Genomic DNA, 72,089 nt, shown 5'->3' with positions numbered 1-72,089 from the left:
AAGCACCAAGCTGATCTCCCTGTGCTATGCGGCTGCTTCCCACTAGCTATCTACCTTACGTTTAGTAGTGTATATATGTCCATGCCTGTCTCTCGCTTTGTCACAGCTTACCCTTCCCCCTCCCCATATCCTCAAGTCCATTCTCTAGTAGGAGAGACCTACTTTTGTAGCTGATCTTTAGAGGTCTGTGTATTTCACGGCTGTTTCCACCTCATCCAGACTGCAAAACCCATCAAGTTTATTGGTTCTTGACACTGTGTCCATGGTACTCTTGGGTACATGGAAAGCACACTGGAGTCAGAAAAAACTTTGCAGGCTGCCTCAGACACACTTGTGTAGACAGCTCATGAAGACATTTCTACTCATCTCTTACCACATTGGTGCAGGAACACTTGGAGACTTAGGTGCTGGAGGGCTCAGGCAAAGGACGCTACTCTCAATTGCCCAAATTATCTGGATATTCTAACAACACTCTTTCTTAGAGTTAAGCAGTAATAAGCTTCTTAACATCTGGTTCAATCATTTACTTTTTCTCAATCTAGGGCATCCTTATCTGGTTCATTTTAGTCTTGACTCAATCTACTCTTCTTAATCTTTGTTTATAAAATTAATGTTTCTTAAATCCAACTTTCTAGCCTTGGCTTTTGAAATTAACTATTTTGAGAGCAGTCAAGGGGTACATTGTAATATAATGGAAGATGGCCTAGTTTAATATCTCAATGTAATATTCTACCAGATATATTTTTGAAAGAAGGAAAATTATTAGCCATTCAACTTAGCTTTTAGTTATTCTAATGTGTACTTATATCAGTTTAATAAGAAATACACTGACACCTACAATTTTAAGATATAAATTGGGTTTCAATATAATAAAATATCATTGTATTTTGAAGTGTGATATTTTTGACCTGACAATTTCCAAGTGTTAGAATCCTCATCAGTTTTATTATTACCTGTGGAATATATATATATGTAATTTAAAAAACAGTAAAAGATTTCTTACATTATATTCTACAGAAGTAATTATTCTATACAATGGCAATATTTCCCATTTATTGAAATAAAGAATCAGAAAATACAAGACACTTTTATTTTGAGTTCTTCTTATAAGATATAAATAACCAAACTTTATGTTCAGAACCACAGGGAAATGATTTAAATTAAGTTTTCCTTGGGTTGCCGTCCTGTGTAAAATCATGGGGTCATTTTTTATTTTTTCCCAAATTGTAAATTTAAGAGTATAACAAACTTTTAATGGGATCACTGCTGGAACTGAAACTTCTTTAGAGTTCACCAGGTAATGACCGTTTAAGAGACCCACATAAATGTGTTGCTGTTGTAGATTGCTAAGTGCAACATCCCAGAAAGGAGATTTCATCCAGATTTCCATAAGGAGTTCAAAGATGTGATGCAGGTCTAAGTAGGTCTTATGACTCTTCAAACTTAAGTTCTTTTTTGTGTCACTGGGATATTCTGAGAAAACTACTATTCTGGATGATAGATGATCTGTATAATAAAGTGAATAAATGTGCTCCACTGAGGACCTCAAAATGACCTAAGATGATCTCTTCTTCAGCTTGGAAAATTTGAAGTTTCAGTTGGCTTTAAACTTTGAGGATTTTTGTTTAATAAAACTACATTGCTAAGATGATAAATCTAAAAATTTCTATTTAAAAATCTTAATAGATTTTAAATAGGAGTGGATATTTTCCAAAGAAATAACTTTTAAGCATATACATCAGTCACAGCAAAAGAAATTTAACATCTAAGAAATCCAAATTTTGAAGGTTACTCTTAGCAACCCACAAAATTAACATTTAAACTTCTACTAACTTTGATTTTAAAACTTGAAGAAAATAATAGATTTTTTTTTTATTCCATTAGATGGCAGATAAAGGTAAGGGACTATTTTAATGTAATTTATTCCAAGCGTCGTGAACTTTGTCCAATTGAGTGTAGAATTTAGCTTGCTTTGGCAGCATATGAACTAGATTTGGAATCAGTAGCACCCTGAAAAGGCCAGTGTGACTCCTTTTCACATGGTTGAAAGTTATCCTCACCAAATATTTGCTTGCTAAACAGATGCTGACTTCATGGGCTAACATTCAGTTTAGAACTGTTTTATTCATGTCTGAAATATGAAGCAAGAAATCCAGTTTGATTTATTAAGCATGAATGTCCAAAAATATTTTTCTGATTTTGAATTTTTTAGGAAAAACACAAATTTTAAACCTTTGTAGGACAATTTTGCCACATCCACGTAATTAAGTTCAACAGATATTTATCAAGTGCCACTCATTCCCTTGGTCAGGACCTATCCTAAGTAGCTTAGGGCAAAGAAAAGACAAATTCTTAGTTTTATATTTTTACTAGTATTCACTGGTTCCTTTAAACATCCAAAGAAAATGTGACAGGTTCTCTTCATTTGGACCTCACCATATCCATTTACACCCTTTTTAAAAGAAATCACTTATGATAAATTTTTAAGAAAAGTCACTATTTCTTCCATGAGGTTAAAAATGGTTTCTCCATATAATGAAGACAGTTCAAATTAAAAATAAAAAAATAATAAAAATTCTAAGATCAATAGCAAAGTAATCAGTGTAGAAGAAATAAGTAAAAGCCAAGAAACTGAGTTGGCATATCTAAATGGATAGAAAGAATGTGAATTGTAATGTGATCACCAAGTACAAGAATCACACAGCTCACATATGTATATTTATCTTTGAGAATCTGAAGCATTTAGAAAAAATAATCCCTTTCAACTAAATGTTCTCTTCCTCTGCTCTTATTATTATTGTTGTCCCTTCTAACAGTCTTTAGTACTGAAGACTTACTCTATTATAACTTTCCTCTCCACCATCTTACTTCAGTCAGGGCTTTATTCTCCTGCTCTAAAGCTATTTCTCCAATCTCTGCTGTATGGTAGCTCACGTACTCACTAAGAAGAAATAATAATAAAACAACAACAAAAACAACAGTAATAATGTCTATTCCTAAACAATCAGGGCTTTGTACATATGTTATCTCAGTTGATGCTCTCAGTAGTCCTGGAGATAGATAAGTCAAGCCTTCTTGTCTTCATTTGAAAGATTAGTAAATAAACTCTAGCAACACTGTGAATCTGCAGTTGCTAGTTTATTTCCAGCTTCTCAGGCTTATCAAGCCTTTCCCCATGAAACACACAGAGAAACTTCTACAAATGCAGAAACTTCAACCAGGTTCTGAGCCAACTGCATTCAATGAGAACAGCAGCTATTCTCATATTCTCAGCACTTTCTCACCCCCATTTCAGAATACAGGAAATTTTGCTTTGCTTTAGTCTATTACGTATCATCTATTTTATGTATCTGAAACTGTGATTCAGCATGTCTGGTTCAGTATCTGAACACCCTGCTAGACCCTGCCTTATTAAAGTAATTACCTATCCACTTTTTTCTCCTTTGTAAACCAGTAATCCCACTGGACAACTCCATCCCACTACACCCCAATCCACCACCACCTTGTTCACGCACTTGCTCACACACACATCATATTTAGTCATCCCCTTGTGTCTCCCATTCACAGGACTAGCCACCACTTCATCACTCCCACCTCATTTCCTTGCCTTTGGACAGTTTTTCCTGTGGTGGGTAGGAGATTTACTCAATCCACTCTCACTTCAGCGCCACTAATCCTTCTCTGAGTCCTAGCCTTATTTTGCTGCCCATTCTTTATCTTAGGGTTTGGACCCTCTTCTTGTTTATCTATCAGCTAATGGCTCCAATCTTTTTTCTTCCTTTCTTTTCTTTCTTTCTTTCTTTCTTTCTTTCTTTCTTTCTTTCTTTCTTTTTACTTCAGCTTACATCAAATAATGTATAACCTAATGAGGTAATACAAAGATTCACACAAACACAAACACACTTAAATACATGTATTAAATAATACTAACCCTTTACAAGTGAATTGGCAAGTGTCAGCATTCTGAATTTTCTATTTTTTCCTATTTTATTCTATCCTAGTCTACTTTTTATTCTAGTCTTCTGTCTCATTTAATCTAAATAAATGATCAATGATAAAATGATCAAAATAAAATAAAGTGAGTTTATAATTTGCTAAATGGGCCATGGCCCACAATTTGATAAGGCAATGCTGTACCTTGCTAGTAGTGTTCCTCCCAGGAAAACATTTACCCAAAGGAAAATATCTGCTGCTCACCAGGCTGACAAAGTCTTTGACCTCAAATTCAGGAACAGCTGACCAAGTTTCAAATAAATATGCATGCCTTCCAACAGAGGTTAAGAACACATGAACTAATACCATTTGGTCACCAGTTCATAGGACAGTTATTATTAATAAATCTTCTTGCTGTTTGCTTTTTTCTAAAATCTATTTGTAAGATACATGAGAGCAGATAATTTGTTTTATAATTGATATAGCTCTTTTGTCTAGACAGATGCTGGCACATAACAGGTACTCAAATACTTGTTGAATGAGTCAATCAGTGAATCAGTGAGTGTTTGAAAGAGACTTAGTAGACCCTTACTCATTCATGTAGTCTCTCACTCAGTAACCATCTGATGAATAACCGAATGTTAGTCACTGCCTGTTCCTGTTACATTATACAATTGATTTAAACCAAGTACTTATTTTTGAGAATCTCCTGAACTAGTGGAATATTAAATAATAGATTAATACCTATCCCTTTCTATATATGGAGCTCTTATGTGACATGCATATTAATTTGTTCCTTGTCCATCAGTTAATAAATATTTAAAGAGAACGTGGAATGTGTTGCATTGTTCTAGGCCTGGGAGATGGAATGACAAGTAAGAAAAATTCCATAATTTCAAGGAGCTCACAGTTCAGTGGGGCAGAATAGAAACACAATATAAACAAATAGACAAATAAGGAAAAGTAACTAGCAGTAGATATTATGAAGAAATAAAACATGGTGAAGAAAGAATGATATGGGAGGAGGGGGAAGGTTAGAAGAAAGAGAGAGTTATACTTTTAAAAACTACTAGAAGGCAATGGGAAACTGTGATATCAAGGAAACTGGAAAAAAGGTGAAAAGCTACCCTTTTCTTTCTCAATTCAGAAGGACACAATGTTTTCACTGTTCAAAGTTTGAAGAAGAAAAAGGCTTTCATGATTGCTGGTCATTCATCTTCCATGAAGTAAAAACGCACAAAAATTTAAAACAAGAAAGAAAAGAAACAGAACCTTCTTTTTCTAAACAACCAAGGTTAATACAAAGTATTTTGCTGGAAAGGAAGACAGGGTATTAAACTGAACCCATGTTTAAGGGGAAAAGATGGCTATGACATGCATTTCTCATATCAGAGCAATTTAGATAGGAAATAACCAGTAAGCAGATATTTTGTATTATAAATGAAAAAATACTGAAAGGGTTATTGTTGTCTTTTTCACTGAACAAATCAGCAGGAAAAATTATTCAGCCTTGGGCGGAGGAAACAAACATCATCAAGTACAACAGTGTTGTTTGGATCCTTCTCCTATCCTCAAGGACTCTCATGTTTCCAATACTTATTTCTTTGTATGTCGGCTTTCAATACACATCCTTATGTCTTGTACACACTCAATCTGTTCATTTTTGATTGCTGCCATTGTGAACTTCTAGAATCTTAAGCACACCGAGGACAACTACTTTCCCTGAAATAATATTATGATGCATAAACTAAAAATAAATACAATTTGAACAAATCTGTAGTAAATTTATATAAGTAGACTGTTTTAAATCTTTACATTTAAAAACTAGATTTCATTTTCTTGGAAGTCAGAAATAGACAATATTTAGTATACTTCAGATGATGTTTTAGTAATCTCTCAGTAAAAACAAGCTAAGTAGAAAAAAAAAAAAGGTAGTAAAGCAATTCTATTACTCTGAAAAGAAAAACAGAAATATACTCCCTTAAGATCAATTCCTCACTATTTGCTTTCTCTGCTTATATGATAAGGTTCCTGACCTTCGAGGGGTTCATTTCCTGAGCTCTCAAGGCAGCAGACATCTGACTCTGGCCAATAAGAAGTGCTGGTAGGAGACAGAGGAATGTGAGGAAGGAAGAAGCCAAAGGATTTCTTCCCCTTTGCCAAAATTTTTATTACTCTGACAGTGATAACTCCAGCAATGTCTATATCACCTCTGGGGCTCTAACACCCATTAAACAGGACTGCCTGAATCCAGCTATTGCAGATAAACCTTTCTCCTGAACACAGGTAACATGGCCTCTTTCCTTTGTACCTCTAGTCAAAAAATACTATTGGCTCCCCATTGTTGCCAATATCTGCAACATATCATTGTCCCCATTTTCTTGCTCAGTTTTTCCATTGCCAGTGCAACCAATTTTCTTTATTAAGTTCTCTCTGCTTTAAATTTGTTGGTTTCATTTTCTTAGTTAAAACTTGAAAAATACAGCAATATTCTATAATATTTGCAATATTAAAATGCTTTGATGGCTACATTGAAATAGTCTTCTCATAAATCTGGTCATAATTACATATTTCTGTATTCTTTTCCATTTCCATTTTTTAAATTAAATTTATTTGGCTGCATTGGGTCTTAGTTGCAGCATGCCTTATCCTCGTTGTGGTGAGCAGGCTCTTTGTTGCAGTGTGCGGGCTTCTCTCTAGCTGTGGCATGTGGGATCCAGGGCTCATGGGCTCAGTAGTTGCAGCATGCAGGCTCTCTAGCTGCAGTGCACCAGCTTAGTTGCTCCACGGCATGCAGGATCTTAGTTCTCTCAACCAGGGACTGAACCCACGCCCCCTGCACTGGAAGGCAGATTCCCAACAACTGGACTGCCAGGGAAGTCCCTCCATTTCCAGATTTTAAGTTGTACATTTATATAAATGTTCTAGAAAGCAAGACTTTCTTATTCCAGTGTGGTTAATACTTGATAAATTTTAGTAAATCATTCCTCTTTCCAGAACACTTCCTCATTTTATGAAAGCAAACTACATTTCTCGGTATTTTTCTCCTACTTACCTCTTCCATACTGTTCTCACAGGAGTTGCTTGTTTTTCCCACAAATTCAATCTCCCATATTTGATTGGTTCAAGCAGGTGAAGAAGAAGAGGAAGAAGAAGAAGAAGAAGGAGAAGGAGAAGGAGAAGGAGAAGAAGGAGGGGAAGGGGAAGGAGAAGCAGAAGGAGAAGAAGAAGAAGGGGAAGAGGAAGGAGAAGGAGAAGAGGAGGAAGAGGAGGAGGAGTTAGGGGGGAGAATGGGGAGGAGGAAGAAGAAGAATAAGAAACAGGAGGAGGAGAAGAGAAAAAGAAACAATTACTTCTTTTAGGAGTTTTGGATAGGACTCTGGTATTGTTGGTTGACTCTGGTTTCTGCCTAATGAAGGAAAATAATCTGCAATGAAGTTGTGAACCTATATCCAAAGAGAAACAGAAATGAGAATGGTAGATTTGCAGTTCTTTTGAAGTCAACCTTCATTCTTGTCCTTCCATCTATGTATTTTAAGTATAAATATAAGTATAAATATATAAGTACATATACATATTAATTTATGTAATTGGAGGATATACTCTAAGCCAATATAATCTTTTGATTAAGCTAGGTTGAGTTCATTTTCCATCACTTGCAACCTGAAATGCCTTAAGTAATACAAACAGCATTTTACTGTATTACTGTGTCATACTGGTAAACCTGTTCTTTGGAATAAGGACATTCCCTGTGTTATGGTAATGATGTCTCACAAAGAAGTTAAATTATTCTTGTTGTCTAGAATCCATTTTTAAAAGCTTGAAACCCAGATTCCAACTAAAATTGAGAGCAAAAGCCACAGGTGGGCTGCAGATGCAAGGCCCTTCTAGGCCTTAACATGAACAAATCAAAATATCTACCCATGTTGGGGGTGAATTTTAAGATGGAATAAAAACATATAACAAGCTAGAAAGAGGAAGAAATAATAAAGTATATCAGGGAAGTAGAACCAGTTCTTTGAGATGCAGTATATATATTGCAAAGCAATGGGTGGAATACAATTAATAACAGATATCTAAATAAGTTAGCTGACAAGAACACAAAAATTTGCAAAGTGAAATTATACTTTTTTGTTTTATTTAATGTATTCATTTACCTCCTGTTCCTCCTTAAATAAATGAAAGAGAAGTCTCCAAGGGCAAAATGATATTCTATTGATGGAGACAGCACGGCAGGTCAGAGTTGGCAGCCACCTTTGAAATGTGTTTTATTTCCGTATATATGTATAAAAGATACTTTAACATCTAGGTATTCAGAGCACAATTTGGAGAATTATTCTAATTGAGTTCCCTCTTAGTATTTACTACCACTTTAAAAAATGCTATATCACATTTTTTTTTTGAGAATGGGACTGTTGTATTTAAAAACATAAAAATTCTTAAGTACTTCCCTAGGATGACAGGGAAGAAAGTTTATTCAAAGTCTCCCACCCTATGCTTTATCTCAACACACATTTTTGACCCTTCCTTAGGGTCAAACGTAAACACATGCTCACTCACACACAAAATTTTTTTTTTAACTAAGGCAAGGATGTCTAAAAAATGAGCCTTTGGCAAAATAATTAAGCAGGTAAATTTGCCTAGTTACAATTTGCTTCCTCTATATCTTTTTTGTCTCAGAACCTTCGGAGTATATGTGCTGAGACAAAGTTGGGCACGTGCTCAAATAATTCACTGAGGTAAATACTTCACTAAATTATTAGTCAAATATTGCAAAAGTATGATTAAGGATTATAAAATCTCCTATTAGACTCTTGAATTCATTGTCCATAAACAAGCTAATTTATCTATCACTTATCTATTGCAAGTTTTTTCCTTATTAGCTAATATTTTATTTAGGGATCTTAGGACTTAGGTCCAATTTTTAAATGTTCTGTTTAAATTTAAGTTCCTTTTCAATGACATACAAAATAAATCAATGTACTGTCTCCTTCATAGAATAATGACTAGATATATGTCCATATCATCTAGATTTTTTTGGTGGGGAAGGGTTTAAATTTATTTCAATTAAGCTCTGTCATGAGAACAATGATAAAATTCCTTGACAGAATTTTTAGAAAGTTTTTTTTTAATTGGGTCAATTTAATCACTTAAAAATATTTAAGTGAAAGAATGTATCTAATAATAATAAATACCAGGTTTAACCTGAGTATAAAAGAGTTATGGTGGAATAGGCATCTAGCAGAGGTTAGCTTTTCAAATCTCGAACTTCATATCATTTCATATTACTAATAGTATTTTTTTTCTAGAATTGTCCATTCTCTAAACTTATGTAGGATTTACATTTTCAAAAGTGTGAAGGGAACCATTTTTGATTGTTTTGTTTAATGAAAAATTCCTTGTGACCAAGTTCCATTTATCTCTGGAATGTTATTTCCTATTCCACCACCTGACAGTAAATTACTCAACCATTAATTCTGTGTCTCAAAGATTTCCTTTGCAGATTCTCAATGTATACCTGCTGTAGTTAAAATAACCGTATAGCTAGGACCATACAGGTCAGCTTGATTTTACATACTTTTAAAAAATCATTTAACATAATTTTTTAATTATTTGCAAGGTTGTTAATATAAATGATTTCACAAGTTAAAAATAATCCTCTGGTAGACTTCTGGTAATGAGTTTATTTTGCTAAACATGGCCTCCATAATTCCAGTAAGGGTTTCCTATCCTTATTAAAATACTTCTTAGCTGCTGTTACAATTTTACTGTTGTCAATTTTACATTGCCTTCTCTTGGTTCCTGTACAACCATGTGTAGCATTACCGTAAACACTGTACCTATTGCTGTCCTGCTCCCATAACTCTTAGCATAACATATTTTTTGTAGCTGTCACTTGTTCAAATGGAGCTTCAGATGTCTTCTCATTGTAGCATATCATTGCTCTCATTGGTCTTTATCTCCCACCACTGCCATCTTCAAAGGAAAGTAATCCTTTCTTTGACTCTACAAGTTGTACTGTTGCAGTCAAGACTGGCTCCACACTGACCATTAAATCTTTCCATTCTAACAGATCACATAAGTCATTCTGGTTTAGTACTAAATGCAGTGTGATGCTAAGCTGTAAGCCACTGAATTATAGATGCTAACATTTTGATTTATTCACTTTTACCTTCTATGTGCATTCTGAGTATTGGGATAAAAGAGATATTTTCCAGGAAGAATGTCACTAGAAGGCCTTTTACCATCTGTTCTATAGTGTACCTGATAATATCCTCAGGATGATACACACAATATTTCTGAAAGCAGAACAGGTAAATTTGGTTAAAATATAAATGTTCAAAATATGCAAAAATAAAAATACATGGAAAATATTTGTTATAATAAAAGTTAAAAGTGAGATTTATATCAAATACAAAACAAGGTTTAATATGCCATTCTGTGGGATAAAGCTACATGTAATCACAAGAGTGACATCCAAGAAAGAAAGTAAAATTTCAAGAGAATAAAGCAGTTTTTTAAGATGAAAGAGAATGATACATTTAAGAAGCAAAAATAAATCAGTATGAAATATTATACATTAATAAAATATGGATAGTCAAACCATTTACCAAATAAATTTAAAAATTATAAGAATGTAATTAAATTCTAAATTTTGTTTTTTATTCTTTTAAAGGGACCAAACAAAGTTGGAAATGTCAAGGTACAAATTAAGTATGAGTAGACATATTAACAAACCTATGTATAAAATATACATAGGTTAATTTCCTTTGTATTCTGAATCCTTGATTCTAGGAACACTATTAAACACTTGTACAAGATACAGTATTCAGTGATTTGAGAGATAAAAAATGGAGTAGAATATGGTTCTGAAATAGGAGTTGAGAGATGCTTATGTATGGTTATGGAAGACTTTATGGTTAGAAGATGCCTTTTCAAATATGCAAGAAAGAGGAAGAGTTATAAAATCTGAAGAAACATCATGGAACAAGGTGCAGAGGCTTGGAAATGTCCATTAAATGTAGAAACTGATGAGGAATATATCACCTTCAACTTCCCTTTCAAGTCTAATGATTATCATATGAAAGAGGCAGAATCATCTTTGATAGAGGATAATACAAGTCCAAAATACATTAGGATATAACAGGTGAGCACCTTGGTACTCTAAGGAATTTTGGATGTCCTGAGTCTGACAAATTATTTTCTGAGGTGCAGTAAGATCTGCATTGATATGACTGAACTACAGTTAATGATCTCTGAGGAACTGTGTTGAAAATAACACAGTCCCAGAAGTTGTCAGGCTGGCTAATTTGTGGAAAATGACAGACACAGCTTAAGAAGGTTTTATCAAGTAGATGCCTCTGAGAACTTAGAAAGGCAAGAAGGGAAGAGATCATTGTTAACAGAATAAAACCACAAAGAACAAACAAAGATCAAGTCTCATCAAGCATACCTCCTTTCCTTTTTTCTTCCCTTCTTCCTTCCCTTTTTCTTTCCTTCCTTCCACCTTCTCTCTCTCTTTTTCTTTCTCCTTCTCTCTCTTTCCCCCATCCTTCCTTCCTTTGTTCTTTCATTCTTTCCTTCTTTATTTGTATGCACTTGCCATAGCTAATTGAAGAAATTATATAGATTAGTTTTCTCAGTGTTGGCATTGCATTGTCATTATCCTGATATTTTTTTGTTGGGGGAAGGAGGTTGTCTTCTAGGATGTTTAGCAGTGTTCCTGGCTTCAACCAACTAGATGCTAGAAGGATCTTTCCTTCCCTCTCAACTTCCTGGTGTTGTAACAAACTGTCTCTCTTCCTTGGTGGGCAAAATTTCACATGGTTGAGAACAATTGTTATAGATATAATGTATCTGAAAATTTTCCAAGCATTTGACAGAGTCATTCATGATATTATTTGGGATAAAATGAACAGATATAAATGGATGGTTTCTAATAATTAAGTGTATTCTTACCTGGCTTATTTACTTATTCACAAATATTAATTGAAAATCTACTTATAGTCAGGCAGTGTCTGGTGTTGGGATCAAAAACAATGTGAGTTAATATATCAATATCAATTTTCAAGAAGTTTGTCATGCCTCTATCTTTAGTCCTGTAACGTTCAATATTTGACTGATGGTCTGGCTGTAGACAAAATGTTATTGGTTCCTAAACACATCTGGGAGCCTTGACTAAGTGGATTTTCAAAGATTGGTAAACATTTGTTATGCCAAGGGCAAGGGAGAAAAGTGAAGTTGGAGGGTGTTTTAGGATGAAGAAATAATACGTCTGAAAGCCCTTATGTGGAAATCACAAGGCCTACTAGATCTTAAAAATACCCTTTCAGTCTGGAGACAAAGAGTGAAGGAAAAATGTGGGAGAGCATGAGTATATAAAGGTAGTGAAATAGCAATGTCATGATGAGCTTTGTAAACAATTCTTAGAGTGTTTTATTTTACATAGAGTAATGAGTGAGAAAATATCCAAGTGTATTAAGAAAGAAGTATCTGATAGGAAGAGATTTTCTGTTGGTAATATTAACTCACTATGCAATGTAAATAGGCTGAAAACAATGAAGAGCCATGGCAATAACCTAGATGTAGCCTTGATTAGAATGGTGGCAGTAGACTGGAACAAGGTAGAGAGATTTGAAAAAAAAAATAGAAACTAGTGAAAGAAGATGCTGTTGTGCAAGATCCAGCCCCAGCCCCACCTCTTTCAGAAATGAAGCAATCCCACAACTTCTAGGGATTGTCAGTTCTCAACTGATTGCCTACCTGGAAATTGCCTTCCAGAAGAGAGCCACCTCACCCAAAGTCATGACTTGTTCTGTGGTCAACCTGCATCCAATGAATGGTCAATGCAGAATTGTGCAATCTTGGATATTTGTTACACATAAATAGTAGCTAGAACATCCCATTGTTTCAGAATATCTTGTAAGCTATGTATGACTAATGTGATTAAAAGAGTGTTCCTAGATAAAATATCTGCATCTCTCATGGACACTCTATTAAATGAGTAATGATGTTGTATGAAAATTGCTCTGAGAAGTGGTGGCTGTCACAGTAGTGAAATGTGGTGAGGTGATGACTTTCTTGACTTAAGGTATTTCCTAATTAACTTTTACTGTTTAGAAGTTTCAAAAATTCTATTTATTCTGTTGCAATGTCAAAATTGTATTGATAGCCAAAATACACACAAGATGTCACAAGTTCCACTTGGAAACATTTTATGTGATAGGCTAAGTGACAGCCAAAGTTAGGAATACACCTACCATCCCAAAAGAAGAAAAGAATATAGTAGCAAGGAAAAAAAATTACTCAAACACTGATACTATGAAGCACTCAAATAGTTCTCAGAATATACTTGTTTCCTATTTTCTCTTCAACATCACAGCTTTGCTAAATCTTTCACTCTAAATTTTAGAAGGCTGAACTACCTACCTGCCGTACAGTTGCATTAAAATAAAAACAAATCTCCACCAATGAATATTGATTCAAAGTGGCTTGCTCCTATCCACCTTTGCATTGCCCAAGAATGTTTGCTGTGTGGTTATTAGAATGACCAAGGTAATTGACACGTGTGCTAATCCTTGTGGCTGCAAGGAAAGACTCTCCAGGAGTTTCATCCCTATTCTTCTTTAGTACCTTTGTTCTGAAATGAGTCAAGAAAAGTGTGCCTTCTGAGATGAGCCACAGTTCAAATAGTTTTTATTTTTAAGTTTTTCAATAGCTTCTCTTGCTGGAGACATTTATTTGAGTGTTCTTGATTATTATTAAACCTGGCTGATTCATCCTGAGTACCTGCAGTGCACCAGCTCCTTTTGGAAAGCTGGAAGCAGGAGAGAGTGACTGCTGTATAGAGAATAACATCCGTCTGAAATAGCACTGAGCTTTGACCTTGGCAGTTTCTCTGTAGCTGCTTCGAGTATTTATTCAGAGTGGGCAATGACTCATCGGCTCTGTCACTACCTCAGTCACGTTACATTAATTCTAAAGACTTCATGCTGCAGACCCTCCATTTTTAATCTTTATTTGTGCTCCATAGTGTTCAGACTTGAATACACTTAACCTTCAAAATAAACTTATTTTGGGCTTCCCTGGTGGCACAGTGGTTGAGAGTCCGCCTGCCAATGAAGGGGACACTGGTTCGTTCCCTGGTCCGGGAAGATCCCACATGCTGCGGGGTGGCTGGGCCCGTGAGCCATGGCTGCTGAGCCTGCGTGTCCGGAGCCTGTGCTCCGCAACGGGAGAGACCACAACAGTCAGAGGCCCGTGTACCGCAAAAAAATAAAATAAAGTAAACTTATTTTATTCTTTTAAACATTCATTTGGAAATAATAAAGTTCCGGTTATGAGACAGTATTTCTAATTGTAGAATAATGTTAATATAATCACTTGTTGGACTAGCTTATGGATGGCTACTTTATCCTGGCATTTAAAAAGTACTTTACTGACCTTTCTTCCCATGATGAGAAGAAGAAAATGCTCCTTTTACTTTTCTTTCTAGGTTCATTAGAGTGGGAATTTTATTTACATACCCACATACAAAATTAATATTTTTTATAACTTAACATAAAAAAGCTATGACATTTATTAAGATATATATATATATATATATATATATATATATATATATATATATATATCCATCTATACCATTGGAATTATTTAAACTAGTGAAGATTTACAAGCTGGTAAAGTAATAAAATGCAGAAATTATCTAACATGTTTCCCCTATTCTCATCATGATATACATATATATATACATATATGTATATATATACACACATTTTTCACTATATATATTTTTATCCACAAACATGAAAGTTTATATATTGTGAAATTTATTTTCATTTGGAAACAGAGTTTTTGAAAAATATGCCATATCTTCCTATTAATATGATCTATATTTGAAAAATAAAACCTGTCCATTTTCATTGAGAAAATAGAGTAATAAGCATTAAAAAATATACAGAACTAGAAAAAAAAATACATCCCTACTGTGAATACAAAATATCACATATACGTAGTTCATACAACATCTATATTTTCTGCAACTATCAAACACAAATTAACTCAGAAGGAAAGTTGGACATTTTATGTAATTCACTGTAAACAGTAGACTTTATTCCCCATAGCACAAATTTAAATCTTCTTAAATTATGTCAGAATTGCATATTTCCAAAAGAATTACCCCTCCAATTTCATACTTGAAGTACAATTTTGAAACTCTATCTTAATTAAAGTTAATGTTTTTCTATAGTGAATTTACCATCTTATATAAAGTACATCTGATCATTTATTTCCCTTGAATAGTGAGTGGGTAAAACTATACACTTCCTCTCCCACCTTATACCCTGGTTATATTTTGCTGTACCTCTCTTTTATTGCTGTTCATCAATTGAATTAATGAACTGTGAAATCAGTTATTATTCTGTGTGTATATAAATTATAATTTCAAAATCAATGCTTCCTTTAACCCATACATATCTGGGAAACATTTTTCATGAGTCTTTCAAAAAGAATTAAATAAATAACAACATAAAAATAACTGCCAGTGAGTTAGGAAGAGTAGGTCACTAGCTATGATTCCAGCTGAGGCATTGTGCTGTGTACAGCAAGCTACATACAAGTAAATGGTGTTGAAAGTACTCTGTCAGGATGAATCTGTCCTCTGGGTCTCCACTGAATGTAATTAGTTTCATGTAAAATGACTGTTTTTCAAGTTTATTGTATATGAATTTAACATACCAAATAGAATACAAGAAATGATAAGTGGAAAAAATTTTTGAAGATTTATATTTCTCCAATGAGCACAAAAATTGCCTCTCCTGCATTGTTCTCAGTTGCTGCTAGATGTATATTACTCTGGCTTTTCCCACAAGTGAAGTGATTAACTGTTTTGTGAGGGGCTTTTTATTCTTTCATTTTTTTCTTCGAAGGTTAAAAAAGAAAAAGCCCATAAAGAGGATACATACCTGAGTTTGTGAAATTAAAGAGCATGTAAAACTTACACCTCCTCTATATAAAATGTTTGAATTATAAGAATCCCTGAATGATAATTTTGGAAAAGTTGATAGGTGCCTTTCAGTTCAGTTCAGTTTATCTAATTTATTTGTTATTGGTAATATTAATACAACAGGGAAATTAATTTGATAAATTTACTCTGCTTGTGAAAATTGTCCATGATCACATATTTTTAGCAGCTTTTATTTTTATAATACATTAATAGTGACTTCTACAGTATTTTATATTTATTTTTTCTTAGACATGTATATTTTCCTTATACAGAAGTCAGGTTTTTCTACAATATTTTCCTTCTGTTGGAAGCTACACTTAATTAAGCAAAAGTTCTTCCTAGTCAGAAATAGTTCATTGTAAACTATATATTTGATAGATCAGAGAATTTATACATGCTCAGGTGTTATCTCTTTAGAAAGCTCTTCTCTGACCACCTCTTCTAATATAGTTTCCTCAGTCACTTCCTACGTATTATTCTGTTTCATTCTCTAATATTTACTGTTCTCTGACACACCTTCATTTAGTTTTGTCCTGGTATATTTTCCCTAACAGCCATCATTCCCACACATTAAAATATCAGTGTACTTGCCAAACTGATTAATTTCTTTGTCCTTAATACCTAGGATTTTGTCATGCACCACTAGGAATCAGGAATATCACTTGAAAAAAATACTTCTAGATATTGAGGACAAAGGATAAATAAGTAACATATACTACGTATTCTAAGCATCAACCATGATTCTGACAATAAACTACAAACACATATAAGGTGTGTGTGCCTGTGTGCATGTGTGTGTGTGAGTATGTGTGAGTGTGTTACTGGTCTTAAAATGAAGTTTTGACTGAGGTATTTTTCAAAATGTGGTGCTAAAACCGTGATCCAAGCATTTGCAGTTTACTAGGCAAAAACCATTTAGACTGGGAGTGTGGCGATTGAGAGAAGGAAACAGACAGAGATGAACAGAGAAAACATGTAAACAATGTAGGAAGCATACATTTAGGATTAAAAACTATTTATACCTTTGAATCCCCTGTGCTCCTGTCTACTCAACATTCTGTGAACATGTTCCATACAGTCACAATTCCAAATGCAGCAGTTTATTTCTTCACCCAAATAATTGCTGCCCCAATTTTTCTACCAGAGAGATTATTTAGAGTATTTAAGGCTTAGCTCAGTTGCCATGACTTCTCTAAGCATTTTCTAATCCCGCCAGAATATAACCCCAGTGTGCAAGTACTTCATTAGATCTTGGGTGATACTGGGTAATTCATATCTGTTTTCCCCACTAGATTTTACAGTTCTTCATTATAAGCTCATACCTTATTGATCTTAGCAAGCTGGTACAGGATACCTTGTATGTAATTTCCTATAAATAATACAGTGCAGTGTACTGAAGTGGAAAGGGTGTGGGTTAGGAAACCACATGAGAGGACTTGTCTGCCAGAGGGCTTTTCCACATCCCTCCCAGTCAGCACTTTACACACGACTTCTGCCACTTCTGATAAGAGAGCTTGGTTCCCTGATACTCCCTTTACTGCCTATGAATTCAGAACTCTAATGCTTATCTCATAGAGTTTTTAATAATAATTATATTAGCTAATACATATAAAGAGTTAAGGCATTCCATATATTACAATTGTTATTGTTAATATTTTAATAATAGCTCTTTTTAATGGAAATCAATTTAGTTAGAATGATGAACAAATACAATCATAGCACCTGTGAGCTGTCTCCTTCTAACCCTGGTTCAGTATGTTCATTTTCTATTGTTGTGTAACAAATGCCACAAACTTAGTGACTTAAAACAACGGCTTTTCGTTTCTTACAGTCTGTAGGTCGAGGTTCAGCAGGGGTCTCTACTCTGGTTCTCATAAGGCTGCATCAAGTGTCAGCCTGGATCAGAGTCTCATCTGAGGTTTAAGTTCCTTTCCCAAGCTTGCGGGGTTTCAGAAGAATTTACCTCCTTGCAGCTATAAAACTCATGGAAGCTGTATATTCAAGGTCAGCAGGAGAGAGTCTCTCTGATGTTTCACCGTTTTTTAAATAAGGCTTAACTGGCTACATCAGGCCCACCCAAGATAATCATCAACTTCAAGATAAAGACAAACTAATGTTTTACTTTTTAATTAGTGAGGATAGAGGATTCTGGTTATATATATATATATATATATATATATATATATATATATATATATATAAAATACAGTGAGGAAAAGGCATTCTTTTCTGTCAGCAAGTCATTGAATGTTCTTTGGACAGCACAAATAGGATAACCAATGAGTGTTTGAAGAGACTGAAAGAGAGAGAAAGAGAGAGGAAAGGGAAGAGAGAGGGTGAAAGAAAGGGAGAAAGAGGGGGAGAGAGAGAGGAAGAAGGAGCCAGAGAAAGAGAGAGAGAGAGATGAGAATGGAGGAAAAGGAGTACCTCATTCTGTTCCCTTCATCACAATAAAGACAAAAAGAGATGAAAATGAGCATCAAGAAAGTGACCTAAAGCCAAAACTTCAAAATATATCCAGGCAATTACATAGAAAATTAATCAGGAAAATATTCAGAAAGAAATTATATAACTAATTATAATTTATTACTAAATTTTAGGAATCAAACTTTTTAAACAAAAAAACCTTAGATCATGAAGCTATTTCAACATTATTTTTAAACTTCAGAAACATCACACCTTGTGTAACTGCTGCTCACATACTCTAGAAGCAAACAAAAGATTCTTATTAACAAACAGACACATTTGTTTTGCATTTCTTCTGTTGTATACAGGAATGGATTTGAGCCAAATTTTGCATGTTTTGGATATTATTTCTCAGAAGCAAAACTTGAGGAAAGATTTTTTTTCTAATTAGCTTCACATTTACAGTATATTAAATGGGTTCATTTCTTGGGCATGTTCCCTGTAAAACTCTGAAGTGATAGTGAAAAGTTTAGTCCATGTAAGCATATACTGGCATAATTCCACACTGAACAGTCAAATGTGTATGGCATGAAGATTGGGTTCTGCTGGGGGAGGGTAATATAAGGTTACAAGGCCTAACAATGAAATGGACATTTTTTTGTATGCTTTTACTGAATAATAAGTAAGGAGGCCTTTTCTGAAAATGTACTTGGGGTTACAGTAATTAAACTAATCCCTTGGGACATTAAAAGTCAAATTCAGAGACTATTGTTGTATACATACCTGATACAGACCTAATTGTTGGAGAAAGCTATAAATATCTCTTTAGGGTACTTTAGACATCTACTTATCTAAAAAGAGAAAATGGAATGGCATTGCTATAGATAAAGGTTAACTTTCTAATAGAATTTGATAGTTTTTATGTCCAGAGATGCAAAAACACTCAAATCTTGCCCTACATGGAGATTTATTCAAAAGGAATATCTGCAGAGTGAATCAAGCTACCACTTTATAAATAGCATTTATAACCCCTACACACCATCAAACTCAAGAAAAGTCAGCACTGGAACACAGAGTTAGAACCGAAGGCTAAATGAGACCCTAATCATCTCAATGTCCTTCCTCTCTCAGCAGTATTTTGGGACACCTGTTATCAGACTAATGGTGAGAGAGAAATAGAGAAATCTGCAGTGATGGCCTTGGCTTGATTAAACTCACATCACAGTATGCTTGCAGATTTTCCAAAATAAGAGAAAGAAATTTGACCCTGAAAACTCAGTCAGCCCAAGGAATGAAACTTTTCATAGGTCTACTTACCACATAGGGACATGTAGCTCAAGAAAATGAGTGAATTCCTGACTTTAAAGCATAAAACCTGTCCTGATTAGTAAAATATAGCTCAAGGGACAAAGAGAAGTCTTTGCAAATAGGTCCAAGCTGTTGTGCAAGAGACCCTGTAGCTTGAGGATCTGACTCAGTGAACACGATGATACTAAAGGCCCCTGTGTGAGATGGAGAAGCTGTATGTGGTCTCTAGAAAGCCCTAATTAGAGTATCCTGGCACAGATGCTCATGTTCTACAGCAAAGCCCTGTCTTCAGCAGCAAAGAACTACTCTTTTTGTGAAAAATAGCTCCTATTATATGGATGAATGCCTGACCAAAAAACAGCAAAGGACACTTTATCAGAGCAGGCCAACATCATCCCCATATTGTCAGGTTACCAAATCATAAGGGCAGGTGGTTGCAGAAGTAATCAATTGTGTACTGGAAATAGTACATCCTGGAACTGGTCTGAACAGAGCTGAAGGACACAAGAAAGTTGCACAGGCAGGTAGCCTGGCCTCTGTTTTACTAGTGTGTCTTCCTCAGCTCCCAACTCTGGTCACATGGCTTACAAAAGCACAGTTCACAGATGGGCTGGCTTCAGATCTTGATGCAAGATGAAAATGTAAAACCACCACAGGACAGACAATGAGGAGTTTACCTGACTCCTTGGACTGTCATAAAAATGCACCACAGGCTGGGCAGCTTAATACAACAGAAATGTATTCTCTCATCGTTCTGGAAACTAGAAGGCTGACTCCAAGGCTCCAGGGAAGGATCTTTTCCTGCCTCTTCCTAGCTTTTGGTGGTTACCACAAATCTGTTGTTCCTTGTCTTGCAGCTGCACCACCCCAATCTCTGCCTTGATTGCCTCACAACATTTTCTCTGTGTGTGTCTCTGTGTCCAAATCTCCCTCTCCCTTCTCCTGTAAAGATGTCCTTTATTGAATCAAGGTCACCCTAATTCATTATGATCTCATCTTAACTTGATTACATCTGCCAAGTTTCCAAGTAAGGTCACATTAATAGAATTTCAACAGATCTTTGGGAGACACAATTCAAGACAAAAAGAAGTGGCACTAAAGGGCAATGACAAGGAGACTCTTCACTGTGAGCAGAACTGGGAGTATACTTGGTCAGTCACTTGTCCTGAAGAAAGATCTGAAGTGAGATCAGGTTACACATGTTGTCTGGACAGTTGATGAGGGGCGTGAGATGAGTGAGATTAGAAGTTCAGAGTCAAAGAGGTCTGGAAAATAGTGCACAGATAGACTTACAGGAGTCAAGATTCTTGAATCTCAAATTAATGCCCAGTAATGTTGATATGACACAAAGGACACATTCAAAAATCAGTGGACAGGATGACCGAACCAGCAGACATTAGCCAACTTCTGCTCTTTACCACTTATGTTTGTGGAAGAAGTCATGAGTAAACTCCTTGTAGCAGGGATGGAGACTATGCATGGGCCCAGTGGTTTGAGCTTCTTCTCAAAAAGCAGGTCTACCTTCTACTGATGCTTGAACATCTGAAATTTTCATTGCAGAGACCGATGCTGAGACCATGAAGTGGTCCTGTCCTTCAAGGAGACTTGTTCAGTCACTTCATGGCAAGCTAATTACATCAGGCCCTTCCAACTTGGAAGGTAGTATTTCATCCCAAAGAGAATTGAATCTTATGTTAGTACTGACTTGCCTTCCCTGCCCATAGGTTTTGCCAACATCAACATCTATAACATGTGGCGTCACCTCAGTCTAAAACGTCGATTTAACAGAGAAGGTAGTGTTATGATGGGCACATGGCTATGAGACCCTCTGATTCTACCCTATGCAGTATTATCCAGAACCACCTGCCATAACAGAATAACAGAATATTTTACTAAAGATTCAACCAAGGAACTGTTTTTGACAAAACACTTCTCAGGGTTGAGATGTTGTCTGTCTGGATGCAGTGTATGCCTTGAACTGACTTCTTGAAATATGGAACTTAGTACCCAATAACTAGAACATGCAGTGCAGAGATCAAGTAGGTTTGGCTTCTCTCACCATCACTGCCTGTCACCTATGTGGAATTTATGTTTCCTTGACCAATGCCCTAGCTTCTGCTGGATTAGATGTTCTGGTTCTTGGGAGTAGAAAGGTGAGGACATTTTTACTCAGGGACATAGTAGAACTAGGTTCTCTGGGGGCAGGGAGTATGTGTGGACAACAGGAGATCTACTTGGGCCTCTCCTGGTGCTTATATACCTAGTACTATGGTGAAAGAACTTTTGCAGCAATCACAGTTAGGGCCGAGGATCTCCAGGCTTAGACTTCTCGGAGATGAAGTTTTGGGTGATTACATCAGACAAGCAACCAAGAACAGATGAAATGCTGCTTGAAGGGGAGGCATATCTAGAATTGGTGGTGGAGAAGGGACATGATAAATATCACTAACAGCCTTAAGCTGTTTCAGAAAAGAGGACTGTAGCTTATCCCACTAACCCTGGCATAGTAAGTCATCAGTAGAGACTTTGAAGACTCAGTAACAGAGTGAATTTCATGCAGGGCACTTGTGGATGGAGGGCAGGGTGGACTTTTCACCTCTTTATTGCTAATGCTCCAGCCTCACATCCTCTTGGCCTTTCCCAGGGTTTCTCTAGGGTAGAAGTAGGAAGTGCTCACAGTGTGGGCAGGTCAGCAGTACAGGTGTAAACACTCTGAAGGAATCAACTTTTGATCAATGGACATGAGCAATGTTGGAAAAATGCTTTAAGTAGTCAATCCTGGAAGGCATTTCCTGTGCTTCCTAGAAGCATCTGTTACATACAGCAGTGGAATTGATAATGTGCCTTTACACTGGTTTTCTTCCCTCTCTGCCTCACTCTTTCTGTTCTTCCCACTTACTCTCTGGCATTGCTTCTCAAACTATCTGCACACAAGTCATTGTCTCAACCCTATTTTGAGGACACCCAAGCTAACACAGGAGACCATTTTTTTCTGTTCCTTTTGGTATTTGAATCATCGTCGCAAAATTGTATTCACTGTAACACCTGATTATAAAATGTAACAAAATACAAAAGCAGAATGTATCCCATAGCACAAACTACTAACACGTAGACTAACATAATTTCATGTTTTTCACAATAAAATATCAATATTAATTAATAAGACATAGAATCGTATGTGTTTTCTTTTGAAGTTCTCAAGAAGAAGTGTTGATAAACTGTTCTCTATAATATAATGAGTGGTCATCTGAAAGCTGCATACCCATCACTGAAAGAAGTATTTCAACACATGTTCTTTGTTTTTTTCTCATGAAGAGACAGCCAGAAGAATCTGGAAAAGTGGCGCTCTGAGGAGGTTTTCTGAGGCAACTCAAGAGAACCATGAACAATATTCTACTTGTTGCTTATAAAGACCTTTCCAATCATTCTTTTATTCTTTCATTCAGATCACTAATTTTTTTTTAGTTTTCCAAGTAGTTTTCTAGAGGCTTAGAATGCAACAGTTAACAAGATAATCTCTGTTTCATGGAACTTACACTCTATTTGGTAAACAGAATGAAATAATAGATATATAATACATAGTGTTGTAAAGCAGGCTAAGAATAAAATGATTAGGAGAGTAAAGGAATAAAAAGGGATAAGTACTGACATTTAGATATGGGGCTAGAAAAGAACATCCTGAGAAGAAGGCACTTTTAGTGTCCTAAAGGAATTGAGGGAATGGGCCATCAACAATCTGGGGACAAGTTTTCAAGACAGAGGGAATAACGAGGAAAAGGACCTAAGACAGGAGCATGCAGGGCACACAGATGAAGAGTGCAAAGGCCAGTGCTGGATACAAAGGGGAGGGAGGTAATCAGGGGGCAGATCATGGAGGGGCTTGTAGGCCACTGCATGACTTTTGAGGCTTTTCCTTGGTGTGATGGAAGGACACTGAGGTGTTTTGAGCAGGGGCATTGGATCTGAAAAAAAGTTTGAAATGGCTCCTTTTGACTGCTCTGTGGAAAATACATCTTTATTGAACCAAGTAAAATTGTATTTTTTTAAAATAATATGAAATTCTGCAAAGAAAATGGAAAACTTGAGGATAAATAAAAATTATTACATTGCGCTTCCCTGGTGGTGCAGTGGTTGAGAGTCTGCCTGTTGATGCAGGGGACACGGGTTCGTGCCCCGGTCCGGGAAGATCCCACATGCCGTGGAGTGGCTGGGCCCGTGAGCCGTGGCTGCTGAGCCTGTGCGTCCGGAGCCTGTGCTCCGCAACGGGAGAGGCCACAACAGTGAGAGGCCCGCGTACCGCAAAAAAAAAAAAAAAAAAAGATTACATTGCCTTGTTGGAAATATCCATAGACCTAGAGTCATTTCGTTAGTTTAGACATGTAGATATTTGTTATATATAAAATGATTTAATAAGCTTTGGGGTATTTCTTCCTCTTGCTCTTTTTCCCCATTCATAGTAACCCTCCACTATGTTCTTCTTGCCTTTTAACAGAAGACACCAAGATAATCAGCAGGAGTAGAATGTTTCCCTAAAGAAGCTATTTGCTTCTGCTTAAAGAAAGGCCCCAAGGATGTTGTCAAACAGCCATAAAAACCAAGAAGGTCCAGGGTGTACAATCAGGTCAGCATCAACAGATTGCCCTGGACATAGCCAGTTTTCCTCAGGAGGGTGTGATCCTGCAATTAGTGATGGGAGAAAGTGAGTTCCACAAAGATGGTGAGTCATATTTTTATCTATCTATCTAATTCTATATCTATAGATATAGATATAGATATACAGTACCTGGAACAATTAAGCACAAAGTTAGTGCCTAGTAAATATTGACTGCAACTAAAAAAAAAAGTGGAAGAAGCAAGAGAAGATTTTGAATCTCTGAGCTGCTGTCTTAGAGAAGGCACAGTTTGTGCTATTTATCCTTACTCCAGAAAGACCAGCCCAGCAATTAACAGGTCACTAACAGGCATATGTTCCTAGAAGTCCAAGATGGAGCATGAGCTGCAGTGAGGCTAGGAGTTCATTCCAATTTGGAGAGCCAGGGATCACGGAGGGGTGCCCAAATTAGAGGATTCTTTTTAGAAGATCATGCCATTGACTGTTATTTGTGGATAAAAATATTTGGCATTTATCTCTTTTATGGCCAAGGAAACCTTGACACAAAAGGAAGATGAAAAACAGAAGTATGATATTGACCCTAAGCAGGTAGGTAGTGTCTGAACAATAGAGTCTCAGGGTTCCATTCACCATCAAAGCACACAAAGTGGGGGCTTCCCTGGTGGTGCAGTGGTTGAGAGTCCGCCTGACGATGCAGGGGACACGGGTTCGTGCCCCGGTCCGGGAATATCCCACATGCCGCGGAGCGGCTGGGCCCGTGAGCCAATGGCTGCTGAGCCTGCGCGTCCGGAGCCTGTGCTCTGCAACGGGAAAGGCCACGACAGTGAGAGGCCCGCGTAACACACACACACACACACACACACACACACACACACACAAAAGCACACAAAGTTAATTGGGAAATTAAACATTTATCAAACAATTTAAAGCTCCCTTTAACTCTGGGGTAACTTGAATTAAGTTTAGGAAATTCTTCTCTCTTCTCTCTCTCTCTTCCTCTGAATATCTAGGACTGTTAAAATATGAGTAGCTTTACCATAATCTGTTATGAAACATTTTTGAGAAAAAGTCGTGATGACCTCTCTCTAAGAGTTTCACAGAGAGAATGCAGATGGCAAGGAATAATGCTGAGCCTCAAACCTCAGGGATTGCTGTTGGTTAATTGCAAATTTTATTTTTTTTTTTTGCTCTTTTTATAACGCTGCGTCATCTAGGGGTTCCCAGCCCACTGGCATGGGTCCTGTAGCTTAGTTCCTCATGTCTACCAAACAGCTGTGAAATGTGGCAGCCTGGTGTGCTGAGATCTCAAGTCACATTTGCAGCACTTGTCCCCATGTTGCCATCATCATTTCACATTTTTAAAGGATATCAACTGAAAATGAGTGGTCCAATTTCAAAAGCATTACAAAACCAGTTTAGATAGTAGGTAGAAAAACAGGCATAAAATTTAACATTCATACAACTTTTATTTTCGATAAAAAACAGAAACAGTTCATTAACACCAGAATTATTCATTGATTAAAAAATCCCAGAGTGATTCTATAACATGTACTCTATTTTTGTATATCATTAAGCATTTCAAAGGGAAAACATCACTGCTATTTTCAGGAAACCAGCCTAAGGTTTAGAATGTGTCTTGTATAACTATGTCCTTGTTTTTTTTCTTAACTGGGCAGATTTTGAAAATAGCTCTCATGAAATTCAATTACCATTTCTTAATGTGCCAGGGTTTTCAGAGAATATGATTATAGTAAATCCTCAGAGATTATCCCATTGGCCAATGGAATGTACTTGCAGAGTAGGAAAATGTTGCCCAATCTGCCCTCAAAAACAACTTGTCTACCAAAGGTGGTTTTTATGGTAAGCCTGTAAGCAATTATACGAACCCCACCCCGTGCCAAGAACCACACTGGTTTTCCAACTCTGCATTTCTGCCATATGAGAGCACAGCCAGGAGAGTGAGAAGAAGCTGGTAAAAAATGAAAAAGGGCACCAGCAGGTGTCTTATCACAGCGTCTGTGCTCTAATATATTTGAGTTTCCTAAGCAACTATGCTCCCTAGGAAACTGGTTAAACTGCTTCTATAGAAACTATTAACTGAGCAATTCCTCCTTCAAACAAGCTTTATGGAGAGAGTACAGGAAAATGATGGGAGAATATTTTCCGCTTCCTCAGTTCTAGAAATTTTCTTGTGGAGTATTTCAGAACAATACTGGATAAATATGAACCTACATTTCCCTAGATTTTCATTATTTTCTACTTATTTCATTGAGTGTAATATAGAGACTGCAATGTTGTTTCTTCATTCAAAAGTTTTGGAGGACTAGGAATATTTTCCAATTTGCTTATGGGATTAATTTGACCTTTTTCTCTCCTAAACAATGGCACACAAATTAATATGATTAGCCTTGGGCTCACTAATACATTGCATTTACCTGTCTCATAATGAATTACATCTTACCATTACTGAACTGCATCACCTTTATGTATTATCATGAGAAACATGAGGGTACTTTTTTAATAAAATGAAAATTTACATGTTTAAGTACATATATTCTTGTGATTTCCATATTTTATTCACATTTTTATGAAAGTTATTTTTTATTACTACTTTGACCTCTTTAGCCAACTCTTGTTCATTAATTTTAAGACTAGGCAAGATAAGCAGTCCAGGGTAAAAATTATCTAGGGCTGAGACATTTAAGAACAGGAAAAAGGAACAAGAGATACAAAAAAATCTTAATATATAAAATTCTTGGCCTGTGTTACAGTGCTTGTAAAGTAAAAAGTTTAAAAAAATATTAAAAGAATGCACTTATTTTGAGATTTAATCCAGTAAAATACCAATCCTATGAGGGCATGAATATAGTTTTCGTTCCTAATTCTTTACTCAGAGAAGACAGTCATAAACATCTATTCAGTAAATCATTAAAAATGTACACGATAGAATTGTAGAGAACCAAAAATATCGAGGAAAGCTGAGTCCACTAATTTATTCATGAGAAGGTATTTGTTGCTTTCCTTTGCATTATATTAAATTTACAAATATTAGTACGTGAAAGGAAATAAATATCACCTAAATTCTCACCTCCTTAAAATAAACTCCATTAAGAGACTATAATTGTATGCATCTCTTTACACAGATATATATGCTGTGCATATATACATACACACATGTACTTTTACTTAAATAAGAAAGCATAGTGTTATTTTTACCATATACACATTTGTTTTCAATGTTTTTCTTTCTCTTACTCCACTCCTACTGTAGACTTTTCATTTTTGGTGTTTGTAAAATTAATATATAAGAGAGTCATTTATTATAAATGTTAGCATTAGAAATAATTTTTAAATTAGTTTTCTTGACTTGGCTTATGATATATCTTGCGATATTTTGCATATATATGTATATATATAACCAAATATTTTTATATATTCTTCTATAACTTTTAGCTTTCCAATATTTTTAAAATCCCTCAGATTCTATATTTTCAAATTTTTGTTGGTTTTATTTTCTGCATTCATGTCACTTATGGGGTAAAATTTATTTTTGTTCAGTGTAAAAAGTACAAATATATTTTCTTCCACAGTGAGCTGAAAGGAATGTTCCACTATTTCATCATATACATAGAGAACATGCATAGAGAACATAAGACTAATTAGCCATACAGAATCCTTTTAATCTTGAAAATTAGCTGTTATTCACCATAGAATTTCCAGAGAACATCAACACCTAAATTACATAATAATATTAGTACTAACTTCAATGTAAATCTTTCTAAAAGACACTTCACATATTCTTGCTTTGTTGAGTAATGCTGACTTGACATAATTTAATGTTTTACTTATGGCCAGGATTATCATTACAAACATCAGCAATTCCATTGCTCATTGATGAACTTAGCCATTTTCTGCCTTCATCTTACTCCTCATAATAGAATTGAATGCTTTTTACCACTCCTGCCTTAATTACTCTCTTCACTTAATGTGGTGGAAATAAATGCCTGACTTCCTCCTAACTAACACTCCAGACCTTCCATCAGGGCCTTCACCACAAGAAATCTAAGTGCTGAAATTCCTCAGGTGTTCATTGCTAAGTTTGTTTCTTCTTTCTCTACACTCTCTTTATAGGTGACAGTTATGGGCTGAATTGTGTTCCACAAAAAGATATGTTGAAGTCCTGATCCCTAATACCTCAGAATGTTACCTCATTTGGAAATAATGTCATCACAGATGTAATTAGTTAAGATGAGATCATACTGGAATAATCTGGGACTTTCATCAAATATAATCAGTGTCCTTATAAGAAGAAGTGAGAGATGTACACAGAAAGCAAACATCATGTGAAGATACGGAGCCACAGAGGGAAGATGGCCATATAAATATGGGGACCTAGATAATAGTTATACTGCCACCCAAAGAACACCTAGTCCTTACAGAAGCTGCAAGAAAAAAAGCAAAATGTCTCCCCTTAGAGACTTCAGAGGGAGCATGACCCTGCAGACACCTTGATTTATTAAACCTCCAACACCATGAGAAAACAATTTTTATTGCTTTAAGTCACTCATTTTTTTGTACTTTGTTACAGCAGTCCTAGGAAACTAATAGAGTGACCTATTCTCTCCTCAAGATTAAATTCCATTCAAATTTACATCATCAATGCAAGTGTTGACTGAAAAAATGCACAACCTAAAAGTTGAGACTTATGTTTTATTTGGCGGACAATCTAAGGACTTCAAGCCTGGGAGACACGACTCTCAGATAACTCTAAGGGACTGTTCCCAAGAGGCAAGGGCAGGGGCAGGGGGAGCCGGGTTATATAGAAGTTTTGCAACAAAGACAAGGTAGTAGGAACGTCTAAAGATCACTGTTAATTAAAGAAAACCAGGTATTTCAAGTTAAGGCATTTAGTGCTTTTCTATGTACAGGAAGTTGCAAGAGTCTGGGCTCACTGAAATCATCCCTTTGATATACACCTCAGCTATCTGGGGTCACTATCATGTGTTTTCTCATCCTGAGTTCCCTCAGGGCTCACCATCAGGGCTGTGTTATATGATGGCTTGATGGCTGCAACATTCTTTGTTTATTGATATGGCAGAAAAAAAAATATTTTTTGGGGGGGCCTTTTATTTATTTATTTATTTTTCAAAATGTATTGTTTTTCTTTCCCTTTCTTTCTTTCTTCCTTCCTTCCTTTCTCTTTCTTTCTTTCTTTCTTTCCTTCTTTCCTTCTTCCTTCCTTCCTTCCTTCCTTCCTTCCTTTCTTTCTTTCTTTCTTTTTCTTTCTTTCTTTGTTTCTTTCTTTCCTTCTTTCCTTCCTTCCTTCCTTTCTCTCTCTCTTTCTTTCTTTCTTCTTTTTAACATCTTTACTGGAGTATAATTGCTCCACAAGGTGTGCTAATTTCTGCCCTACAACAAAGTGAACCAACTATACATACACATATGTCCCCATATCTCCTCCCTCTTGTGTGTCCCTCCCACCTCCCCCATCCCATCGCTCTAGGGGGTCACAAAGCACTGAGCTCATCTCCCTGTGCTATGCTGCTGCCTATCACTAGCTATAGATTGTACACTTTGTAGTGTATATAAGTCCATGCCACTCTCTCACCTCATCCCACCTTACCTTACCCCCTCCCTGTGTCCTCAAATCCATTCTCCACATCTGCATCTCTATTCCCATCCTGCCCTAGGTTCTTAATAACGTTTTTTTTTTTGTTTATTTGTTTTTTTAGATTCCATATACATGTGTTAGCATCTGGTGTTTGTTTTTCTATTTCTGACTTACTTCACTCTCCAAGACAGACTCTAGGTCCATCCACCTCACTACAAATAACTCAGTTTCCTTTCTTTATATGGCTGAGTGATATTCCATTGTATGTATGTGCCACGTCTTCATTATCCATTCATCCGATGGACACTTAGGTTGCTTCCAGGTCCTGGCTATTGCAAAGAGAGCTTCAATGAACATTGTGGTACATGTCTCCTTTTGAATTATGGTTTTATCAGGGCATATGTCCAGTAGAGGGATTGCTGGGTCATATGGTAGTTCTATTTTTAGTTTTTTAAGGAACTTCCATACTGTTCTCCATAGTGGCTATATCAATTTACATTCCTACCAACAGTGCAAGAGGGTTCTCTTTTCTCCACACCCACTCCAGCATTTATTGTTTGTAGATTTTTTGATAATGGCCATTCTGACTGGTATGAGGTGATACCTCATTGTAGTTTTGACTTGCATTTCTCTAATGATTAATGATGTTGAGCATTCTTTCATGTGTTTGTTGGCAGTCTGTATATCTTCTTTGGAGAAATGTCTATTTAGGTCTTCTGCCCATTTTTGAATTGGGTTCTATATTTTTTTCATATCGAGCTGCATGAGCTGCTTGTAAATATTGGAGATCAATCTTTTGTCAGTTGCTTCATTTGCAAATATTTTCTCCCATTCTGAGGGTTGTCTTTTCATCTTGTTTATGGTTTCCTTTGCTGTGGAAAAGCTTTTAAGTTTCATTAGGTCCCGTTTGTTTATTTTTATTTCCATTTCTCTAGAAGGTGGGACAAAAAGAATCTTGTGATTTAAGCCATAGAGTGTTCTACCTATGTTTTCCTCTAAGAGTTTTATAGTGTCTGGCCTTATATATAGGTCTTTAATCAATTTTGAGTTTATTTTTGTGTATGGTGTTAGGGAGTGTTCTAATTTCATTCTTTTACATGTAGCTATCCAGTTGTCTCAGCACCACTTATTGAAGAGGATGCCTTGTCTCCACTGTATATACTAGCTTCCTTTATCCAAAATAAGGTGACCATATGTGCATGGGTTTATCTCTGGGCTTTCCATCCTGTTCCATTGATCTATATTTCTGTTTTTGTGCCAGTACCATACTGTCTTGATTACTCTAGCTTTGTAGTATAGTCTGAAGTCTGGGAGCCTGATTCCTCCAGCTCCATTTTTCTTTCTCAAGATTGTTTTGGCTATTTGGGGTCTCTTGTGTTTCCATACAAATTGTGAAATTCTTTGTTCTAGCTCCGTGAAAAACGCCATCGGTAGTTTGATAGGGATTGCATTGAATATGTAGATAGCTTTGGATAGTATAGTCATTTTCACAATGTTGATTCTTCCAATCCAAAAACTTAATATATCTCTCCATCTGTTTGTATCATCTTTAATTTTTTTCATCAGTGTCTTATAGTTTTCTGCATACACATCATTTGTCTCCTTAGGTAGGTTTATTCCTAGGTATTTTACTCATTTTGTTGCAATGGTAAATGGGAGTGTTTCCTTAATTTCTCTTTCAGATTTTTCATCATTAATGTATAGGAATGCAAGAGGTTTCTGTGAATTTACTTCATATCCTGCTACTTTACCAAATTCATTGATTAGCTTTATTAGTTTTCTGGTAGCATCTTTAGGCTTCTCTATGTGTAGTATCATGTCATCTGCAAAGAGTGAGAGCTTCACTTCATCTTTTCTGATTGGAATTCCTTTTATTACTTTTTCTTCTCTGATTGCTGTAGCTGAAACTTCCAAAACTATTTTGAATAATAGTGGTGAGAGTAGACAACCTTCTCTTGTTCCTTATCTTAGTGGAAATGGTTTCAGTTTTTCACCATTGAGAATGATATTGGCTGTGGTTTTGTCATATATGACCTTTATAATGTTGAGGTAAGTCCCCTCTTTGCCTACTTTCTGGAGGGTTTTTATTCTAAATGGGTGTTGAATATTGTCGAAAGCTTTCTCTGCATGTATTGAGATGATGATAAGGTTTTTCTCCTCCAAATTGTTATTATGGTGTATCACATGGATTGATTTGCATATAATAAAGAATTCTTGCATTCTGGGAATAAACCTCACTTGATCATGGTGTATGATCCTTTTAATGTGCTGTTGGATTCTGTTTGCTAGTTTGTTGTTGATGAATTTTGTATCTATTTTCATCAGTGATATTGGCCTGTAGTTTCTTTCTTTGTGACTTCTTCGTCTGATTAGTATATCAGCGTGATGGTGGCCTTGTAGCATTAATTTGGGAGTATTCCTCCCTCTGCTCTTTTTTTGGAAGAGTTTGAAAAGGACAGGTGTTAGCTCTTCTCTAAATGTTTGTTAGAATTCGCCTGTGAAGACATCTGGTCCTGGTCTTCTGTTTGTTGGCAGATTTTTAATCCAGTCTCAATTTCATTTCTTGTGATCGGTCTGTTTATATTTCCTATTTCTTCCTGGTTCAATCTTGGAAGGTTGTGCTTTTCTAAGAATTTGTCCATTTATTCCAGGTTGTTCATTTTATTGGCATATAGTGGCTTGTAGTATTGTCTCATTATCCTTTGTGTTTCAGCAGTGTCAGTTATTACTTCTGCTCTTTCATTTCTAATTCTATTTATTTGAGTCTTCTTTTTTTCTTGATGAGTCTGGTTAGTGGTTTATCAATTTTGTTTACCTTCTCAAAGAACCAGCTTTTGTCTTATTGATCTTTGTTATTGTTTCCTTCATTACTTTTTCATTTATTTCTGATGTGCTGTTTATGATTTTGTTCCTTCTGCTAACTTTGTTTTTTTTTTTTTTTGTTCTTCTTTCTCTAATTGCTTTAGGTGTTAGGTTACGTTGTTTATTGGAGATGTTTCTTGTTTGTTGAGGTAGGATTGCATTTCTATAAACTTCCCTCTTAGAACTGATTTTGCTGCATCCCATAGATTTGGGTTGTTGTGTTTCTTTGTCATTTGTTTCTAGGTATTTTTAATTTGCTCTTCGATTTCTTCAGTGATCACTTGGTTACTAAGTAGTGTATTGTTTAGTCTCCATGTGTTTGTATTTTTTACAGATTTGTTCCTGTAATTGATATCTAGTCTCAAAGTGTTGTGGTCGGAAAACATACCTGATATGATTTCAATTTTCTTAAATTTACCAAGTCTTGATTTTTGACCCAAGATATGATCTATCCTGGAGAATGTTCCATGAGCACATAAGAAGAAAGTATATTCTGTTGTTTTTGGATGGAATGTCCTATAAATATCAATGTCTTATAAATATCAATATATTAATAACATAACAATATGTTATTGTTTACCATATCTCTTAAAGCTTTGGTTTCCTTATTTATTTCCATTTTGGATGATCGGTCCATTGGTGAAAGTGGGATGACAAAGTCCTCTATTATGATTGTGTTGCTGTCGATTTCCTCTTTTATGGCTGTTAGCATTTGCCTTATGTATTGAGGTGCTCCTATGTTGGGTGCATAAATATTTACAATTGTTATACCTTCTTAGATTGATCCCTTGATCATTGTGTAGTGTCCTTCTTTGCATCTTGTAATAGTCTTTCTTTTTAAGTCTGTTTTGCCTGATATGAGAATTGCTACTCCAGTTTTCTTTTGATTTCCCTTTGCATGGAATATCTTTTTCCATCTCCTCACTTTCAGTATGTATGTGTCCCTAGGTCTGAAGTGGGTCTCTTGTGGACAACGTATATATGGGTCTTATTTTTGTATCCATTCAGCAAGTTTATGTCTTTTAGTTGGAGCATTTAATCCACTTACATTTAAGGTAATTATCATTATGCATGTTCCTGTTACCATTTTCTTAATTGTTTTGGATTTGCTATTGTAGGTCTTTTCCTTCTCTTGTGTTTTCTGCCTAGAGAAGTTCCTTTAGCATTTGTTGTAAAACGGGTTTGGTGGTGCTGAATTCTCTTAGCTTTTACTTGTCTGTAAAGATTTTAATTTCTCCGTCAAATCTGAATGATATCTTTGCTGGGTAGAGTAGTATTAGTTGTAGATTTTTCCCTTTCATCACTTTAAACATGTCCTGCCACTCCATTTTGGCTTGCAGAATTTCTGCTGAAAGATCAGCTGTTAACCTTATGGGGATTCCCTTGTGTGTTATTTGTTGTTTTTCTCTTGCTGCTTTTAATATTTTTTCTTTGTATTTAGTTTTTGATAGTTTGCTTTATATGTGTCTTGGTGTGTTTCTCCTTGGATTTATCCTTAATGGGACTCTCTGCACTTCCTGTACTTGATTGATTATTTCCTTTCCTGTATTAGGGAAGTTTTCAACTATAATCTCTTCAAGTATTTTCTCAGTCCCTTTCTTTCTCTCTTCTTCTAGGACCCCTATAATTCAAATGCTGGTGCATTTAATGTTGTCCCAGAGGTCTCTGAGACTGTTCTCAATTTTTTTCACTTTTTTCTTTATTCTGTTTTGTGATAGTTATTTCGACTATTTTATCTTCCAGATCACTTATCCATTCTTTTGCCTCAGTTATTCTGCTATTGATTTCTTCTAGAGAATTTTTTATTTTATTCATTGTGTTGTTCATCATTGTTTGTTTGCTATTTAGTTCTTCTGATTTCTTGTTAAATGTTTCTTGTATTTTCTCCATTCTATTTCCAAGATTTTGGATATCTTTACTATCATTATTCTGAATTCGTTTTTAGGTAGACTGCCTACTTCCTCTTCATTGGTTTGGTCTGGTTGTTTTTTACCTTGCTCCTTCACCTGCTGTGTGTTTCTTCTGTCTTCTCATTTTGCTTAACTTACTGTGTTTGGGGCCTCATTTTTGCAGTTTGCAGGTTCATAGTTCCTCGTTTTTTTTGGTGTCTGCCCCCAGTGGGAAAGGTTGCTTCAATGGGTTATGTATGCTTCCTGCTGAAGTGTCTTGTGCTTGTGTTCGGGTGGATGAAGCTTGATCTTGCCTTTCTGGTGGCAGTACCACATCCAGTGGTGTGTTTTGGGGTGTCTGTGGACTTATTATGATTTTAAGCAGCCCCTCTGCTAAAGGGTGGGTTGTGTTCCTGTTTCACTAGTTGTTTGGCATAGGGTGTTCAGCACTGTAGCTTGCTGGTCATTGTGTGGACCTGAGTCTTAGCTTTGAAATGGAGATCTCTTGGAGATCTTTTACCATTTGATATTACATGGAGCTGGGAGGTGTCTGGTGGACGAATGTCCTGAACTCGGCTCTCCCCCCTTACAGGAACAGGTCTGACACCTGGGCAGAGCACCAAGACCCTGTCAGCTACATGGCTCAGAAGAAAGGTGAGAGAAAAATAAAGAAAGAAAGAAAAAACATAAAATAAAATTATTAAAATAAAAAAGTTATTATTAATAGTAAAAAATTAAAAAGTAATAATAAAAGAAAAAGGAAGGAAGAAAGAAGAGAGCAACCAAACCAAAAAACTAATCCACTGATGATAACCAGTTCTAAAATGTATACTAAAAAAACAAACAAACAAACAAACAAATGGACAGAGAAAACCCTAGGACAAATGGTGAAAGCAAAACTATTCAGACAAAATCATACTAAAAAGCATACACATACACACTCAAAAGAGAAAAAGGAAAAGATATATATATACACATTGCTGCTTCCAAAGTGCACCACCTCAATTTGGGATAATTTGTTGTCTATACAGGTATTCCACAGATGCAGGGTACAGCAACTTGATTGTGGAGATTTAATCCGCTGCTCCTGAGGCTGCTGGGAGAGATTTCCCTTTCTCTTCTTTGTTCGCACAGCTCCTGAGGTTCAGCTTTGGACTTGGCCCCACCTCTGCATGTAGGTTGCCTGAGGGTGTCTGTTCTTTGCTCAGACAGGTCAGGGTTAAAGTAGCCTTTGATTAGGGGGCTCTGGCTCACTCAGGCCAGGGGAAGGGAGGGTTATGGAATGCAGGGTGAGCGTTTGACAGCAGAGGCCAGAGTGACGTTGCACCAGCCTGAGGCATGCCGTGTGTTCTCCCGGGGAAGTTGTCCCTGGATCACGGGACCCTGGCAGTGGTGGGGTGCACAGTGTCCCAGAAGAGGAGTTGTGGATAGTGACCTGTGCTTGCACACAGGATTCTTTGTGGCTGCAAAAGCAGCCTTAGCATTTCATGCCCGTTTCTGTGCTGATAGTTGTGGCTCGCGCCTGTCTCTGGAGCTCATTTAGGCGGTGCTCTGAATCTCCTCTCTTCCTTCACCCCAAAACAATGGTCTCTTGCCTCTTTGGCAGGTCCAGGCTTTTTCCTGGACTTCTTCCTGGCTAGCTGTGGCACACTAGCCCCCTTCAGGCTCTGTTCACACAGCCAACCCCAGTCCTCTCTCTGGGATGTGACCTCAGAAGCCCGAGCCTCAGATCCCAGCCCCCACCCATCCTGGCTGGCAGGTGAGCAGACAAGCCTCTTAGGCTGGTGAGTGCTGATCGGCACCCCTCCTCTGTGTGGGAATCTCTCTGCTTTTCCCTCCGCACCCCTGTGGCTGTGTTCTTCTCCGTGGCTCCGAAGCTTCCCCACTCCGCCACCCACAGTCTCCGCCCGTGAAGGGACTTCCTAGTGTGTGGAAACCTTTCCTCCTTCACAGCTCCCTCCCACTGGTTTAGGTCCCATCCCTATTCTTTTGTCTCTGTTTTTCCTTTTTTTCTTTTGCCCTACCCAGGTACATGGGGAGTTTCTTGCCTTTTGGGGGGTCTTCTGCCAGCATTCAGTAGGTGTTCTGTAGGAGTTGTTCCACATGTAGATGTATTTCTGATGTATTTGTGGGGAGGATGGTGATCTCCACATCTTACTCTTCAGCCATCTTGAAGGTCTCCAAACACAGATAATATTTTTCATTCACATTTAATGTGTAGAAAAGCAAACAAAATCTACTTTTAAATGTAACATATGCAATAACAAACTGTCACCTATCCCCTCTCTTTCCCTCCCCCCAAACACCAGGCATTCACATTTCAGTGAATGGTATTACTATTTGCTGAGTCATTTAAACTGAAAATTGAGGAATAACACTAGATTCTTCTCATTACATCTCAGAGAACTCCATATCATCACTAATTCTGCAAAATTGCCTCAAAAATCAAACTTACATTCTTTCCAGTTTCCTACTTCTCTTTTGCACTAGTCTGCCCCATCACCCACACTAACCTGAATAATTTTAATAGACCACTAATTTATGTACCTCTTTCTTGCTTGCTATATTTCCATACAAATTACAGAGATATTTTGTAAATACACAATTCAGCTTATAATCCCTTCACTTAGCATTTTCAATGTTTCTCCATTACACTTAGACAAGAATTCAAAGTGCTTAATGTAGATTGTAAGACCTGTCTGATACAGCCTATGCTTATTTCTCTAACTTCAAGGCAAATGACTCTTGCGCTTACTCAATACCATTTGTCCACAAGGCCTGTCTTTCACATGCAGAGTCAACTGTTTATGCTAGTCTCTTGAGTGAATTATTCTCTCCCTTAAACACATTCTTTTTCAGGGATGTCTCCTCTTCTTTCTTCAAATATCATTAAGTGCTACTTTCTCAGAGAATCTTTCCTTTACTATGCTATTTAATGCTGTAGTTATACTCCCTACCACTATTAATTGATTTTAAAATCTTTGGCCATTGGCTTCATACTTGTCATAATACACAATATAAAAAATTTCATATTTAAATTTATTTGTATACAATTTTGATAGTTTACTATCTCCCCCTTTGACTTTAAGCTCTATGAAGGGAACTACCACATTATTGCACTGTCCACTGAATCCCATATCTTAGCATAGAGCCTAGCAATAAAATAGCAATCATCATTGAAGGAGGGAAGGAAAGAAAGAAGGAAGAGAGGAAGAGTGGAAGGGAGGAAGGAGGAAGGAAGAAGGACAGAAACAAAAGATATTATCTCAAACCTTAAATGACTCCCATAAACATGCTGAAGAACGGGGTAGAAATAGACTCACCTATTGTCAGCTGTTCCTTGTGACTACTGGCATGTATCCAGCAATTGGGATCTACTGCATCATTCTAAATATCCAGAGAATGACTGTAGTTTCCAGATGGTATAAAATTTGGCTAACCTTTGTATTTTTTCTAAAGTTTTGTTCAACAGTTTTTTTTTTTAATTTAAAGTTGGAGAAAATCTTATTCTTGTTCCATGAAGATATTATTATCTCTACCCACAATCCTTAATATATTCATAGGACATATATTTATAGAACATACATTATCAGTAGCTAATTGTGACAAGGAAAATACTAAAGTACTATTTTTAATATGTGTCATATATGAAAAAAAATTTGTTCATCAAAATAAAGAACTGATTTCTCTAATCAAATTGCAGATTTTGGAAAAGAAAATATCCAATTCTTACTAAATGTGAACAATGCAGGGTGAGAGAAGTTATCTGAGTTTTCAGCAATATAATTGACTAGTAAATTTTTGTATAACTTTACAGAATTATGGGAAAATTAAATGTTTCCATATACATATATTAGAGAGGAGAGAGAGAATTGTTTCCTTCAATTTTTTTCTACTCTTCCAGTTTGTTTGCTTCTATTTTTGAGATGCAAAACAAAGAAATCAAGGAAAAGACAGCAGACAAAATCAATATTTTAGAGGTCTACTCACTAGTTAACTAGGCATCGTTCATTTCAGAATGTTCACAAAGCATATGATATTCCCTCAGAATGTCATATCTCCACAAACTACAGTGATAGAAGCAAACAACATAATGGGTTTTAATGCTTCAGTCATGAGTGTCTTACCAGGACATCTTAGATAAACCAAAGTCACTGAGCTTTACATTGTCTGAAAGTCATATTTATGAGCCAATGCAAACTCTTCCTCAATAAAATAAAGGAAAACCAAAGAAAATTAGATAGTCATAGATGAATTTAGTGGTCTTTTTGTTTATGGATTCTGACCATCTTAGCAATTAAGAATCATGGACAGTGTAACTTTTTTTTTTTTTGGAAAAGACAACTTGAGTTGATCTAATAAGTCCTGAAAGCTCATTCATATGTGGATTCAGAATAAGGTTTACATTATATACCTGTCAGCAGAAAAGCAAAATCTGAAAAATGGACAAGACTAGGTCTAGACTATTTATCTCTGATTTATTATTGCCTCATACTATTGAGGATAGAATTTTTCTGCTTATATTTTATATTTTTACTATTTTTCACAATAGGAAAAAAATAGCTGAAACTACATATTTCATGGCTCTATAATTAATGCAGATTTAATGTTCAACCATGTCCATGAATGGGAAAATGTAACCTTTTTTTTTTTCTTGCAGTAACTACTAATTTAATCATCTCCTAACAAAGGTGGCACTTTCAAAAAATTAAAATACTCAATCCAAAGAATTAAAAACCATCTTGACATACGTATGGTAATGTTAGACTTTCCCTCATAGCCTTGAATTTAAAGCTTAATTTTCTTTATGTTTCTTAGCAAATTGGTAGTGTTACTGGCTTAAAAACTTATTAAGTCTCAGAAAAGACCATGTATCTTTTCTTTTAATGTTCATCACATGTATCTTTTCCAGGAAAAGTAGTTAAAATTTGCCTCCTACATTCATATAGGATGTAAATTGCATTTAGCAATGGTATTTAACAATTTAGTTCATTTTTCTGTGTTAAGCAATGACTGTTTCCACTGAAAAATTTCAGACTGATAAAAATCAATCCTGTTTTTCACAGAAGTTTATAACAAGTGATTGTGAAACCTTTTTATCTAATAACAGTGTGCAAATTTCTTTATTGTATGAAAATTATTTTTCAATTTATATCTACTATCACAAAGCCAAAAAGAAGTTCCAGAGATAATTTATCCACCCTGGTATTTTCATATAAGAAAGTATTTGAATCATTAAGATGACTCATGGCCTATTCTATTTTTAAAGATCTTTCCTTAAAAGCTTGCTGAAAAAAATCACACATATTTTATTTAATAATAAAGTAGTAAGAATTTTAGGACAAAGACTCTGAAGAAAAAAAACCACTGAGTCCTACTCATTTTTTAAGTTTATAGCCTTGGACAAGTTATTTCAATTATCTGATACTCAGTTTTCTCATTTGTAAAATGACAATAATAATATACCCTCATATGTTTATTCTAAGAATTAACAGCCATGATTCATATTGAGTTCTTAAAAAGTATCATGTATATTTATAGTATTGCCATAGCTTTTCCAATAAAGATTGCTAAATATTAACTTTCTAAAGATATGAAGTCAATCTTTCATATAGGTAAGCTGGGCATTTATCTATGAGGTGTGATTTAAGGAAAAAGTGGTATGGCTTAGAAATATTTCATATTTAAATCATAATTACCACATCATACTTCAACAGGGCCTATTAATAGTTTGAACCAGATTAAATTCTGAAAGAACATAAGATATTTTCTAATTTGTGAAATAGATTATACTTCCCAAAAGCATCATACCATATGAACATTAATGCATAAGGGATTTCATGGTCTTCCATGTTTAATAAGCACTGACTATTTCCCACTGGGGATTTGAATAGTGCATTATTATACTGAAGATTGGGAGAAGATGTGCATTAAAGTTGCATGATTAACTTTACTTCAATGGTATTTACCATACCTATTTGACAATAGAATCCTTTACCCTTTAGAGGTAACAATTAATAACCTTTGGAATTAACATTTTGTGGAAAACTTTTTACCAAATGCCTAAATGCTCATTTTAGGCAAGAACGTTGCATATTTTTCTGGCAATGGCTGTTTAAACACTACTTAAATTCCAAGGATGAAGAAACTATTACTTCTGTAGACACATGATTTTTTAACTATACAGTTATAAATATTAAGAAGTTTATGCTGATATTTAATTGTAATTTACTTCATGTAATTTCTATTCATTTGTGCTGGTTATGACCTTAGATTTTAATCTCTTGATCCCCTGATAGTCATTCTAATATTTGAAGATGTTATCAAGCTTCACTCTCTAGTTTTTTTTTTTTTTAAACGAAATCCTTCTAATTCATTTTTACCTCTCATAATTAGAATTTGTCATTTCCTAATCACATTGCTGATTAACTGTAACCTAGTTAGTCTCCTAAATCCTTAAGTTAGCAGTTAGGAATTGTTCTTTCCTTTTCTGATCCCCTTCCCTTTCTCAAAGACAAGGTTTAAGCCCCATGTCTTTTGTTTATGTCCTATCCCCCCACAGTTTTAAGCAATAAACCCACCTGGGTTCTTATATTAGCTAATAAAAAACATAAATTATTGTGTATCCTAAAGGTTATTTGCTGTTTAAGGGGGATCTTGATGAGCAAAATCCATTAAAGTAAATAAGTCCCAATGGTGGGGTGAAGTTATGTGATGGGATTACATTTTAGAAATTGTTTAAGGCTACATCAAACAGTAATATTGAGAAAGAGTCTAACTACCCAAAAGAAGTCATACTCTTTTAAAAAATTCATTGAGACAGACTCTTTAGATTTCTCTACATTTCCATAGGGCTTTGCTTTAGCTTCAAAAGACCATGCCTATTTCAGTTGGAAACTATTAGATGAGTACGAGACCTTTGTGATTATCTACTCTACCCTATATCTATACCTTACTTAAATCTAGTAAATCTAGTCATCTTGCATCTTAGTGTATTTTTGTTGTCTTAGCCCCACAAAACCACTATCAGTTGATGTTTGTGGGGATAGGATGTTGTTTTAGACAGTAGGAAACTTGTTCTGGAGTTAGCAGTTTGTACGTAGTTGTTATATATGCTTATGCAGGGAGAGAGGAGTTTTAATTCCTTCATATTTTAGAAGACACATTACTAGAAATGTATATGCCCCGTGGAATAAAATATTTGCTTACAATGACATTAGAATCATCCAAGTTACCTTTGAAATATGTGTTTATCTCTTTCTGAGAGTTAATTTCTATGCAATCACAAACTTAATTGGAACTTAAAATTAGTAGGCAGGTGTCTGCCTTAGTGAGCCATTCAAATTCAATAGCATCTAATGGCTATTTGATTGGCATCATCAATACAATATGTCTTTTCAAGCAGAAACCTATATCATGCACAGTCGTTTTAAAAATTAACACAAATTATGTTTTAAGCCAAAGGTTTAATTATTGTCCTTTCTTTCAGAATAGAACTGAGAATAGTTGTTCAGGCAACTGTGAGATAATGTTGTTTGGTGCCTGGGTTACTGTGATTAAAACAATGGCCTTCAGTTTGCAATGTCATCAGCCTGGTACATGTCACTAATACTGAACACATTTTTTAGAACAGAACCAAACACCCATCTTCCATTGCAATTACTGCAGAGGAGGAGAAATTGAGAAGTAAAAATGAAATATTTCAAGGATGAATGGGCACAGAAAATTGGTAAAGTGGCAGGAAAGTCCAAGTTTGAAGAATGAAGAAGTAAATGTACATAGAAAAAGCAGTTTGGAAAACATGAAAAAAATGATATTTTGCAGAAATATCTGTTTGCTGTTGCTGAAAAATTTTAGCATTTAAATGTTCTCATTTGGGCTCTGATGTTAGCACTTCCCTGAAGTAGTTCACACCTTTGCTATTGCTCCTGTTCAGTTACAGATCATTTTAGGCAATGCTGATTTTAACAAGAAAATCATGCATTAATTTACTATGTGTGGAGTATTTTAAAAGTGGAAAATTCTAAGCTTTAGTGAAATTTTGGAATCTGAAAAAAATAGAAATGCTTATGTAAAGCATAATGTACATAAAAGCATATCCTGATTAATATCATTAGACAATTCAGTTATAAAAAAAACAACTTCTAAACTAGAAGATTTTCTATGACTCTGCAGTCTCTTTTCACTAGTGAATCAGATATAATCTCAGACATCGTTTAGCAGTACTATTTTACATCTTTCTCTTTCACCTGCTTGCTCTCACTCTCACTCTCCCTTTCCTTTCTCTATCTCCTCTCTCTTCAATTCTCATTTCACTCTTTTATTTCCTTTTTTTTTTAAATTTTCCTTCTCTCTTTTTCTTTCTGCTGTCCCTCTTCTTTTTTCCTGTTTTTTACCTTTTTTAAAATTTCAAATATTTTAATTGTGTCCCTAATGAAAGAATAAACTTGAAAATGAGAGCCTATTCACCCTCTCTGTTATCTCCCTCATTGAAGTAGTTAATATTTTGGAGGTTTGTTTTGTTTTGTTTTTACGAAATATCTTAATGTTTTAGATGCAATTAAGATAACCAATGGAGATACCTGGGCATTGTATATGTATCTTCACCTATGTATTTTTTGGCAAATACCAAACTAACAGGCCAAATTGATGCAAATTTATAGATTCTGTTTCATTGTTTCACTGAATTAAGTTCATCTAATTAAAATCATAAGTATTAAGTTAGGTCCTTTTATTTTAAATGATAAATATTGAGGCTGTAAAGAAACAATCTTCTAATACTTTAGTCTTTCTTATCAAAGTACCATGACAATTCAGTATCCAAATGGAAAAGAATATAAACAGTATTGGATACTTTATGGACTAAGTTCATAATATGTAGTTGAGAGGGAAGGTTGTGCTTGTTTTATACATTTGGGACAGACACCAACCTTCAAAGAATAATAGCCCAAGAAAATAACTAAGTGGGATGCGGGTTTATTCTTCTTTTGATATTTTTATACAGGCAAATTAAAGTAAGGAAAGGTATTAACATAAGGTAAGAAAATGTTAGTAAGGATGCTGAAAATGTTATCTAATGACAACATAAACTCACACATGGATGGTGGTGGAGACAGACACAAATACAAATATTGTTGATTATATTGCCATATGACTGCCACTAGTTGCTAGTCAAAATACTTATCCCCTGAGCCACTGTCCAGGCTGAAATGAACAGAGGGCTCAAGGGTCATGCTGCATCACATGGTCAACTTATCCTAGAAAATCTAATTAGGAAATATAAGCACTGTTCCCTGGATGCGTGATAGTCTATCATGTTTACAGAAACATTCTTCAAAGTATGTGAATAGTTATTAAACATAAATTTAATATTTATAAACATAAAATATATGAATATAGAGAGATACAGATAGATAAATATAGGTATATAATGAATAAGAGAATGACTTTTCCTTTGTCACATTTGTAGGACTTACACCATATTCAGTTCTTACCTTTCTCAATCTTAAATAATGTCCCAATACTTAATAGATTTACAAAATGTACTGCATCTCTTACTTGGAGTGAAATTCTGTAAGTAATAAGCATGTTCTACTAAACTGGTAATGTTGTTTTTTCTTGTAAAACAAAAAATGCCTGAGATATGCCCATTCTTACAGATGCCAAAATGGGAAGAATACAAAGCTACAAACTGCTAACTACAGGAATAGTTTATTGAGGCTTTAGGAACAGAGAAGCAGAGGTAGAGTAATCTATTCTGAAGAAATCAAAGTGATTACACTCTTTCCTGACCTCACTTCTTAAAATTACATTAGGCTAGGAATATGTTTTGCACTTAGATTACAAAAGATTGGTCCTGCACTAGTTTTTGATTGGTTTCCTTTTGAATAATCTGTCAGTATCATTATTTTCTTATTTATTTGTTTATCTGCTTCTTATTCCTACTTGATCCTTGTTTCTACTTATTTTTTCATCCTTTACCTTTGTCTTTTTCATGCATTGCTCCACCTGTAATTGCTAAGCAATGCAAATAGGCATACATGCACATATAACCATACTTCCTTCTGTATCTGCATCCAATTTTATTATTACTTTAGTCCAAGCTTATTGAATCCTGACTAATCCAGAGTAATTGTATATTCACTTATTATATCAGTAGTCCACATTCCTTCCTTTACTTATGGGAAAAATATTCAATATCCTTCCTATATGAGAAAACTTCTAAAAGAGGAACATTAAATGACTATAATGTAAAACACAGACCGTGGTGAATGAGAATGTACAGGAACCAAAGTTGTACAATGGTTTTTAACACCCCATATGGGTTGATTTTTAAGCTATTTCTCCTCAGCTTCAAAGCAACCCTTTTACTCTTTGCTATGTAATGATGAGGCTGGGACTCTGGAAAACACATTCAGCTTTCCCAAAAGACCCTTGTTAAACTCTGCCAACAGAGAGCTCTGAAGGAGACTTAGCTACCAGAAGAGGAAGAAGGGGGACTCCACTTCCTATGAAGCTCTACAAGTGGTTCTTCACCCTGACTGTAGCTGTTGGCTCCTCCAGTAGCAGCTGGCTTCAGTTTGAGTTTCCTATATTAGAAGAAGCCCCTTATCTTCCTTCAGAAGAACAAGTTGTAGCCTGTTGAGCCCCTTTCTCAGAAATCCAGTGCCCCTCACCCAGTTTTTGAAGTATAATAATTTTTACCTCTTCCCACTCTAGATGTGGTAGATACTCCAAACAGTTACCATCTTACTGTCCCCTTTTGTCTTTTACTTTCTCTAATACTTCGTTAGCAATTCATTATATTAAATTCTCTTTGTTAAAATAATGATGTTGTCTCTAATCTCTTGAATGGACCTTGCTTGATATACTATTTTTAATTTCGGCAATTATCACCTAGCTACTAGTAGTTGAGTAGAAGATAAAAATTCAAAGTTAATTTCCCTCCTTAATTCCCTTGCATGTACAGTTTCCCCTTAGAAAACACTGGATCATAAGACTGACTTATAGTATTTTCCTCTGGCAAAAAAGCTGTATCCTACAGGTAACTTACTGGGTTTCATTTCCACATATATCATTTTTATATATAAAAAAAATGATTTTCATTACAACCTACTTCAAGTAATTGTTTTGGAAAAAGGATAGAGTTTATAAAGTTACTATAGTGAGACGTATTTAAGTAGGCAAAAACAATATAAACCCATGGAATAAGAGCACTAAGCAAGGTAATGTTTAAATCATTCATTCATTCAAAAATAAACATTGATTATGTGACAAACATGATCCTTCAAGTCATGAAAAAATTGGTTCTTATTTTCAAAGATTTTATACCCCATGAAGAGGAGACTTTGATACGTCATATGTTATTGAAAATATATCAAACATACACTATGCCTTTTTAAAAATTCCAATGCAAGAGGAATGCAGGACATACAGTGTGGGGGGGGGAAATGAAAGAAATTTGAAGAGTAGTATATAACATCAGTGGAGGCATGAAGGAGGACACAGATCATTCAACAAACAACTTGATGTTTTAATGATGATGGTAATTGTCTGAGAATACAGAATAAACCTCAGAAATAGCCCTCCTTCATAAAGTCCATTACCCAAAAAGGTAACTTATGTGGAGTTTTATTCTTTTAAGATCATCTAATGTTTCATAGCAAATAAAACCTAGTGGCTTAAAACAACAGCAATCAATTATTTTGCTTTTAATCTGCAATTTAAATCAGTCATCTCTGTTTTAATCAATTTGAAATGTAGCATCTCCATTTGGGCTGGAGGACAATTTCTAAGAAGGTAAGTTCACATAGCAAGTAAATTGGTACAGGCAGTCAGTTGGAAGCATAGCTGAAGCTAGTAGTAGGACCTGGGTTCCCCTCTACACAAGCCCCTTTGTATGGGGAAGGCTTGAGCTTCCTTACAAGGTGGTGGCTGAGTTCCAAGAATAAGTATTCGAAGAGACAGGAAGTAGAAGCTGCCAGTTCTGTAAGGCATTGGCCCAGAAATGGGCACAATCCACTTCTTCTATATTCTTTTTGGTTAATTAATCACAGGTCCTCAAAAATTCAAAGGAAGGGACCACAAACCCCACATTTTGGTGGAGGATTGTCCAAGAATATGAAGCCATCTCCAAAGTACTATATATATATTCTGTAATATTTGTTCCTATCTCTTACTTATGTTAGCATATATTCAGGCAATCAGTTTAAAGATGTCAACATCAAAACATCAGGAATAGCTCACAATTTAAAATTATATCCAGAGGCTGTTCAATGCATTTTTTAAAGTACATTAGATATATCTATGGGCAGTGCTTCCTAAAAATAGGCATGGGTATTTTGGGGAGGAAGAAATCTTTCTTTACCCTCCTTGGTTCTTCTGATTCATTTAAGAATCAATTTTTTTAAATTTATTTATTTTATTTTTGGCTGCATTGGGCCTTTTTTGCTGCATGCAGGATTTCTCTAGTTGTGGTGAGCAGAGGCTTCTCTTCATTGCAGTGCACGAGCTTCTCACTGAAGTAGCTTCTCTTGTTGTGGAGCACAGGCTCTAGGTGCACAGGCTTCAGTGGCTGTGGCTTGCAGCTTCTAGAGCACAGGCTCAGTAGTTGTTGTGTATGGGCTTAGTCGCTCTGCGGCACATGGAATCTTCCCAGAGCAGGGATCAAAGCCATGTCCGCTGCATTGGCAGGTCGATTCTTAACACTGCACCACCAGGGAAGCCCCCTAAGAATTAAATTGACATGAGACAGATTAAAGGAGAACAATCAAACAAAAGCTTGATAACATTTTTAATACATGGGAGAGACTAGGGTAAAATGAGTAATTCACCAAAATGGCCAAAGTCTTACCATAAATATAATACCATCTTCAGTTAAAGACTAAAGAGGATGTTCGGGGTAGTGGTTTGGGACTTCAAAGGGGTGGAATGTAATTCTCATGGAGATGGAAAAGCAAATGTTTGGTAAGCAAATGTTTTCTGGGACTCGTAGAGACAATGGGACACAGAAAGGAATTTTAACAAGCAGACTTTGCTAGGTTCCTTCCTGTCTATACACCTAGCTCATACTATAGTTATCTGTGGGGATAGCTCCCGTCCTGTAACACTTCCTCTATCTACATTCTTTTAAGCAGTTAGGGGGAAAGTCAAAGGTTTTTCCTGAGTCAGGCATTTAAAATGATGAACCTAAATTAATCCTCATGCCAAGGAGACACACTTTGGGCTGGCAAATTTTGCTCCCCTACAGACATTTACTGCTACATCTTGAGCCAGTAACTGTGAACACATCTACTCACAGATGAGTAAGAAGATGAAAATAAACAGGGAGTTGAAATTTTTCTATTCCATTTCTCTTGTCTTAGTATTTTAACAAGTCATATTGTGTGTTTGACATATGGCTTATCATCACTGTTGTTTTCTCATCTATTTCTATCTACCTTTCTATAATGTAAGCTCCAGGATGGCAAGAGTTGTCTTACAATGTATTTTTCAACTAACAAAAATAGTAAGCTGCTAAGGAAATATTAATAATGAAGATGAGTTATAGTAGATTGGGATGGTGATAATTACTCTCAATTAATTAATTATTCTAAGAAAGGGAAACAATATATATGTACAAACTGTATATTATTGTGGAATATATATATCTATATCTATATATCTATATCTATCTATATCTATCTATCTATATCTATCTATCTATCATCTATCTATCTATCTATCTATCTCTCTATATATATACATACATAAATATTTTGGGACTGATAGTCTTTGTTGTTTATCATAATGCTAATTCTGCTAAAGCTGTTGATTTAAGGAAATTTTATGATATCTGGGATTTACTTCATATCAATTCAGAGGGAGGAGAAATAGGTGGGAATATAAATAAAAAAGTATTGGTCATGAATTAATAATTTGAGGTTAATTAAACTATTCATCATACATTTTTAAATGTCTAAAATTTTCCATAATAAAAAGTTAAATACAGAAGTTTTACTCATAAAAAATATTAAGAAATGTTTATCAGTAATACTTCTGGGTTTGACTTTTGAAAGAAAGTTGTTAAATATTACTAATCCTAAAAGAGTTTGAGAATATAAATTTTCAATCTCTATCAGTTTAATGATGATCTCTAACGATTAAGATGCCAACATATATTATTTAATCAAAGAGAAGAACCATTAGACATACTAACATATTTCAAATACAACAGTCATTTGTAATCTACAAATCCTAATAATTCAGTTTCTCTTATTCCTTGTAAAAAGCCTATGTTTAAACATGAAGTTTTAGTCCCCTTCAGCAGCAAAAATAGTCTTCACTATGTAACTCGATGCAAGGTTGTCACACAAGGCCTGCAGCCAAACAGACTGAAACAATATGACCAAAGCTGATATTATATTTCACATATTAATGAAGCGTTACTTTAGGAATAAAAGAGGAATCATTTAAATATTAACACTATTAGTCCAGTATATCAAAACAAATACCTTCCTTCATACATATTTAAACTCTGGGAATGAGATAAAGTCTTTCAACACCAGGCTCTATTCTTCCTGAAACAGACAAGGATAACCTATCATAGAACAGTACTTTCCCTCACTGAAGTTTCACCAGTTGGTATGAACCATAACATTTAGATGGAAAATTATAATCTTTGTTTGCTTTTCTAGTAAGATAACACATTTTATACTCATGCTAGGGAGAAAAAAAGTACTTGTGTTTATGTACTATTCATGCATATTTACTTACATACTAGCTCACTTGGACAATAAAAATGTGCTGAATTTTGTTAGTACATATAGTACTCTATTATCTGTTTGGGGGTTAAAATACTTACTTTATAAATGAAGTAGAAGACATAAGAAAATTTAAGGTAACAGAAAGAGAAACTCTAGGCTTTATGAAAACTAACTCTGCTTTCTATTTTGTGGTGTCTCTCTACTTTCTGTAGCTTCAGAGTCATGAGAAAAAAAATAGAATTTTGGAATTATATGGTTACTAAATGTAATAGTTTCTGTAGGTCTTGTAATTGTTATGATAATAATGATCATTCTAAGGGATAAACTCTAGTGGAATTTTCCTTCTCACTCACTGAGCAGTCCAATGTGGATTTTCATTAAGAAACTTTCTAGGAAGCAATTCAGGGAGTCAAGTTCCTTCCAAATTTTGTCTGCATCATCAACATGTTTCTTCAAAAGTCACTATTTAAGGAGTAAGTAAACATGAGAAAGGTAGGTTCATTTCTTAACAACTTCAGCCCCAAAATGACACACACATCCTGCTCTCTTGATGGTGGCATCACTGAGTCCATTCTAGTGTCCCTACTGGTCCTTTGTGTCTCTCCTGGCACAGGCATAGGGCATGGAGGTGTCACATGCCTGGAGGAGGAGAGGAGAGAGGAAGGAGGAAGGGAAGAAAGGGATGAAGAAAGTGCCACCAGAACCCAGACAGCCCAGGGTGGGTAGACTGAGTGACTGAAGACCTCCCAGGATGCTTTTCACAGACTGTCATAAACTGGTGCTCCAGCTTCCATCCTCCCCAAAAGATTAACAATTAGACATTGATTTTTAGTTTTTTAAGGACCCTCCATACCATTCTCCACAGTGGCTCTATCAATTTACATTCCCACCAACAGTGCAAGAGGGTTCCCTTTTTTCCACACTCTCTCCAGCATTTACTGTTTGTAGATTTTTATCATAGCCATTCTGACTAGTGTGAGGTGATCCCTCATTGTAGTTTTGATCTGAATCTCTCTAATAACTAGTGATTTGGGGCATCTTTTCATGTGCCTCTTGGAGGGAGGTCCAAGAGGGAGGGGTTATATGTATACATACAGATGATTCACTTTGTTGTACAGCAGAAACTAACACAACATTGTAAAGCAACTATACCCCAATAAACAAAACAAGCTATACACACAGCTATACCAAAACAACACTAGGAGAACCCTGGAGTCTACTTCAGAAGCTTCAACAACACAGAGGAACAAAAAACTTGAGAATAACCACACAGAAAAAGAAGGAAGAACAACTTTATTTTGTTTGCATTATCCCATCCCAAAAGCTGCCATTGCTCAGCAGCAAGAGGAAACTCCCCACCTAGAAAGAGTTCTCCTTCCTGGGAAACTAAGAACTGAGTGAGCAAGGTGTTGCCCCAGCTTTTTTGCTTACCTCCTGCAGATCTGCTTCAGTTTCACCTCCCACTAAGAGGTCAGCAAAGGTAAGACTCATAGAGATGGCCAATAACAAGAAAGAAAAGAAGAAGCTACCAATACCAGTCACATAGCAGGAGAAAGAGTGTTCCCAGTAACATGCTCTGTAGACAATTGCAACAGTTTTTGCCACTGAAGAAATCAACAGCCAGCAGAGCTGTCATAGACCCCTGTAGATTTCATCAGCTCTCCCCTATCTTCTGACACTGGTCTGCACCACTGTGTTCACTCTTCCAGCTGCACACCTGACAACCCTTCCCCAACTCCCTTCACCAGCCTCCAATGCTGTCCACCCACGGAGACACCCAGCAGTCATGGCAGTGCACACTGACAGCCAGGGCCCCTACAGCTTCTATTGTGCTCAGTTGGCCCCAGACCTTGCTGCATACCTTAGTTCTCACCACTACATGTTTTTGTAACTGGCCCCTGCTACTACAAAAAACCTGCAGCTGGCCCCCACAACTGAGATTGTACACACCACTGGCTCCAGGCAATACCACTGCTTGTCACGATCTTAGATGCTAGACTAGGAGGCACCATTGAGGACCATAAAAGCCCTTGCAGTCTCTGTGGATTACCCCACAGTGTTTACCAAGGACCATATGATTGTTGATGCTGAGGACTACAATAACCTAAGCCAACGAGTTACCATGCCCTGAGACCTGGTTTGAACAGGCTTCCACACTTGGTTTCCTTCACTAAGCATAGCAAGCTTCATCATCCCTGCATCCACAGGTGAAGATTTTCTTATTGGAGACAGTTTATAAATTTTGGAAGAGGTAACAGCGTCTTAAAATGCAGAGGTACAAGGTTACAGGGAGAAGAACCAAGGAAATAATTCTTCATGAAAGGAATATGGAACACCTTTAGTAACTGGGCCCAAAGAAATGGATTTCCAGGAATTGAAGATAGATAATTAAAGCACTCCATCCAATAGCAGCAGAATACACATTCTCCCAAGTGCACACAGAACCTACTCCAAGAAAGATCATATGTAGTCACAAAACAAGCCTCAGCAAATTTAAGAAGATTAAAATTATATTAAGTATCTATTCTAAACACAATGGTATAAAACTATAAATTAACAAGAGGAGGAAAACTGGGAAATTAATGAATGTGTGGAAATTAAATAACACACTCCTGAACATCCATTGGGTAAAAAATGAAATCAGAAGAGAAATTTAAAAATATATTGAAATAAATGAAAATGAAAATACAGCACACCAAAACTAATGGGAGGCAGCAAAGGAGTACTAAAGGGGAGTTTATAGTGATAAATACCTACATGAAGAAAAAAAGAAAGATATCAAATAAACTCTAATTTTGCTCCTCAAGGATCTAGGAATAAAAGCCCAGAATTATCAGAGGGATGGAGATAACAAAGATCAAAGCAGAAATATATGAAATAGAGAAGAGAAAAATAATAGAAAAGATCAACAAAACTAACAGATGGTATTTTGAAAAGGTAAAAAAATTGGCCAACCTTTAGCTAACTTACCAAGAAAAAGAGGGATGGCTCAAATAGTTAAAATTATAAGTGAAAAAAAAATATTACACTGAATTACAAATTTTACCATAGAAATACAAAAGCTCAAAAGAGAATACTGTGAAAAATTATATGTTAACAAACTGGAAAACCTAGAAGAAATGAATACATCTCTAGAACCATATTACCTATAAAGTCTGAATCATAAAGAACTAGAAAATCTGAACAGAGCAGTAACAAATAAGGAGATTGAATTAGTAATAAAAAAAAAACTTTCAATTAAAAACAAAACAAAAAAACTAGCACCAGATCATTTCATGGGTTAATTCTACCAAATATTTAAATGAGAATTGATGTCAATTTTTATAATTCTTCTCAAACTCTTCCAAAAAGATGAGGGAATGCCTACCATTTGATGAGGCCAGAATTACCACGATACCAAATCTAGACAAGATAACTATGAGCCAATATCCCTGATGAATATAGATGTAAAAATTCTCAGTAAAATACTATTAAACTGAATCTAACAGCATATTAAAAGTATCATACACTGTGATCAAGTGAGATTTATTTCTGCAATGCAAGGATGATTCAATATATGTATATCAGTAAATATGATACACCACATTAATAGTATGGAAGACAAAAATCATATAATCATCTCAATGGATACAGAAAGAGGATTTGTCAATATTTGACACCATTTCACAACAAAAACCTCCCAAAAATTGAACATAGAAGGAAACATACCTCAACATAATAAAAACAATAGATGGCAAACCAACAGTTAACATCATACTCCAAGATGAAATGCTGAAAAGCTTTCCCTCTAAGATCAAGAACATGACAGGACTGAACACTCTCACCACTCCTATTCAAGAGTGTGATGGAAGTCCTAGCCAGAGCAATTAGACAAGAAGAGTAATAAAAGTCATCCAAATCAGAAAGGGAGAAGTAAAATTCTCTCTGTTTGAATATGACATGATTTCATATGTATAAAAAATCCTAAAGACTCCACAAAAACAACTGTTAGAACTAATAAACAATTTCAATAAAGCTGCAAGATACAAAATCAACATACAAAATCAGTAACATTTCTATACAGTAACAATGAACTATTTGAAGAAGAAATGAAGAAAACAATCCCATTCACAATAGCATAAAAACAATAAAATACTTAGAAATAAATTTATCTGAGGAAGTGAGATGTCCATCATGGAAACTACAAGATATTGATGAAAGAAATTGAAGACACAAATAAATGAAAAGATATCCAATGTTCATGGACTGGAAAAGTTAATATTGTTAAAATGTCTATACTACCAAAAGCCATATAGAGCCAATGCAATCACTATCAAAATTTCAGTGGCATTTTTCACAGAAATCGAAAAAATAAATAAATAAATTTGCATGAAACCACAAAAAAACCCAAATTGCCAAAACAATCTTGACAAAGAACAAAGCTGGAGAGATAACACTTCCTGATTTCAAACTATACGACAAAGCTTTTACTATCAAAAGAGTATACTATTGACATAAAAACAAACACATAGACCAATAAGATAGAATCAAGAGCTCAGAAATAAATCCACACATGTATGGTAAATTAATATTTGAGAAGGTTCCCAGGAAGACTCAATGGAGAAAATAGAGTCTCTCCAGTTAACGGGATTGGGAAAACTGGAAATCCACATGAAAAAGAATGAAATTGGACCCCTAACTTATAACACTCACAAAAATTAAGGACTTAATATATGGATTTAAGACTTAAATGCAAGACCTAACACCATAAAACTCCTAGAAGAAAACACAGAGGAAAAGCTCCTTGACCTTGGTTTTGCAATGATTTTTTTTTGATATGACACCAAAAGCACAAGCAAAAAAAGCAAAACAAAACAAAACAAAGTGTGACTACATCAAACTAAAAGCTTCTGCACAGCAAAAGAAGCAGTGAACAAACTAAAAAGGCAGCCTAGAGCACGAGAGAAAATATTTGCAAACCATGCATCTGATAAGGGGTTGATATCTAAAATATATAAGGAACTTAGACAATTCAAAAGCAAAAAAAAAAAAAATTCCAATTAAAAAGTGGGCCAAAAATAAAGTTACAAGGTGGACCTGAATAAACTTTTTTCCAAAGTAGATATACAAATGGCCAACAGGTACATGGAAAAGTGCTAAATATCACTAATCATTGGGATAATGCAAATCAAAATCACAGTGAGGTATCATTTCACATCCATTAGAATGGTTATCAAAAAGACAAGAGGTAATAAATACTGGTGAGGATGTAGAGAAAAGGGAAATCCAGCATACTTTTGGGAGAAATGTACACTGGTATGCCCACTATGGAAAACAGTATGGAGGTTCCTCAAAAAATTAAAAATAGAACTGCCATATGATCTAGCAATCCTACTTCTGCAGGAGTAGCTGAAGAAGATGAAATCACTATCTCAAAGAGACATCTGCACTTCTGTGTTCATTTCAGCATTATTCACAATAGCCAAGGCATGAAAACCTCCTAAAGTTCCAACCGTAGATGAAGGGATAAAGTAGGAATTTGGTATCCTCACCAAGTAAGGATTTGGTATCCTTTGGTATAAATGTACAATGGAATATTATTCAATCATTGAAAAAAGAATGAAATTACTCCATTTGTGACAACATGAATGGACTTTGAGGGCATTACGATAAGCAAACTAATCAGACAAAGAAAAATACTGTATGTTTGCGGAATTGGAAAACATTGAACTTATATAAACAGAGAGTAGAATGGTAGTTTCTAGGGCTGAGGGGTGGGAGAAATGGGGAGATGGTGGTAAGGTTACAAACTTCCAGTTCGAAGAGGAATAAGTTCCAGGGATCTAATGCACAGTATGGTGATTAGAGTAACAATATTATATTGTATTGAAAGCTGCTATGAGGTTAGAGGTTTAATGTTCTTACCATAACTACAACAACAACAAAATGGTAATTATGTGAGGTAAACAATGTTTTAACTAACCTTATTGTAGTATTTCACAGTATATACACATATCATATCATCACATTGTATGCATTAAACATATACAATATTATATGTCAATTTTATCACAATAAAGCTGACCAAAGAAAAAGAAAAATTGAAGAAAGAAAAAGAAAGAAATGGATGATCTTTTGTAGGAGGATTATCTCCTCTTAATCCTTGAGTTGACAATTGGGGCATGTATTAACTTCTATGGACACATCTGAATTGGACACGGGAGAATAGACAGGATCTTAGTCTGTTTCCCATGAAAGTTGTTTTAATGCTTGTCAAACTATTGCAAGCTGTTTCTTTTAAGACCATGTAGGTGGTTTCTTTTAGGAAAAATTGTCTCAAAAACTTAGTAAAAACTGATTTCATACTTTTCCCTATTCCTCCTGCTAAAGAAGCACAACAGAAAACCTTGTCCATTATGTATAAACAGATGTTAAATGACTCAATGTTAAAGAGAAGAAAGAGTAGCTGGTGACCTCAGGTTCTGAGAACAACATGGTAACGAATTTTGACACCAAAAATGTAATCTATAAAAAGAAAAATCAATAAATTTTACCTTACCAAAAGTAGAAACTTTTGTTCTATGAAAAACTCTGTTAAGAGGATGAAAACTCAAGCTACAGACAGGAAAAAAGATATTTGCAAATCACAAGCACAAATCAAACAAAAGACTAGAATTTAAAATATAATTCTGGAAACTCAAAAGTTAAAAAAATCCAATTAGAAAATGGGCAAAAGACATGAAGAGATATTTCACAAAAGTGCATATGCAGATGGCAAATAAGTACATAAAAAGATGTTAAGCATTATTAACCATTAGGGAAATGCAAATTGAACACAATGAAATATCACTACACACCTATTAGAATACCTAAAATTAAAACAAACAAACAAACAAACATAGTGACATCAAATTTTGGCAAGGGTGGAAACTGGATCACTCATACATTGCATGTCAGAGTGTAAAATTACACAGCCACTCTGGAAAACAGATTGTCAGCTTCTTTAGAAACTAAACATGTAACTTTCATTTGGCCCATGCTTGCATTCCTGAACATTTATCCTAGAGAAATTACAACTTATGTCCACAGAAAAATCTGTACAGAAAAAATTATAACAGTTTTATTCATAATAGCAAAAATAGTTTTTTCCAAAATCTGGAAACAAATCATGCTCTTCAATGAGCAAATGGTTAGACAAACAAGGTATATCCATACCATAAATGATATTGAGCAATAAAAAGAACTATTAATATACATAACAACATGATACATCTCCAGAAAATTATACTAAGTGAAAAACACCAATCCTTAAAGTTTACATATTAAAAGATTCTATTTCTATAAAATTCTTGAAATTACAGAATTATAGAGGTGGAAAACACATTAATGTTTGCCAATGGTTTGTGATGGTGGGGAGTAGGGTGTGAGCCTGACTATAAAGAGATAACATGAGGGAGATCTTTTGGTAATGGAATATAGCTTGTTATCTTGATTGCAGTGGTGATTATCCAAATCTACACAAGTGATAAAGTGATATAAAATTATACATAGACATTATACCAATGTCAAAATTCCGGTTTTGATATTGTACTATAATTATGGAAGAAGTTACCATGGGGAGAACCTGGATGCAGAATACATGGGACCTATTTCATTATATTTGCAACTTCCGGTGCATCTATAATAATTTCAAAATTAAAAATTTTAGAAATAGTATAGGTGATATGTTTTCAAGTCTGTTCCATGTAAAGTAACCATACTCAGAGTACCTTCCTGTAAATATTTTTTAAGCCCTTTTTTTGTTGTTTTTGCTTTTGGCTTCCCTGCATCCATGGTCCCTGTCCCTTTTAATTTTCTGACAGCTACCTTAAGGCAATCCAAAACAAAAGGCTCAGATCTTTAACATCACAGAAAAGATTAAAGCCTATTGTTACAGATTAGAGCTCTAATGTTAATGATGCTGTCATTTGCTTAAATGAAAAGCCTTACAAGACCTTTGTCACTCAAGGCCTATTCCTTCAGTCTTCAGTCATCTGTATTGGTAGTATAACTGGAGTTACTCTGTAATATAAAAAGAAATTGTTGCACTGGCATAAGGGTCAGGCAGGGTGAGAAAAGTGATATCAGAGATTGGAAAGTTAGAGATCTTTGTCAGGCGATGACAAACTATTTGGTAACTCATCATTATAAATACCTTGGTAGGAAGACCACATATCTCCTGAGCTTGAAGTTCCATTAAATGGTGGTAAAGAGCCAAAGTTTCTGTGAGGTGCCACTCTTGGTTGAATGGTAGCCTCTGCCATAATATCAACTAGCATTGTTTTTCAACAGGCTTTGGTATTTTGAAGACATCATATATTGTTTGTACTGTAGTAAAAATTGTTTCTAAAGGTTAATTGCCAGGAGGCTACTGATTTCCTTATGTAGTATTAAATACTCTTTAATGCAATGATAATTCATATGATGATGGGGACATGCCAAAATTAATATTTATGTCAATTATGGTTTTTTTGCTACAAAAAATAGAATACACTTTTTTTAAGTGTAAAATATGTATTATTCTAACATAATAAATATACTTAGGTTGGAAGTTCCAGAATTTATTCAGTGACTCCATAATATCAGGATCTGGGTCAGCTTCTCTGTGGAGCTCTTGACCATCTCTTTATGGTTACAAAATGGCTTTTAGTATGCCTAAGAAGCATAAAAATGTCCAAAAAGAAGAAAGAAGTATGAGATGAACAGATGGTGAGACAGCTTGAGTAGCATTTCTTTCTATTAAGTATTTTGAAGAAATTCTCTTTACTATAAAATCTCCTCTTATATATTTTTGCCAAACCTGGTTATATAACCATTTCTAAATGAATCATTAGCAAAATGAATGAGTTCATTCTCTAGAGATATCGTCCAGTATTTGACAAACACCGGAACAAACCCCACAACTATTTTAGCCAGAAAGGAGAGGTAGAACACCAACAGTAGGTATCACACCATGAAAAGACAGAAATTAGAGGACAGTTATGAGTCCTAATAAAATCCAGTGCACCTTAATAAATATAACAGAAATTACATAGGGCAAATGTATTAATTTAATTAGTATTGGATGGATTAAATTCAGATCCCACTACTTAGTGCATAGTCAACCTTAGAATCTCATAAAATATTTATCATTATAATCTACAGGCATATTTTTTCTATTCCATGTCACTATATATAATCTTTAAGTTAGGTGATCCTTTTCCCATCTCACCCTGCCCTATCGATGATGGAAGATTTGAATAAACATAGTACCATACTTACTAGATTTTCTATGATAATCATAATTTCAAATACTCCATACCATTAATCCTTAAATATAATAGTAAATTCTAGATCAAATATCTCAAATATACCTTCCATAATCTTCCATAAAATTCTTCACTTTTATTTACTCCACCCACATACACATGGTACCATTGACTAAGATGATTCTTAAGTTGATGAGAAAGGCAGAAAACTGCAGAGATGGGGAAAATATACGTCATTTACCTTCTTCAGGCAAGTGGAGAATTATTTGTAATAATTCAAAAGAAATACTGATGGAATAAATATATTTTGAATATTTATTAAAATAAGACATTAAATAATAAAGATTTATTTACTTATTTTTCAAAAAATGTCATGCAATTATTGTACATAGAATCAACATTTACTATGAGCAAATACCATGTAATGCCATTGGGCAGTACAAAGATTAATCAGACCTGAACATCATCTTAAAACATTTAGGTTCTAATATAGAAGTTAAGTCAATAATGGTTCAGTTCAGTTCAGTTCATTTCCAGAAGATGTCAATGTCCTATAAATGTTCAAAGAAATAAAAGTTATTCTCCACTTTCTCTCTTTCTCCTACTCCATTGAGGACAGATAGAGCAGAGAAAATACCAAGAAAATTTCAAGAATCAAGGAAATCTCAGTGTTAGAAGAGGCATTTTATCAAAGCTTTGACAGAATTTATATTTGTAAAGACAGAGATAAAAGAATTTCAGGTGGAGAATTCTGTATAAGGAAAGATACATGATAAAATTAGGGGCACATTATGGAGGAGCATAAATGCTAGCCTAAATTATATGGAATTTATATAGTTCAAAATTCAGCATACATAGAATTCAACAGGAGCTAAACTGAAAAATCTTTCAAATAGGGAGACAAGATGAATAATATGCCAGAAGACTAGAACATGATTTTTATTAAATAGCAATTTTATTTTTTTCTCCCTTTTCAGGGACTCCTTACATTTACCTTTCTGTTTTGGCATGTGTTGTCTCTTATAATGTCCTTTCTTTTCTACTTTTTTTCTAATCTCTGTGACAATACTCAACAATATTCAAAGATAAGAGATAAATTACCTGTGTATAGGAAAATAAGTTTTTTTTTAATTAATAAACAAATATATAACTCTTCTTCATTAAAACCCTTCATGAATTCATATGCTAATGATGCTTATTTATTGGTGTAGTTATAAATAGAAAATATTCAGAATATTTATAACTTCAAATGGCAGAAACCCAGGTGACTTTTTATGTCCCCCTTAGAAATCATTTTTTTGAAAGTCTGAAGGACGCCCCGCCCTCTTCACTAACAAGGGCAGATGCAAAGAGGAAGAGAAATTGGGAGTTGGAGGAGGGCTGCATTCTTCCTCAAAGCAGCTGGACAGGCAGCACTTTGCTGGGCTGTGTCTTTCATTTCCTCAAAGCACAATGTGACAGGAGTGTACAGCATGGGGGAGCAAGGCAGCTGCTTCCCCACTCTGCAGGGATAGAAGCTTAGAAATTGGAAGAAAATCCAGTACAGTGATTTCTTAAGGAAAGTAAGGTGCCACACAGAACTAAACCCTAATCTACAATCGCTTCCTCAAAGACGCAGCTTATACATTTTTAATACATAGACTAGTTTAACATGAAGTTGAAAGTAATCATGGTTGCACTACAAACAGTGTTTTCATTGCTCAAAGTAGGAGAAAAAGAAACACAGAGATGTGTCCTCAAAGCAACTATACCATTAAAATAGTTTTGGTTATTAAGAAGAAAATAACATTTTTCATTTGATTCATTCATATGTTTAATTGTCTAGAATTATTAATTTTTTAAAACATATTTATTGGAGTATAATTGCTTTACAATGTTGTGTTAGTTGCTGCGGTATAACAAAGTGAATCAGCTATATGTATACATATATCCCCATAAACCCTCCCTCTTGCATCTCCCTCCCACCCTCCCTATCCCACCTCTCTAGATGGACACAAAGCACCAAGCTGATCTCCCTGTACTATGTGGCTGCTTTCTACTAGTTATCTATTTTATATTTGGTAGTGTATATATGTCCATGTCACTCTCTCATTTTGTCCCAACTTACACTTCCCTCTCCCTGTGTCCTCAAGTCCATTCTTTATGTCTGAATCTTTATTCCTATCCTGGCCCTAGGTTCATCAGAACCATTTTTTTTCTTTAGATTCCATATATATGTGTTAGCATACGGTTTTTGTTTTCCTCTTTCTGACTTACTTCACTCTGTATGACAGACTCTAGGTCCATCCACCTCACTACAAGTAACTCAATTTCATTTCTTTTTATGGCTGAGTAGTATTCTGGACAGCTATAAGTAAAAGAATGAATTTAGAATACTTCTTAACACCATGAACAAAAATACATTCAAAATGGGTTAAAGAACTAAATGTAAGGCCAGACACTATAAAACTCTTGGAGGAAAACATAGGCAAAACACTCTATGACATAAATCAAAACAGTGTATGTAAGACCATGCCTCTCTCTCACTTAGTCCCAGAATATCCTTCCCCCTCCCCATGTCCTCAGTCAATTCTATATGTCTGAATCTTTATTCCTGTCTTGACCCTAGGTTCTTCAGAACGATTTTTCTTTATTTTTTAGATTCCATATATATGTGTTAGCATAAGGTATTTATTTTTCCCTCTCTGACAGATTACACTCTGTATGATAGTCTCTAGGTCCATCCACCTCACTACAAGTAACTCAATTTCATTTCTTTTTATGGTTGAGTAATATTCCATTGTATATATGTGCCAAATCTTCTTTATCCATTCATCTGTCGATGGACACTTAGGTTGCTGGCTATTGTAAATAGAGCTGCAATTGAAAATTTTGGTACAAGACTCTTTTTGAATTATTGTTTTCTCAGGGTATATGCCCAGTAGTCAGATTGCTGGGTCATACGGTACTTCTATTTCTAGATTTTTAAGGAACTTCCATACTGTTTTCCACAGTGGCTGTACCAATTTACATTCCCACCAACAGTGCAGGAGGGGTCCCTTTTCTCCACATCCTCTCCAACATTTATTGTTTGTAGACTTTTTGATGACGGTCATTCTCCCTGGTGTGAGGTGATACCTCATTGTAGTTTTGATCTGCATTTCTCTAATGATTAGTGATGTTGAGCATCCTTTCATGTGTTTGTTGGTCAACTATATATCTTCTTTGGAGAAATGTCTATTTAGGTCTTCTGTCCATTTTTGGATTGGGTTGTTTCATTTTTTGATAGTGAGCTGCATAAGCTTCTTGTATATTTTGGAGATTAATCCTTTGTCAGTTGCTTCATTTGCAAACATTTACTCCCATTCTGAGAATTGTGTTTTCATCTTGCTTAGGGTTTCCTTTGCTGTGCAACAGCTTTTATGTACCATTGGGTCCCATTTGTTTTTATTTCCATTTCTCTAGGAGGTGGGTCAAAAAGGATCTTGCTGCGATGTATGTCATAGAGTGTTCTGCCTATATTTTCCTCTAAGAGTTTTATATTGTCTGGCCTTACATTTAGGTCTTTAATCCATTTTGAGATTATTTTTGTGTATGGTGTTAGGGAGTGTTCTGATTTCATTCTTTTACATGTAGCTGTCTAGGTTTCCCAGCAACACTTCTTGAAGAGGCTGTCTTTTCTCTACTCTATATTCTTGCCTCCTATATCAAAGATAAGGTGACCATATATATGTGGGTTTATCTCGGGGCTTTCTATCCTGTTCCACTGATCTGTATTTCTGTTTTTGTGCCAGTACCATACTGTCTTGATTACAGTAGCTTTGTAGTATAGTCTGAAGTCCAGGAGCATGATACCTGTAGCGCCATTTTCCTTTCTCAAGATTGCTTTGGCTATTCAGGGTCTTTTGTGTTTCCATACAAATTATGAAATTTTTTGTTCTAGCTCTGTGAAAAATGTCATTGGTAGTTTGGTAGGGATTGCACTGAATCTGTAGATTGCTTTGGATAGTATAGTCCTTTTCACAATGTTGAATCTTCCAATCCAAGAACATGGTATATTTCTCCATCTGTTGGTATCATCTTTAATTTCTTTCATCAGTGTCTTATAGTTTTCTGCATACAGGTCTTTTGTCTCCTTAGGTAGGTTTACTCGTAGGCATTTTATTCATTTTGTTGCAGTGGTATATGGGAGTGTTTCCTTAATTTCTCTTTCAGATTTTTCATCACCAGTGTATAGGGATGCAAGAGATTTCTATGCATTAATTTTGTATCTTGCTACTTTACCAAATTCACTAATTAGTCCTTGTAGTTTTCTGGTAGCATATATGGGATTCTCTATGTATAGGATCATGTCATCTGCAAACAGTGACAGTTTTACTTCTTTTCCAATTTGGATTCCTTTTATTTCTTTTTTTCTCTGATTGCTGTGGCTAAAACTTCCAAAACTACGTGGAAAAATAGTGGTGAGAATGGACAACCTTGTCTTGTTCCTGATCTTAGAGGAAATGGTTTCAGTATTTCACCATTGAGAATGATGCTGGCTGTGGGTTTGTCATACATGGCCTTTATTATGTTGAGGTAAATTCCCTCTATGCCTACATTCTGGAGGGTTTTTATCATAAATGGGTGTTGAATTTTGTCAAAAGCTTTTTCTGCGTCTATTGAGATGATCATATCATTTTTCTCCTTCAGTTTGTTAATATGGTTTATAACATTGATTGATTTGTGTATATTGAATAATCCTTGCATTCCTGAGATAAACCCCATGTGATCATGTTGTATGAACCTTTTAATGTGCTGTTGGATTCTGTTTCCTGGTATTTTGTTGAGGATTTTTGTATCTCTGTTCATCAGTGATATTACCCTGTAGTTCTCTTTTTTTTTCGTGATATCTTTGTCTGGTTTTGGTATCAGAGTGATGGTGGTCTTGTAGAATGAGTTTCAGAGTGTTCCTCGCTCTGCTATATTTTGGAAGAGTTTGAGAAGGATAGGTGTTAGCTCTTCTCTAAATGTTTAATAGAATTCGCCTGTTAAGCCATCTAGTCCTGGGCTTATGTTTGTTGGAAGAATTTTAATCACAGTCTCAATTTCAGTGCTTGTGATTGGTCTGTTTATATTTTCTATTCCTTGCTGGTTCAGTCACGGAAGTTGTTCTTTTATAACAATGTGTCAATTTCTTCCAGGTTGTCCATTTTATTGGCATAGAGTTGCTTGTAGTAACCTCACATGATCCTTTGTATTTCAGCAGTGTCAATTTTTACTTCTCTTTTTCATTTCTAATTCTATTTATTTGAGTCTTCTCTCTCTTTTTTGTTTTTTTGATCAGTCTGGCTAATGGTCTATCAATTTTGTTTATCTTTTTAAAGAACCAGCATTTAGTTTCATTGATATTTGCTATTGTTTCTTTCATTTATTTCTGTTCTGATCTTTATGATTTCTTTCCTTCTGCTAACTTTGTTTCTTTTTTTTTTTTTTCTTCTTCTTCTACTTTCTCTAATCACTTTAGGTGTAAGGTTAGGTTGTTTATATGAGATTTCTCTTGTTTTTAAGGTAGGATTGTATTGCTATAAACTTCCCTCTTTGAACTGCTTTTACTGTATCCCATAGTTTCTGGGCCATTGTTTTTTCATTATCATTTTTTTCTAGGTATTTTTTTTATTTCCCCTTTGATTTATTAGTGATCTCTTGGTTATTTGGCAGTGTATTGTTTAGCTTCCATATGTTTGAATTTTTAAGGTTTTTTTTTTCCTGTAATTGATATCCTTTCTCATAACATTGTGGTCAGAAAATATACTTGATATGTTTTCAATTTTCTAAATTTACCAAGACTTGATTTGTGACCCAAGATATGATCTATCCTGGAGAATATTCCATGAGCACATGAGAAGAAAGTTTATTCTGTTGTATTTGGATGGAATGTCCCATAAATATCAATTAAGTCCATCTTGTATAATATATTATTTAAAGCTTGTGTTTCCTTATTTATTTTCATTTTGGATGTTCTGTCCATTGGTGAAAGTGGGGTGTTAAAATCCCCTACTATTACTGTGTTACTGTTGATTTAACCTTTTATGACTTTTAACATTTGCCTTATGTATTGAGGTGCATCTGTGTTGGTTGCATAAATATTTACAGTTGTTATATCTTCTTCTTGGATCGATCCCTTGATCATTATGTAGTGTCCTTCTTTCTCTCTTGTAATAGTCTTTATTTTAAAGCCTATTTTGTCTGATATGAGAATTGGTACTTCAGCTTTCTTTTCATTTCCATTTGCATGGGATGTCTTTTTCCATACTCTCACTTTCAATCTGTATGTGTCCCTAGGTCTGAAGTGGGACTCTTGCAGACAGTGTATATATGGGTCTTGTTTTCGTTTCCATTCAGCCAGTCTATGTCTTTTGGTTGGAGCATTTAATCCATTTACATTTAAGGTAGTTATCTATATGTATGTTCCTATTACCATTTTCTTAATTGGTTTGGGTTTGTAATTGTACGTCTTTTCCTTCTCTTGTGTTTCCTACCTAGAGGAGTTCCTTCAGCATTTGTTGTAAAGCTGGTATGGTGGTGCTGAATCCTCTTAGTTTTTGCTTGTGTGTAAAGTTTTTAATTTCTCTTTTGAATCTGAATGAGATCCTTGCTGGGAAAAGTAATGTTGGTTGTACATTTTTCCCTTTCATCAGTTTAAGTATGTCCTGCCACTACCTTCTGGCTTGCAGAGTTTCTGCTGAAAGATCAGCTGTCAACCCTATGGGGATTCTCCATATGTTATTTGTTGCTTTTCCCTGCTGCTTTTAAGAATTTTTTTCTTTGTATTTTTTGATAATTTGTTTAATATGTGTCTTGGTGGTTTCTCCTTGAATTTAACCTGTATGGGACTCTTTGTGCTTCCTGGACTTGATTGACTATTTATTTTCCCATATTAGGGAAATTTTCAACCATAATCTCTTCAAATATTTTCTCAGTCCCTTTCTTTTTCTCTTCTTCATCTGGGTCCCCTAGAATTCGAATGTTAGTATGTTTAATGTTGTCCCAGAGGTCTCTGAGACTGTCGTCAATTCTTTTCACTCTTTTTTCTTTATTCTGTTCTGTGGTAGTTATTTCCACTCTTTTATCTTCCACATCATTTATCCATTCTTCTGCCTCAGTTATTCTGCATTGATTCCTTCTAGAGATTTTTAAATTTCATTTATTGTGTTGTTCATCATCGTTTGCTTGCTCTTTAATTCTTCTAAGTCCTTGCTAAACGTTTCTTGTATTTTCTCCATTCTATTTCCAAGATTTTAGGTCATCTTTAGTAACATTACTCTGAATTCGTTTTCAGGTAGACTGCCTATTTCCTCTTCATTTGTTTGGTCTTGTGTGTTTTTACCTTGTTCCTTCATCTGCTATGTATTTCTCTGTCTTCTCATTTTGCTTAACTTACTGTGTTTGCAGTCTCCTTTTCACCAGCTTCAGGTTTGTAGTTCTCACTGTTTTTGGTTTCTACTACCAGTGGGTACAGTTGGTTCAGTGTGTTATGTAGGCTTCCTGGTGGAGGGGAGTTGTGCCTGTGTTCTTGTGGATGAGACTGGATCTTGTCTTTCTGGTGAGCAGGAGCACATCTGGTGATGTGTTTTTGGGTGTCTTTGATCTTATTATGATTTTAGGCAGCCTCTCTGCTAATGGATGGTGTTTTGTTCCTTTCTCACTAGTTGTTTGGCATGGGGTGTCCACCACTGGAGATGGCTGGTCTTTGAGTGGAGCTGGGTCTTAGCATTGAGATGGAGATCTCTGGGAGAGCTTTCATCATTTGATATTACATGGGGCCAGGAGGTCTCTGGTGGTCCAATGTCCTGAACTCAGCTCCCCCACCTTAGAGGCTCAGGCCTGACATGTGGCCAGAGCAGCAAGACTGTGTCAGCTACATGGCTCAGAAGAAAAGGGAGAAAAACAAGAAAGAAAGAAAAATAAAATAAAGTTATTAAAATAAAAAATAAAATTAAAAGTAGAAAAAAAGAAAGAAAGAAAGAAGAGAGCAACCAAACCAAAAAGCAAATGCACCAATGATAACAAGTGCTGAAAATTATACTAAAAATAAAAAACAGTCAGACAGAACCCTAGGACAAATGGTAAAAACAAAGCTATACAGACAAAATCACATAAAGAAGCATACACACACACTCACGAAAAGATAAAAAAGAAAAATATATATATATATATAAAATGAAGGAAGAGAGCAACCAAACCAATACACAAATCTACCAATGATAATAATGTCTAAATACTAAACTAAGATAAACATAAAACCAGAAACAAATTAGATACAGAGAGCAAACCCCAAGTCCACAGTTGCTCCCAAAGTTCACTGCCTCAGGTTTGGGATGCTTTGCTGTCTATTTAGGTATTCCACAGATGCAGTGTACATCAAGTTGATTGTGGAGATTTAATCTGCTGCTCATGAGGCTGCTGGGAGAAATTTCCCTTTCTCTTCTTTGTTCGCACAGCTCCTGGGGTTCACTTTTGGATTATCCCCCACACCCACCTTGCCTGTAGGTCACCTGAGGGCGTCTGTTCCCTGCCCAGAGAGGATGGGGACAAAATAGCAGCTGATTAGGGAGCTCTGGCTCACTCAGGGCGTGGGGAGGGAAGGGTATGGAATGTGGGGTGAGCCTGCAGCTTCAGAGACCCGCACGACACTGTAACAGCCTGAGGTGTGCCATGTGTTCTCCTGGGGAAGTTGTCCCTGGATCACAGGACACTGGCAGTGGTGGGCTGCACAGGGTTCTGGGTGGGGAGGTATGGATAGTGACCTGTGCTTACACACGATTCCAGGTGGCTGCAGCAGCAGCCTTAGCATTTCATGCCCATCTCTGGTGTCTGTGCTGATAGCTGTGGCTCGTGCCTGTCTCTGGAGCTCGTTTAGGAGAATCCCCTCTCCTTGAGCACCATGAAACAATGGTCTCTTGCCTCTTAGGCAGTTCCAGACTATTTTCTGGACTCCCTTCTGGCTAGCTGTGGTACACTAGCTCCCTTCTGGCTGTGTTCATGCAGCCAAACTTAGTCCTCTCCCTGGGATCTGAACTCCAAAGTCAGAGCCTCGTCTCCCAGCCCCTACCTGCCCCGGTGGATGAGCAGACAAGCCTCTCAGGTTGATGACTGCTTGTCAACACCTATCCTCTGTGTGGGAATCTCTCCATTTTGCCCTCTGCCCCAGTTTCTGCGCCCTCGTCCATGGCTCTGAAGCTTCCCCCCACCCACCCCCCGTCTCCACCAGTGAAGGTGCTTCCTAGTGTGTGGAAAGTTTTCCTCCTTCACTGCTCCTTCCCCGAGGTGCAGGTCCCATCCCTATTCTTTTTCTTTATTCTTTTGCCCTACCCAGGTACATGGGGAGTTTCTTGTCTTTTGGGAAGTCTGAGGCCTTCAGCCAGCGTTCAGTAGGTGTTCTGTAGGAGTTGTTCCACATGTAGATGTATATCTGATGTATCTGTGGGGAGGAAGGTGATCTCCACATCTTACTCCTCCACCTTCTTGAAGGTTCCCCCTAGAATTATTAATTTTATCATAATGATTTTACATTTTATATATCATACTGAATACTATCATCATTTTGAAGAAAACTTTCAAAAGTGACCACTTTTAAAAGGTAAGAAAATACTCCCCAAAGCATGTGTAAATCAGCACATAGCAAACCCGGTCAGTTTGTAAACAACAAAGTGAACCCGGGTGGGGAATACTTATAATCATAACTATTTCCAGACAAACATTTCCCAACTGTCATCTGGAGAATAAAAAATAGATTTTAGTTGTGTTTGCTTAAAATTAAAGCCTTATTTAAAAATATTTCTTCTGCTGATGAATATATTAAATCACAGACAGTTTTCTGCATCTGTGGACCCATGATGACAGATTAACTAGCATGGAAAACAATCCTCATTCTCCTTTGCAATAATGGAAACTGACTCATGAAATCAAGGTGTTTTAGGAAACACTAAATTGTTTTTCTTCAAGTTTCATGAAAATACTGACAGAAAAAAACTAGTTGGAGAAAGAACACAGGAGACAGGTTATCTTCTACCTTGCTTTCCTCATTCTTTTCCTTATCTAATGGGAACAGCGTAAGCATTTCTTATTTCCTTCTACCAAATCTTGGATTGTCTGATATTAACATTCAGCTTGACCACCTTTGTGTATAAATCTTAGGCTAGATAAGCCCTAGCTAATACAGCTTCTCCTGCCTTCTATTGCTTTCTCTAAATTTATACCACTAAGTTCAAACATAATCTTTTATAGTCACTAATACCATAACAGAATGGTCTGAAATTTTTTGATTCTTCCATTTCCGATTTCTCAGCCACTGACATTCTATGGAGAGGGTGACACATAGATATCTAAGCAAAGTACAAAAATGGAGACGTTATCTAAGCAGTCACAGTGATCACGACAAATAAAACATACTGCAAAAAATAGATAACATATTTATTCTAATAAGAGCTCAGATCCTAATTCCCCAATGACCTTCTCAGCCGAAAAGGATTACCTTTGGGAGTAAATACTCAGAGACAACACTTTCTTACATGTTCAAAAATAAAAAATTAACACTCCATTATATAATGGATTAGATTAAAACCTAGAGGACTATTAGTAGTAGTATAAAATTAGATTTCTTTAAACTTAAACACTAACTATATTTTCCTATTCTTGTTGAACAGCTTATTATAAAACCATAAGAAGTAAAACACTGCCAATGACTTCCAAACTTTTTTGAGATTCATTAAAATGTACACTCATTAAAATGTATAGTGTGTCATTTTATTTTTCAGTTAATAATGTTACTCATTTAAGGACTGATATATTAAGGTTCTGCTATAATGTATTTCAATTCTTGGTCTGTCATTATTAACAAAGTTGAAATAATATGTAATTTTCATCAATTACAAAGATGGCCAATCTGCTTACACATAAAATTATGGCAACAATTGTAAAGAAAGCAAAACAGAAACAAACACTAAGCTAGTTGGTAATAAGAATAATTGGTTTGATAAGTCATGGTGAAAGAAAATTTATAAATGAATGTAATTTCTTATATCATATGATAGCATATAATTCTTAATAGTTTACTAAAATGATCATAGAGCTCACGACATAGTCTTATCTAAGCATTTCCCAAGTGTATATAAATGATATCTCTTCCCTAGGAAGAAATCATTTTATAAATCCTTGAGTTTTCATGAACACAGAAGTCTAACTTAATGAGAAAAGTCCAGTTTTGTATAAAAGGTGCGAAGGGTGAAGAAATTCAAAAAGAGCACGGACCTGTCTCTTCATTATTTCTAAAACAAAAAGTTAGTAGAGAAGTTATAAATCTTCAAATAATTTTGACTAATACTTTGACCTAATCAACACATAGTTACAACATTTAGACAATGGCCACCCACAAATCTGATGAATTTGTCAATCCACAGCAGGAGTTGAGATGGAGTGAGAGAAAGAAGAAATTATGAACATAGAAAATAAATCTGGATTTTATGTTAGGAGTTGAACGCAAGAAGAGATGGCATTAGGGTGTGAATTTGACACCCTTTCCTTTTCTCTGCTCTATAAAAAATTTTTCCAACTACAAAAATTTGGGCTCTTTTGGAGCATGAATATTTTAAGAGTCCTAACTGAACTTTTGCTATTATCTTAACTGGTTTGTTCAGTCTTCCATTTTCCTTTTTGCCCAAAATGAAGAAAGTATATTATCATGGTTCTTGGTTAGCATCACAAACTTTGAATATCATTAACAATAGCATTTATTTTGACTCTGTATAGCTCATACATTAACAATAAAGCCTGTTAGACCATTTATATATGGAACAGGTGTAGCTTTTACCCAGAGGTTGTTGAAATGATTCAGTGATTTATAGCAAGAAAATTTTCTGACACTGGGAGGTTATAAACTAATAGAGGGTTATGGGGAATGAAAACAGCTCAACTTGTAATCAGGTATAGGACCTCTAGGATTTTGCTCAAACATACCCCTGCATGGCATATGACTAACATGGACTGGATAATTTTCCAGGGTTTCCTGAATGGCTCTCTCCTGTAGGAATAAATGCTAAATGGCACTTCTGCATCAAACCCAGGACTGTGATAATACAGACACCTTTGATATTTTGCTACCCTTTTTTTCTATTTACTTTTACATACTTTTCTAATAACTATTCGATTTTTAAAATAAAAACACTCAGATATCATTCTAAAACATTAGTGGTTTGGTTTTTCAGTAGAAATGTATTTTTAAACAGATTTTAGAGTAGATATCAAGTTAAAAATCACTGCAATTTTATAGTCTTTCTACATTGGTTGCCAGAAATATTAGGAAATGGAAACAGACATCTATTAAATAAAACATCATTGTGTTATAGTTTTATCTTTTAAAAGCCTTCTTATTCATTGTAAAAGAAACTGGTTTGGTTAAAAATGAGAATAGAGAAAAGCAAGATCTGGCTATCATTACAAGTGTTTTGTTTTAGCCGTTTTTTATTTAAAAGGAAAATGAATATTAGAATAGAACAGCAAAATATATATTACTAAGATGATTTTCAATACTCAGAAATCATGGCTACTATTTTACGCAGCTGACAAAAGAAAGGGACAAAATAGCCATGAGTTCACCGTGATTCAAAAGTTATGGTGTACCCAGAGAAACAATCCTTGTTAATACAGAATTCTATACAGTGTGCTTTTAAATGTATTTGTTTCTTTTGTTGCTGGAATCCTCATTATAACTGTAAAGTAGAATTCTTCAAAACAAAGTTCAAAATCATATCTGAAAACTTCTAAAACACTTTGATGTCAAAGAGCTTACAAATAATGTTTAAATGCTTTCTTAAACTGAGAACTGTATGCATTTTCTACAAATTCATTTACAACTAACTATAAAGCTTATTTAATGACTTCTGTTATAAAATTCCACCTCCTCCTCACTAAAACATCTGTCAGATCCTCTCTCCTGGTGGTCGACAAAGTAATAGACTATGTTCTGATATTAATTAAATTCTGAGAAACTAACAGTGTTCTTGTCTATTTAGCTTTTTGTGTCAAGAATTATATAAAATACCCATTAATTTATGTACTTTGTTTTTCCACTAACTTGTTTTTTAAAAATAAAATTCGTAAGTACTCTCTTATTCAAATGAATTCTATGGAAATCTTTTTTTCTCCTTCAAGAATATTCTTAAACTTCTAGTGGATACAGCTCTGAATGTTGGATTACTCATGTTTAATAATATGGGAATAATATGAGAATACCGATTAAGGTAGGATCACCATACAGTGTCTCTGGTGATGCCTCTTTTTTCTTTTTTTTTCCTTTTTTTTTCCTTTTTTTTTTTTTTTTACCAGTAAGACATGTTTCATTACACTATAAATCTCTTAGGTTTGCCCTCATAGTTGCATATATAATCTTTTTTTTTTTTTTGCATACGTAATCTTGATGTAAGTATTCCTGT

The sequence above is a fragment of the Aethalodelphis obliquidens genome, unplaced genomic scaffold (assembly GCF_003676395.1).
Source record: "Aethalodelphis obliquidens isolate GAN/ISIS:26980383/991018 unplaced genomic scaffold, ASM367639v1 scaffold76, whole genome shotgun sequence".
Classification (NCBI taxonomy): Eukaryota; Metazoa; Chordata; class Mammalia; order Artiodactyla; family Delphinidae; genus Aethalodelphis; species Aethalodelphis obliquidens.
The sequence above is the reverse complement of the archived record's forward strand: the minus strand, read 5'-3'. Positions refer to the sequence as shown.